At 38.7% G+C, this 60,948-nt stretch overlaps 1 protein-coding gene across 1 annotated transcript; it reads left to right on the plus strand.

Moving 5' to 3' along the window:
- Positions 1–33,967: 33,967 nt before the first annotated feature.
- Positions 33,968–60,002, plus strand: LOC107076181 (uncharacterized). Its single transcript, XM_069180174.1, has 9 exons — positions 33,968–34,108; positions 34,211–34,522; positions 44,678–44,799; positions 53,035–53,148; positions 55,717–55,830; positions 56,799–56,912; positions 57,579–57,692; positions 59,161–59,470; positions 59,901–60,002. Exons 1-9 carry the CDS (start codon positions 33,968–33,970, stop codon positions 59,985–59,987), a joined length of 1,428 nt encoding a protein of 475 aa, XP_069036275.1. The 3' UTR covers positions 59,988–60,002.
- Positions 60,003–60,948: the final 946 nt, after the last annotated feature.

The raw sequence follows: 60,948 nt of genomic DNA on the forward strand, positions 1-60,948 counted from the left end.
GTCGGGGTGGGGGGGGGGTCTTTTCTTTGTCTTTCCCCTCCCAATTGGAATACAAATGTGCACCTCTGCCTCCCTGTGTTTTTTGGTATAATACAGTTTATTTGTTTTCTCAAACATAATTGCTTCTCTCTCACACATTATAATAGTAACTTTAACAGAACTAATGTACAGTACTCTATTGAAAATGGAGTCCAACTGTATTAATATTAATGGTATTCAAGTGAAATGTACAGATGGATCCCAAGTCTAAAGATTTCCCCTGTGGCAGACAAAGTCTGAGGCAGAATTCTGGTTCATATAGACTTGCTCTCTCTTTTCTGACTCGTACAAAGTGGATGCAGTCACACGGTCGATTCCTCTGCCAAATTATGATTGAGATTGTTTATTGCTTCACATTTTGATTATGTGTTGTTATAGTTATAACCTTGCTTTTTTTTGTTTAAATTGTTTATTTTCTTCAAAAGAGAATGTTGTTTTCCTCAACACATCTACAAATAACAATCAAAATCTCCAGTTCTCTTTATCTAGTGTTGTTAATTTACATTTTGTATTAATTCAACCATGTGATTAATTCAACCAAAGCTATAACTTTAACAAAACGCCATAAAATGTGAAGCAATTTCTATTATGGTTAAAAGTTAAAGTCTCTCTCATTCTATTTCCCTATTCCAACCATTGTAGCTTCATGTGTCACCCTGTTTCCCACTGTCTCCCTTCCTGACAGTTTTTTCTAATCTTTCTTCTTCTTTCTGGATCCCAAAATTTGATGCAGCTGTTATCTTCATCATCCCCATCCACAGACACTCTGAGATGGATAATGCCATAATGTTTTATATTACTGCTGAACTGAATGTTGTAGTGAAGACTTGGAAAGAAGGATGTGGATGAGCTGTGCAGATGTTCAGCTGTGCTCCTGTCTTTTTGTCTGCAGGATGAGGAGCTGTGAACTAACAGAGAGATGTTGTTAAGATCTGGCCTCTGTTCTTCAGTCTCAACACTCCAGTCTGAGAGAGCTGGATCTGAGTAAGAATAACCTGGGGGATTCAGGAGTGAAACTGCTGTCTGCAGCTCAGAGGGATCCCAACTGTAAATTAACAACACTGCAGTAAGTGAACACTGGTGATTTATTTGTATTGTTTTATTTAGATATGTTAAGACTCACAGCATTCCATTTTTCACATGCATCAAAATGTAACACCTAGAAAATACAAAACAAAAAAGAAGGGTGACATATAAAAGTATTCTTTGTCTAATTTTATACAAGTTCTTGTCTTTGGGCTCTTTGTAAACATATGATTACTGAGAGGCTCAAAACACAACCTTTCCCATTTGTTAAAATATATACTGTATATGTTGTAGATTTTTAATTCTGTAGGTAATTTTCTTCTTGAAAGTGATTCTAGATTTGAACACTAGGTCTGTCCAGCTTTAACCAGTTTCTAGTGATTCTCTCCAGGAAGGTGAATTAGTGGATTTATGCAGATTTTAATGTTTTTAGATTCTTCAGTTGCTATGGGAGTGCCAGCCTCCCTTTCCATTTGAATCTTACCCTTATCTCTTATATTCCTCCCTTTTTTATGATATTTTATATACATCTGAAAGGAAGTAGCTATGGAAGTGAGTTAGATTTGCAATACTTATCAATTTGTTAATCTCAAGGTTCTTCCGGATGCTATAATCATATTTTAATTTGCATGCAGTATGATGCGCCACGCCCACCATGTTTTGACGCAACATACTCTGCGCTTTTTAATGGCCGGATCTGTATATTAAAGTGGAACTGTGATGCTTTTTTTATATTTTGGGATTATAATGAATCTGCAATGATGAGTGCATTTCAAATCATAAGGAAACTACCAAGTACAAGATACCGTATCATAACAATCTCCAATTTATATCACAAAACAGATGAAGTGTCAATGTATGTGTACTGCCATATTGCCATCATTGTCTGTGATTCAGAATGAGGCATGCTTTAGACCAAGTAAATTTTGCTACTATGTTAATTCTAAATATTTTAATGAGACTGACACATACAAGACAACACGTTTTAGATTCTTTTAAGTATTGCAAAAAAGGAAACCTGACAATCAACTAAAACACACTCATTTATTTTCATTTCATTTCTTGTTCACTTGCAGCGACTAGTGAGCAGGAAGGGCTTGGTTTATGGTGCAATTTGCACAAAATCTTGCTCTCGCCCTTGGTGAGTCCAGCTGATTCTCATCTGCCTTCAACAACATGGCAACCACGCAGTATTTCCACAGAGTTCATGATTGTGTACTTAATTTGAAATTAGAAATGTTGAGATACTATCAATTTATTTTGTTGCGGATAATTCAAACCCAGTGTAAGAATTTTGGACTGCAGTTCCCCTTTTAGATCTGAGTGAGGTATGAATCAATATTGCAGGTGGGATCATGATTTTGATTGGGAGCAAGTGGGATTTAGTTCCACACAGAGCTACACACTCAGACACATCTTTCTAAAGTCCTCCTCATCTCAGTGTGTCTCACCTTGCCCAGTAATAAAACTGTGATGAGAAATATAAGATACTCGTTCTTGTAAGAAAAGCTTCCCCTCTCATTTCCTTGTCTGACATGTTTAATCCTGCTCCTCACTCTCTTGCCCATCTTTTACTTTGTCCCTTTCTTTCTCTTGTCTGTTGTCCATCTGGTTCAATCATTCTCTTCACAACAGTATCTGCCAAACATAACAACAAACAAACACAATCTGCCAGATGTTTGTCAATTAATTTCTATATAATGTTTTTTTTTTAATTTTGTTTGATTATTCCACAGTGTTTGCTAATCCAACTAATTTGGTACAGTATGTAGTTCTCTAGTTTAGTTTTTATAATTTGACCTTCCATGTAATAAAAGTCAGACTGTATTGGTCTATAATTGCTTGGTTCAGTTTTGTTATCCATCACGTGGATTGGCACTACATTTCCATTTCTCCAGTCCCTGGCTTTAGTGTCTGTTGGAAGAATTATGACAATGGCTTCTGAATACATGTAATCTGACATAATATAACATGATTTAAGCATTAATATTATTAGCCATAAACACTGTCATGCACAAATCTCCAGTCACACACAACTAAACTCCAAAATAGCTCTTCCCCAGAGTTGTCAAGTTGGTGACGCCCCCACTCCCTCCCACCATACTATGATCTCTCCTAACGCCCATAAAACTGTACCGGTCGTAATAATATTTAATATTTATTAATTAACCATACTATTTTTAACAATACTATTTTTGCACTGTTCCAAGAATTACCTTGGACTGTTGTTGCACAGTTTTGATTACTTGATTACATGTTATTTATGTTATGTTATTACATGATACTGTTATTGCTATTGTGTTACTGTCTATTGTCTTATCTTCTGTCCTATTTATATAATGCACCTTAGTGACTAATGAGAAACACTTTTCATTATACTATGCACCTGTGTAAGTTTAATGACAATAAAGTTTAATTGAATTGAATCTTTAAATAAATAACAATAATAATAAAACATTATAAAACAATGACAATTTGCAAGAGTTCAATTTTTAGATCCCCTCATTGTGTTTTTTTGTTCTTACAGAACATGGGGATGTACCAGCTAAACATTGAAGACGATTCCTTAATGGAGCAAGGTGGCAAAATTCCTTGTCTTTAAAGAGACAGAACAAACTCCTCCAGATGTTCATCAAACACCACAGACTGCAGACCTGCTGATCAAACCCCTCTGAGCAGACTGTGTGAAGGGCTGTGTTTCCATTGTGCCCTAGTATATGTGGAAGGTAGAGACAGGTCTCTCTCCTGTTCTGGGTCTGGACAGTGTGTAATTGGATAAGTATGAGTTTGTTTCTAATCTCTAGAATTAAAAAAGATTGTCTCTTAAATATATAATTAGTTCTGTTGGTTTGCCATGCACATTTTGTCTTAATAAAATTGTATATTGCGTACATGCAAGTCTTAATTTTGTGTAGTTAATTCCTAGGAAGACGGCATGCTAGCACACTGGTTAGTATTGCTGCCCAACAGCACTGGGTCCCTGGATTCAGTTCTGGGATGCTACTGTATCTGCATGAGGTTTTTATATTCTCTTCATGTTTACATGTGTTTCCACCAGGTACTCCAGCTTCCTCCCACAATCATGTTGGTAGATTAATGGGCTTCTGGGAAAATTAAATCTGGTGTGAGTATGTGTCCTGTGATGGACTGGAGTCCCGTCCCGATTGTACCCTGTCTTGTGCCCATGGATTGCTGGGATAGGCTCTGCTCCCTCATACAATTTCAGTAATAAGTCTCTTTCTGTATGTAGAGTGGATGAATGTGTATGAACAGTTTGTCTATATGAAGGCATCACTGCAGGGATGTGTATTTAGACTGACTGTGTACACTGACTGTATAACCCGGGTTCACTCTGGGTTCAGCTGGTACTAATGGGGTTGAACATGTATTTTCAGTTTTTCCAGTAGAAAGGTACTGCTGGTTCTTCTGTATGTCCATGTTGCACCTGATCCAGACATACAGTAGCGCAGAAAAGGAATGCACAAACACTTGCAAAAGCTTAAATATATAAAACAATCACAGATAGCTGTGTGTTACAAAAGAACATTTGAACATGTATATTTTAATAATAAATTAATCAAAACGTGTTAAACATAAATATATTTTAGATTTTGTGTAGTACAGTAGCTAGCATTGAACTGTGTGTTAGATGCAAATGATCCACGGAGCCAGCATCTTAAGATGTTCATATTTAGAGGCAATTTGCTTAAATAACAAACTAGCCTGTGGATACTGATGTGCCAGAGAGGTGGAAAAGCTATTTCCCTATGCCATCACTTTAAAATGTATCCTAACTGCTAACTGCTGCTATCTCATAGTGGGTTTCTAAAACTGTGTATAGTTACACAGTGCCTTTAGTTCCATCCATTTTCTAATCTCTTTATCCAGTAGAGGGGAGCTGGAGCCTATCCCAGCAATAACAGGCGCAAGGCAGGATACACCCTGGACATAACACCAGTCCATCACAGGGCAGACACACAACACAAACACACACATTCACACCAGGGCCAATTTATCCAGGAGCCTATTAACCTGCCAGTATGTTTGGACTACGAGAGGAAATCAGGTCATCTGAGGAAACCCATGATAATTTAATTTTGAAAGCCACAGAGACTTCTGGTGCTCCTGTTGTATTTCTGAAAAAAGATACAAAAAGCTTGCTAACCAGAGTCCAACCCTATTCTTTAGGTAATACTAGGTAACACGCCTTAGTTCAGAAGTATTTGTGTAGAACAGACTAAAGGAGAATCCTACTGAAGGAGTAAGCAGGACTCTTTTGAATCCAGGGGCAGGCCAAGACAGCGGGAGGAAGAGAGGAATGAAATGCGTCACCCGCGCCAGTGGGAGCACATTCTACAAGCTTTCGTTTTCTCAGAAAACACAAAGATATACAGTAATTATGGAGAGAAAGAGGAATTACACCCGCGAGAGTAGGAAACACACGATACCTTCAGTAAAAAAGTCCTAAACACTTGTGTTCGATTACATCAATATTTATTTGAGATTTCAACTTTCCAAGTGCTAAAAACGGAGTAAATGAACACGACAACCTTCTACACCACCACCTGAAACAGAATCATAGTACAGTAAGTGATCCCAAATCCCTCCGGAAAAAAAAAAAATCAGAAGAATAAGTCTTTTCAACTACAAATGCGCACAAAATTCCTCCATAAAGAAAAATAAACTAAAAAGCAGTGAGCTTCCCGTTAATAAAAAATACTAAAGATTGTACAATTAATCTACGAAGAACATACGAAAAAGGCAGTAAATTTCAAATGAATTGAACTGAAAAACAATGATCGCTGCTCGGGTCCTCGGTTCGAGAGCGAATCGAGTGCTGTGGTTTTTAAACTTTTCGGAAAGCGAGTGCAAATACTCAATTAGCGAGAAGCGCAGGCAGAAGTAGCCGCCCGTTCCCTCTGTGGCTTCACTCTGTTCCCGTGTTCAACACCATGAGCAACATGACTCACTTTCCAGGGGGAACCGCCTCGGAGACAGTCGTTCGCATTGAAGGCGCCTCTCTGAGCAGCGCGCTCCAATCCAGGGGTGCCGTGCCCGCGGCTGAGCCAATCGCCCAGGGCTCATGCGCGCTCTTGGTCACAGAGGGACTGTGATTTTCTCAGAGAGGCGGAACGCGTTTTGTGGTCTCGGACCGGAGTGATAGCGGCTGGAGTTCATCTCTGGGAACGTGTGAAACCGGTCCTCGTCATCATTGGCGTCCTGCCCGCGACTGCTGCTCCTTCCATGCCAGTATGAAACGGACACATCCATCCAGCTGCCTGACACCTCACGCAGGGTTCTGTCCTGCGAGAAACGACGGGAGCCAGCGGGACATTACGAACCTGCCGAACTCACAGCCTGACTGATGTACCATCGATTGCCTTTAAATAAACGTTCCATTGAATATCACTCATTTAGTGGTTTCTGTGATGTTTATTATTAAAGTAACTGTGACATTTTTCTTTTTTTATCAAAATCACAGATTTTCCACACCAGAGATTCCCAGCGCAGATCCCAGGGAACTTCTGTGTCTCCTGCTTTCTCTTCAATCTTAATCGCTGATTGAGATTTTTAAGGGGCATCACCCCAGTCCCCAGCTCTGAGTTTCAGAGCTTTTATTACTGGACCACTGAAGCCTCCTTCTCTGCCAGTTATGTTTTTATTTAAATGGGTCAAATTCCTACTATTTTAGTACATTATAAACTGATCCTGTTTGTTTAGCGAGACACCTTTATTTACACCATTTCTCCTCAAAAGGCCAATAGCTCCCTGAGCTCTTAAAGCAGTGGCCCCACAGTGTCTCTGGAGCTAATGTAGTGTCAGAAAACAGACCAGAGTCTCCAATGAAGAGGCTGCAGCAATCTGGAGGAGAAACTAAGACTTATTTTTAACCTGTTAATGTTAATTTATTAAATGTTGATACAAGTGAAGTACAAGATATCTTTATTAATGGGTGGGGAAAAGGAAGATCTGCATAAACTCCTGGCCAGTAAAAATATGGTTGAGCCCAAGGAACATTTTTTGGTAGTGCCTGGCTCCCCACTACAGCACCCCAACAATGGTCCTGGTACCAGCAGTGCTCTCGATTTCTGTGGGATTTCCTTCTTTTGTATATCTTTGTGATTGTGATATCTTCGGTATCTTGGTAACCCTCACAATAAGATCTGCCATCTGTATCCAGGCAGACTGTTATATGTTTTACATGCACAATTCTATGTATTAATAAATATATGTTGTGTGTTTGAACCTGTGTGTGTGTATCACTGATTATTCTGATGATTGATTCCTAATAGCCAAAAGAACCACAATGTAATTTACTATTACAATTAATAAATTGTCCCAGTAAATTCACAAAACTCCTACATGTCTTAACAAAGACGTCCTGTGTATCCTAAGATGATATGATATGAGTAACGGTTCATACTGTATATTCCTAGTTCTTTTTTCCCCAAGACCATTAAATTAATATTTCTTTATTATGTATGTAAGGTGTGCATAATATGTGAAAGAATAATTTTGTGAAGAAATGCATTTACCATGGAAATCTGTGTATTGTAGCGCCACGCAGGGCGTTTTAGGCAGGCTGAGACCAGAGCCTGGGGGCGGGACTACGGGACTGTATATAGTGGGAAGGAGGCTGGAAGACAGTCTCTTCCCTTTGTGTGTGTGTGCTAGTGTACAGTAGCTGCAGCGCTGTAACCCCTGTCCCTGTGTGTGTACTGTACCTTTCTCCTGTTCTGCTTGATTAATGTGTTGTTCAACCCCATTCCCAGAGTCCTATGCCTGCTCCTTTCTGTACCGAAGCCTGCGGTCGTTACAGTATGATTTAAGTGAATTATCACCAATCTGAACATGATTTGTTAGGTGTCTGAGCAAATGGATGCATTTGAATAAAGTGGTAAAAAGCAACATAAATCAATTGCTTGTAAGAGAAAAAGGAAGGAGACATATTCTATCAGTGGCTCAAAATCACGATGTGTAGATATCTGTGACCTTCCATGCTTGTTGACACTTTGGAGAAGTATTACTGTGCTATCTCATGCTTTTGCAAAATAAATGTTTGCGAACAATAAAATAACACAGCTACATATCATTTCATAATATCACTAGTGTGTGAATGTAAGCATTCCAGAAGTCATAGAGACCTAGATTATCCATAATTCCAGTCTCTGCAACCCGACAACACTATGGAATACTAGTAGGGAGTACAGTAGATGCACACATCATGAAAAGTAACATCCCTGCTCCTCTATGTCATGGCCAGCAGTGTGTTAGTTGGTGCGCATGCACGAGTGTATGTGAAACTAATATTCATAATATTCAGGCTTGTTCCTAACCCTTGTGCGGTTTCAGCTCATTGTCCTTTTCTTTTTTCTTTCATACAGTAGTTTTCCCCTGGTGCCTCTGTGTTTACATTTCAATACCTTTTCTTCTATTTGTCCCTCAGATTGCCTTCCTGGTTTCTGAATTTGGCCTGTCATTGGACTTTGTCTGTGCGTTCAGTATAGTCTTCTGGTTATTACTCTAGTTCCTAGTCTGTTGGTACTTGTGCCTGCATAGGGTCTAGGCAGTTCTTACAACACCCAGGGCAGCTGAATGCCAAGGACATCTTAAATGACATTTCAAACCCTTTTGTAAAGTCCTACAGTAAATGACGAAAGTCTCAGAATTTGTGATGGTGGTCAGGAATACATACGGTACTGCATGAAGCAGATGTAAATCCGTTCTATACAGTAAAATAATTCAAAGAAAAAATCAAACCTCATTAATTTAAATTACACAGAGAATAAATAATAGCTTTGCATTAATATTGTGGGTTCAGCCTCTGAAAACTTCATCTGTCGGTTCGAATCACACTTGTCTACTTGCACTTGAGCATTAACACATTAACTGCTATCCCAGGACAGCAGGACTAGACAGAGAGCAGCTTTATAAGGAGCAGAGGATGAGACACAATCAGCTGAGCCCTTATTCCACTCAACACAGCTGGAATGGAGTGGACTGTGGAGAGTCTAGTTAAAGCAGCACTTGGCTCTGGGTGCTCAGACAATAGCAATAAATGTGTTTGAACTTACTCTATGCCCATTTACTTAGTTTCCTGCCAGAGCTAAGAGGAGACAGAACTCCATGAAGTCTTTCTCTTAAGAAGCTGACTGAGATTTGTAATGGGCATCACCCCAGTTCCCAGCTCTGAGTTTCAGAGCTTTTGTAACTGGACCACTGAAACCTCATTCTCTGCCAATTATGTTTTTATTAAAATGGATTTAATTCCACCATTTTGTGATTCACCAATTGTGTAAAGGTGAGGGAAATATAAACACATGTCTTAAATCTCCTGTGTCCTGAGTCACTTTACACTGAGCCCAGCCAGACCCCTTGATGTAAGGAGAAAATCAGATTAACTTATTCTACTCAACACAGCTGGAATGCAGTGGAGTGTGGAGAGTCTGGTTAAAGCAACACTTGACTCCCTCTGTTCATTATTATTTAAACCATGTTTTACAAAGTCTGAAGCATGCATATATACAGTTATATTTAAAACTCTGCAATACACAATCAATTAATACTTAATCTGTCATTATTACAGATCAGAGAGCTTCATCAGTAGGGCCCTGCTGACCTCACCCAGCTGAGAGAACTGCAAACTACTGTCAGCTGTTCATGAGTGATGGGCTCCCTGCGACCCCTAGTGGTTCAGCCACTGTAACTACCACCTCTCAACAGTTTCCTTGTGCCATCTCGGAACTCATGTCACAAAACACTCATTCCTCCTAACTAGCTGTTGAAAGTAATGAACGAGTTTTGAAAGTGGGCAGCACTGGTCACTTCTAAGGTCCGACTTAGTATTGTCTTATAATTTACACCTCTAAACTGATTACATTAGAAACATTCAATCACACATATTGCTCTCTAGGTTCACTTTAGAAACACTCAAATTGAAATCAAATAACTTTAGATGTATTACTACTCAATAACTCTTTTGCAAAGTAATAACAATTACCAGTCCAACTGAAATATATTAATATTTTTGTTGTTTAATAAGAAATACATTTGGATTTGTATGGTATCCATCTATTGATAAAGATATGGATGCATTAATGCATTATGTCGACAATGATTAATATGTTCAAAACATAACTCAAAGCCTATTGGGGTCAAAAAAGGGACAATGGACATGGTTTAGGGTCCATATGAATAAATTCCAATTGGATTCAAAGTGCCATTTCCTTGCTGTAAAGGAAGCCAGTATTGTTTAATTGTAATAGACAGATTTCCAGTATGTGTTTATGTAATTCTGGCAGAGCATTGTAATATTGACCCAACCGCTTACTGTTTTCCAGGAGAAAAGAATTCCACTATGGGAAATGTCCTTTCAAACTAATAGTGACCAGGGAAAACATTGTTTGGTAAACATGATTTAAATTTTCTTTAAAATATTAAGAATTAAGCAGAAGTATCAATCCTGTCCAATGTCAGCCAGGAACGTTCTACAGTATATTCATGTTTTTGCTCTAATGTGATCCAGTGTTCCACTTAGTACGCTGCTAAGTACTATTACTGCTCAAACCATGTGAAGAGATGGTTTAATTTAGTCCCTTATTTCAGTAACCCCTACAGGGCAACAGGTGTTGTTTTGGATTTGTTGCAACAAGTTTAGTACTGTGCTGTGGACTAATTTCAGCGGTCAAGTTTGTTGCAATTGGTTTTTAAAGTAGCGCACTAGTTTAGCTCGGAGCTGTGTGCTCACCACGGGTTAACTCCATATCTTATTTGCAGTACTGCTACTTCAACTAGAGCACGTCCATTATTGTCACACCAGAAAGAATAATGTACAATACACAAAGATATACAGTAATTATAGAGAGATAGAGGAATTACACCCGGGAGAGTAGGAATCACACAACACCTTCAGTGGAAACTGGGGAACGCATGGGTTCAATTGCAGCAATATTTACTGGATATTGAAACTTTCAGTTGCTAGAAAGGGAGGAAATGAATACACCTCAAAAAGGATCACAGTACAGTAACGATCCGAAATCTGAAGAATATGTCTGTAGTGCCCTCATCAGGCAGTGTTGGGCACTGAGCAGACAAGCAGTGGGGCTGGTGATGTCAGCTCTTGGAGAGCATGCTGGGATAGTTGGAACTTGTCTGGGAGAGTTAGGAAATGTCAAGGACATTGCTAACTCCTGTGACTTGAGGGGAAGGACAGGAGTTTGTGTAAATGGTATGTGAGTGCACATGTGTGGAGATCCCATGTTTCCCGATCCGAGTCTGTGACCTCATGTTCCCACCCTGAAAAACTGACATCTGTCAGTCATGACGCCTCCGTCACTAGGAAACAGTCTTCAAATTTTCTTTGGTATATTTTTAAGTTTTATGTTTGAGGAGTTATTGTTTTACAGGTGCCTGATACTCTGTTTTCTATTTTTCCAGTGAGTTGGAGTTTTTGGTCTCTATTTGTGCGCTGTATACATGTGTTCTAATTTCTCAAGCTCTGGCGTGTGCGAAGCACTTACAGATGCAGCCATTCAAAATGCGCGAGCGATGCCGCATTATTTTCCGGTACGCTGTACGCAGTCTACCGCAAGCTACCGGTAAATACCGCCAGTTACCGGTAAATACCGCTAGTTACCGTAAATTCTCCTATAATACGACAAGCAAAATAATAGTATCCGGAATTTCCGCAAGGTGGAGCTAATAAAGCTCAACCTCTCATGTTTGAGCTGTGGCCATCAGTATTTAACGAAGATATTACTAATAGTATTAATAATGAATGACCTTGGACAAGCTGTAAGTGTAAACTCAAAGTATTGCCCTGGTCAACATTCTTTTTTTCATTGACCGTCTTTGTAAAAGTAACACCACTGCATTTCGCAATCACGCATTTGTTTCCAATCATGCAAAGTACAGTGATTCACCATGCCTTTCACATGCTCATAAAAGAGATTGATTTAGGAACATAAACATATTACCGTATGCAAACTGTAGTGTATACAGTAAATATATGTTTATTTAATGTCTTAACTGTGCCCGTTTAAGTATTGAATATTCATATCTAATTTTACCACTGAAGGGAAATCTTAGTAGCTGAGCATAAAAAGAATAGGAGCATACTGTAACGCGTGTGAAGGCCATAAACGATATTAATTTTGGAACATAAACATACATTTCTACATTTTCTGTATGAACCAGCTTAGAGGTTCATACAGAAAGACAGCTTGTGTTTAAATTGAGTGTAAGGTAATTTATGCTTCTAAAGTCATGGTCAGCATTTATTATTGTACTGTGCTGTAAACTTTTTCTGTGCCTAGTCACATTATTTTATAGTGTTTTTTTTGCGTTATTAAATCCGGTGGCGCTGTGTGTTAGTTTCCTGACTCCCATGTCACATGGTCTGTGATTGAATCCCATGGAACTGATTTTATTTTTTAACAAACATTTCTTTGAAAAAATGAAACGTTTCCCTTGGTCAGAGATTAAATAAAACCTCACTCGCACCAAACAAATTTATATTTCTAAATATCATGACATGATCGAATTTAAGTCTTTTTAATAACAAGGAATAGTCACCTATGCGTTACAAAATATACATTTATATTGATTTGAATCGCGTTTTGATTTAAATCGTAAACGCGTGTTTAAATATATGTGTTTAAAGGCGATATACTGTATAAAAGCGCTGATTCCTATGGAGTGTGTTCCGCCGGGGATTCAAAAAAAATATTTTAAATAGGCTGATAAAGCTTAGACTACTGTAACTGTATTCTAGCCTGTATTACAACAGAACATTGGACAATGCAACGTAAATTGCAAAAATGCACTTGGAATCTGTCCAAGCCCTCCTACAAAAATTATTTAAACTGCGACACTGATCATTCATCTCTACATAAACTTTATTTTATATAGCGTTTTAAGCAAATAGGTAATTAGATTGCTCATAAACCTAATCGCTTTTTCTACATAAACACAGCGTGATTGCTCTCTGAAAAAGCTTTTCCTTTATATTTACAGTAGGCTCAGATTTCAACTATAGATCGTATTATTATAAACTTTCTTGGAAAAATGTATTTTATGTAAACCATGTTTGCCATTAATTAATTTAGGGCTAAAATACGTTCATTGTCTTCCAATCGAGTCGAGTTGACATTGGAAGCTTGCCACACCCGGACTGTTAAACCAACGCATTTGCACGTCAAAGCCCATTGAGGGTATTGAGCCAGTATTGGCTTTAGTATTCCCCCCCTCAATTCAATTCAATTCAAGGTGTTTTATTTGCATGACAGATGGGTACAAGCAGTGTTGGGTATGTATATTGTAACACCTACGGCCGACAGGCACTGTGTAAGAGCCGGCGTACCAGAGCAGTGCACCGAGGGAGCTTCTGCATTTATAACTTAGTTTTTAAAATTAGTCAAGCAATATGAAGCATCTCCTTTTACTTTTAAGTCCCTTAAATACATTGAGCACAGCTTTCTCACCACTTAAGATTGCTTTTGATACCATCCTTACATAAAGCAGAAGGGAAATCTTAGTGCCTGAGCATAAAAAGAATAGGAGCATACTGCAACGCGTGTGAAGTCCATAAACGATATTAATTTTGGAACTTAAACATACAGTATATGGCTGGTCTCGGTACTTTAAAGAAAACATACACACCAGTATTCCATTTCTCCCTAAACATTTTAAGCATCGAAGTCTTTAACTAACGTGATACCAGAGTCAACAAGCATACTTTTAGAATTTGATTAAAAGGGAATATAATATGGAATCACGTATTTCAAGAAATTAATAATGGTATAATTATATTCATGTTGCAAAAGAACTGCAACGGACATAAAAACTCCCTTGCTTTTAACAGAGCGTTCCATAATTTCTAACTACGAAAATGATTTAAACTGCGACACTTATCATTCAACCAGAGCTCGAAATATCACAAGGATCCTCAAGAGCACAGTGTAGCGGTGAGGCTTAATAATAAGGCAGAATTAAGTTTTTCTGAGCTTTCCCAAATTAGGCCTCATTTCTCTGTTCATCTCTGTGGTGCAGCCACAGAGAAACCATTCATGCAAGGTGATTTAAGGTCCAAGGACAGCTCCCAAAGGGGGATGCACTTAGCTAAGCCTGGCTATCATGATCAATGGTCATCCATTGGCGCCTATCTGTCTCGGGAATGCGAGTTGGACATCTGGACTGCATTACTAAGTGTCAGAACTAAGTGACTCATATCTCACCTTGATCAACCAATCAGGGACCGGTAGGGCCGAGTAACCCACGTGGGACTCTGATGCCCATGGAACTTTCAGCCAATCAATGAGTTGAAGTTCCTCCAGGTAAAAACAGGCAACACAGAGAGCCTGTGAGATTCAGATTCAGATTCAGACAAGATTCAGATTCAACAATTCTAAAGGGAATTCAAAGGAGAATTCCAGGGCAGGACGGCCCAGGAGCAGAAGGCTCCCAAGGGCAGGACATTCTCGCAGCGCGCCTCCTGACCATCCTGAGACTCAGTCCGGACAACCACGGAACGGCCAGTGTGTCCGAGTGCCAGAACTTTCCTTTGTTCTAAGAGTCTAGAGCGGAGGTTGCCAGAGAGTAACTAGAGGATCCACCCGAGGTTAGCACCAGCAGCAGGCCTCGTGAACAGGTCGGAACTGTGGACAGCTGAATCACTATTCAGAACTAGCTCTTCATCAGGAACGAACCGGTCCTCTTCCTGACTTGCTGGGACCCACAGTCATCTTTTCTCCTGTGCACAAACTTTGCTAGTTAAAGCCAACAGTGAGCATCAGCAGCGCACCGTCGCAAGCCGCACAGCACAGCCTGGCACGGAGCCAGAGAGCGCGGATTGGACAGCAACAGCCTGCAACTGTTTCTTTGTGCCCGCAGGAGATCTGAATCCCCAGAGATTGGATGAGTATTCAACTTCAATGCATTACAGCTCGAGAATTCAATTGTTATCCCAACCAGTTGATATCAATTTAATTCTTAAGAGTTATGTACTCGTTTTGAGTATCTAATGTAGACGTTGTAACCAAGTTCATTTACGAAACGGTCTTAATGAATGATATACTGAACGTATGTCCTCTTGATGTGTAACTCTTTGTAACTGATTGAATATATAACTTTTGTATTCTGATAACCCTCTCGATAAGATCTGTTAGGTTTATATGCATATTCTATGTATTAATAAATGTATCCTCGTGTATTAGTACCTGTGTGTGCGCGCGTTGTTTGAGTTATGTCGCATGGTTGGATTCTAAAGCCATCAAAAGAATCAACTTTGTGATTTACTGCTACAATTAATAATTGTCTCAGTAAATGCCCAAACCCTACAGAACTGGTGCCTTCAGAGAGCCACTATGATTACATATTTGGCGTCCCTGAACCGGCTTAATCTACAACAGCAAAGACTGTATTAAAAGAATCGCGTATCTCAAGAAATTAATAAGATATAATTATATTCGTGTAATTCGTATAATTATATAATCAGTTTCAATCAAGGTCTCTAAAACAAACAAGAAAAAGAGGATTTTCGGAGGGCAATTACGCTGTATTTATATAGAATAAGTGATTTATGAGCAATCTAATTTCTTGTTCGTTTAAAACAGTGAAATGTCAGCTGCAAAAGATCGCACCAGAAACAGCACTCTCTCTGCCTGTCATAGACGTTCAGGAAAGGCTGAATGAAGTCATGTCAAGTAGAATAATTCGGTGATCAATAATAACAGTTTGTAGGACAAGAAACAAAAGATAGTGAATTAGATTATAAATCAGTTATTCTATATAAACACAGTGTAATTGCCCTCCGAAAATCCTCTTTTTCTTTTTCGTTTTAGAGACCTTGATCGAAACTGATTTTAGATGTCAGAAAGGATTTATTTTCTCTGTATTTCCTACATTGCTTTGTCGAGATTTTAACTTTATATCTAACTTTATATCTAGGCTCAGATTTCAACTATAAATCGTACAGTAATTAATAGCAGTAAATACTGATGTTTTGCGCCCTCTTACCACAAAAATATGTTTTGTAGTTGGGATTAGCTTTATTTCGTACGCGTATCTACTCGGGATCGGACACTGAACAGTTAAAGATGGCGGCAAATCAGACACCCAGAGGGGGGGGGGGGCGTCTTCTCGCCTCCATAACTAAAATGCCAAATAGGAGTGGCTTAAGCGACATACACAGTCGTGTAACTGACAGTTTGAGGTAGCCTATCGTGTAAATTTCGCTTTGTTGCTGATAGGTTAAGCTTTCGAAACTCTGCCCCAAAGTCATGTGACTGATTTTTCGCCCTGTTTCGTTGGTTAAACGCAATGATCACAAGCACCACCATGGTAACTGGGATGTGTAGTTTTTAATTCCGTTTGAATTATAACTGTACGTACTGTCTTCATATTTGGCCAGGGCTTTAAAGAGAAGGCGCGCCAAAAAATTTCGGTGCCGTCGTCTCCGCTTTAAAGGTACCCCCGTGCTGGAAGAATTTGACCTCGGAACGTTTGCCCAGCATACTGTTAAACCAACGCATTAGCATGTTAAAGCGATTCTATTGAGGGAGTAGCCCAGCTACCACTTAACACTGTACTTCCTACTTTGAATACCTGTGAAACCGGTTTAATTCGTCACAGCCAGCACTCCGGGAGAGAGGGGGTTGAGTAGTGGAAGCAGGCGAGATTTCCAGCGAAAGAGGGTAAACTGGGATGGGAGGAGGGTTTGGTTTTGCAAGGGGCAGAAGATTTCCCTTGTAAGGATGGTATCAAAAGCAATCTTAAGTGGTGAGAAAGCTGTGCTCAATGTATTTAAGGGACTTAAAAGTAAAAGGAGATGCTTCATATTGCTTGACTAATTTTAAAAACTAAGTTATAAATGCAGACGCTCCCTCGGTGCACTGCTCTGGTACGCCGGCTCTTACACAGTGCCTGTCGGCCGTAGGTGTTACAATATACATACCCAACACTGCTTGTACCCATCTGTCATGCAAATAAAACACCTTGAATTGAATTGAATTGAGGGGGGGAATACTAAAGCCAATACTGGCTCAATACCCTCAATGGGCTTTGACGTGCAAATGCGTTGGTTTAACAGTCCGGGTGTGGCAAGCTTCCAATGTCAACTCGACTCGATTGGAAGACAATGAACGTATTTTAGCCCTAAATTAATTAATGGCAAACATGGTTTACGTAAAATTCATTTTTCCAAGAAAGTTTATAATAATACGATCTATAGTTGAAATCTGAGCCTACTGTAAATATAAAGGAAAAGCTTTTTCAGAGAGCAATCACGCTGTGTTTATGTAGAAAAAGCGATTAGGTTTATGAGCAATCTAATTACCTATTTGCTTAAAACGCTATATAAAATAAAGTTTATGTAGAGATGAATGATCAGTGTCGCAGTTTAAATAATTTTTGTAGGAGGGCTTGGACAGATTCCAAGTGCATTTTTGCAATTTACGTTGCATTGTCCAATGTTCTGTTGTAATACAGGCTAGAATACAGTTACAGTAGTCTAAGCTTTATCAGCCTATTTAAAATAATTTTTTTGAATCCCCGGCGGAACACACTCCATAGGAATCAGCGCTTTTATACAGTATATCACCTTTAAACACATATATTTAAACACGCGTTTACGATTTAAATCAAAACGCGATTCAAATCAATATAAATGTATATTTTGTAACGCATAGGTGACTATTCATTGTTATTAAAAAGACTTAAATTCGATAATGTCGTGATATTTAGAAATATAAATTTGTTTGGTGCGAGTGAGGTTTTATTTAATCTCCGACCAAGGGAAACGTTTCATTTTTTCAAAGAAATGTTTGTTAAAAAATAAAGTCATAGTTCCATGGGATTCAATCACAGACCATGTGACATGGGAGTCAGGAAACTACCTGTAACACACAGCGCCACCGGATTTAATAACGCAATAAAAACGCTATAAAATAATGTGACTAGGCACAGAACAAGTTTACAGCACAGTACAATAATAAATGCTGACCATGACTTTAGAAGCATAAATTACCTTACACTCAATTTAAACACAAGCTGTCTTTCTCTATGAACCTCTAAGCTGGTTCATACAGAAAATGTAGAAATGCATTAGCCTGATTATGATTAAAAAACACATAATTAAACACGCGTTTGCGATTTAAATCAGAACACGATTTAAATCAATATAAATGTTTATATTGTAACGCATACTGTCCACTCTCCATTTCTCTATAAAAATTTACTCTGTTGCACACACACACACACAATAGAAGCAGGAACCGCTGCCAGAAGGGAAGAAGGTGACTATTCATTGTTATCAAAAATGACTTAGAATCGATCATGTTGTGATATTTTGAAATATAAAAGTCAATTGATTGTCCATAATATCGCTATTCTATTTTTTCGAAGAAATGTTTGTTAAAAGAAAAGTCCAGCACCAGCTGGATTTGAACACACAACCCGGGAGTTGGTAGTCAGGCACATAGACCAGTAGGCTACAGGGGAAGTCACATGAAGAGGGAGGCGAAACAGCCCTACACAGCCCTGTCGCAGTACATGAATATAATCATATCGTTATTAAATTCTTTAGATACGCGATTCCATATTATATTCCCTATTAATCAAATTCTAAAAGTATGCTTGTTGACTCCGGTATCTCTTTAGTTAAAGACTTCGATGCTTAAAATGTTTAGGGAGAAATGGAATACTGGTGTGTATTTTTTACTTTAAAGTACCAAGACCAGCCATATACAGTACTGTATGTTTATGTTCCAAAATTAATATCGTTTATGGCCTTCACACGCGTTACAGTATGCTCCTATTCTTTTTATGCTCATCTACTAAGATTTCCCTTCAGTGGTAAAATTCAATATCTACAACGGGCACAGTAAAGACGTTTACTGTACTGTAAATCTTTCTACGACAGACCAACGGACCACGAGTGCCCCTGTCGGTCAACCAATCACGTACTGCGTCATGATGCGCGACGCCGCAGCCAATTACCTCCGGTACGTTTCTGTACCGCTCACTTTTAATGGCTGCATCTGTAATATGAAATCGCCTATCTAAATAAATGAATAACGATATAATTATATTCATGTACGACAACACAAGAATAGTACATGCTGTACATTGTCTGTTGATAATGTTTCTGTAGTGCTTTTTCATTGCTCTTTGCGTGACTTTGCCGGTGGCGCTGTGGGTTAGGTTTCTACCTCCCACCTTACATGCTGTGTGTTTGAATCCTGCTGGACTCATTACTTTTTTTTTTAACAAACATTTCTTTGAAAAAATAAAACGTTTCCCTGGGTCAGAGATTAAATAAAACCTCACTCGCACTAAACAAATATAAATTTAAAATAAAAGTCATATAAAATATAAAAGTCAATTACTTGTCCATAATATTGCTATTCTATTTTTTCAAAGAAATGTCGCAGTACACGAATATAATCATATCGTTATTAATTTCTTTAGATACACGATTCCATATTGTATTAGCAGAAAAGCTTAAAACTACCTTTTTTTTACATGTTATTTCACGTTAGTTAAAGACTTCGATGCTTAAAATGTTTAGGGAGAAATGGAATACCGGTGTGTAATTTTTCAAAGTACCGATTCCTGGAATCTGACTGGCTGACACCCTTCTGAAGTGGTTCCATAATATCTGGTATACGGAAAAGAAAGCGTTGATAAAAAAGATTCTCATGTATCTGATACAAGTATCTTTTAATACAGTCTTTGCTGTGCTCTTGAGGATCCTTGTGATATTTTGAGCTCTGGTTGAATGATAAGTGTTGCAGTTTAAATAATTTTCATAGTTAGAAATTATGAAATGCTCTGTTAAAAGCAAGGGAGTTTTTATGTCTGTTGCAGTAAAAGAAAATGCCTGACAAAGTAGGGCTTGGACAGATTCCAAGTGCTTGTACAAATGTGCTAAAGAAATTATACTTTGAGTATACAGCTTGTCCAAAGTCATTAATTATTATTACTATTAGTAATATCTGCAGTAAAGGCTTTGATGCATAAATATTTCTGATAAAGGTAGTTTGTGTACTTTTGCCCAACTGAGCAATCTTGCTTTCATAAAATATACCAACTTTTTAATGACTGATGATTAACATGCTGTAATACACAGTTTAAATTTAAAAGCTTAAATGCTGTACATGAGAGGTTAAGCTTTATTGGCTCCTCCTGGCGGTTTTACAAGGTGATGCCGGATACTTTCCGGCACAACGTCAAATGACGCAATTAACCCCGTGATACTGCGACACGCCCACCGGGGTATACCGCAAAATACCCCACCCATTTTGAATGGCTGCATCTGTATGTACATTTTGCAAACCCTGGTCTGATGAGGGTATGGTATGCACAATGTCAAAGTGGTAGGTTTTGCAAGCAGGAAATGTAGTGATAGATTTGAAAGAAACAAAGCATAGTTCAGTGGAAGAACTATAAGTTTAGCTGCAGCAGTACTGGTTCTGTAAACTAGGGAAAAGGAATCAAACAGCAATACAAAAAGGAAACACAGAAGTGTTTATTGATAAATCAAATATTTTTTTAATTGTTGTATTCCTTATTACATGCATGGACAACCATTGCAACCATTGCTATAAATATGTTCCTAAAAAAGAATAAAAAAGCCATTTGATTCAAATAGCTTTGGCAAAATCCAATACTAAAATAAAATACTTTTCCCTTGAGCTGTAAAGCTTTTAGATTCTTTGGGTTCTTTATGCAGACCTCTCAACTGCAGGAGCACCCATGATTTAAAAACTATGGCTTTCATAAAAATGTGAGAGTAGCTTCATGCATTCCTCCTCATAGCACTTTACACTTAGTTTAAACTGCTGAGTGAACTAAGTTTAATACAGACAGCAAGGGGCAGTTCTTTAGCCGGTTGTGGGTCAACTTCAACAACTCTCCAACTGTGTTTTTGATCATTTTACTTGGGCTTCTTTAAAAAAAGCAGGATAAGGTCCTCAGATTAATATATTATTAACTATTTATTATATTATATATTATATACTAACTATATTATTAGCTAGATTGAGTGAATGGCCTCTTGTTGTTTGTAACCCTTCTAATGGTTTTAGATTCCAAGCACTATTGATAATGATAATAATTGCTTACACTTATATAGCGCTTTTCTGGAGACTCCACTCAAAGCACTTTACAGGTAATGGGGATTCCCCTCCACCACCACCAATGTGCAGCATCCACCTGGATGATGCGACGGCAGCCATAGTGCACCAGAACACCCACCACACATCAGTTATCGGTGGGGAGGAGAGCAGAGTAATGTAGCCAGTTCATAGATGGGGATTATTAGGAGGCCGTGATTGGTAAAGGCCAATGGGGAAATTTGGCCAGGACACCCCTACTCTTTTCAAGAAACACCCTGGGATTTTTAATGACCACAGAGAGTCAGGACCTCGGTTTTACATCTCATCTGAAGGACGGCACCTGTTTACAGTATAGTGTCCCCGTCACTATACTGGGGTATTAGGACCCACATGGACCGCAGGGTGAGCACCTCCTGCTGGCCCCACTAACACCTCTTCCAGCAGCAACCCTAGTTTTTCCCAGGAGGTCTCCCATCCAGGTACTGACCAGGCTCACACCTGCTTAACTTCAGTGGGTTGCCAGCTGTGAGTTAGAGGGTGATATGGCTGGATAAGTAAACAGCCCCCCCATACTGCACAGCATAGCATAATAGCTATGTTTGAAAATCAAGAAGACTCCCCTTAGAAAGAAAGCTAAGTAAGTTTCAATGGCCAAAAAACAGTATGTCTTGCATAAGTGTTAACTTTCAGAACCAATGTGAAACTGAAATAAAACACAGGAAACCCAGAAATTACTAGAAGAACCCCCCATCCCAGTGTATTCCCTGTCTAATGGTGCAGTATTCCAAAAATTATAAAACATTACAGAAAAGATTCACAAACCAACACAAGGTTGTGAAAGGTCAGAGGGCCTGTTTAGAGTGTAAAACACTTGGTTGCAGCAGTGTGAGTGTTGTGGTTTAAAAGCTATTAAGTCATTAACAGCGACCCCCTATCCCCGTGTATTGCCTGTCCAATGGTGCTATCTTCCAGAAATAATAAAACAACCCAAAGCAAGGTTGTATATGGTGAGGGGGGCTGTCTGGTGTGTAAAACACTTGGTTGCAACATTGTGAATGTTATGCTTAAAAAGCTATTGTCATTAGGAAGACCCCCCTATTCCAGTGTATTACCTGTAGTGCTATCTTCAGAAAATCATAAAAAATAAAGAACAGTTTCACAATACAAAACAAAGCTGGGAAAGGTCAGAGGACCTGTCTAGTGTGTGAAACACTTAGTTGCAGCACTGTGGTGTTATGCTTAAAAAGCAATTGAGTCACGAAGAAGACCCCATTATCCCAGTGTATCGCATGTCTAATTGTGCTATTTTGAAAAAATCATTAAAAAAAAACTAAAAGAGGTTTCACAGCCCAAAGCAAGGCTTGGAAAGGTCAGAGGACCTGCTTAGTGTGTAAAACACTTACTTGTAGCATTGTGGGTGCTGTGGTTTAAATGCTATTGGCTTGTGAACAGCATACCCCTATCCCAGTGCATAATGCATGGGTTTGAACATCAAGGGTGCTGTTCTTAATAAGCTGCTGAGTAAAGAACAGGAATTTTCTTGCTGTCAGGAGTATTGCATATATAGTTGACCTTTACCTGAATGAAAATAGGACATAAAGAAAGGGTTTCAGAAATCAAACAAAGCTTTATTCCTGTGTGTACAGTCTGGGTAATTGGAGACTGCGCTGTTTTGCTTCCTATGGTGATATATGGGTTTTTCGCATTAAGCTATATTGAGCAGAATTTCTCGCATTGTGAACTTGTGTACACATCAGAGGTTTACAAAAAGAGAATTAGCTCACTGGTAGTTTTATGTAGAGGTTGTGAAAATTTTCACAAGTAAAGGTCTTTAAAATGCTTTTGGTTTGAAGGCTTTCTGTGTTTCCCTTGCGAAGATATGGACAGAAGAATATTCGTGCGTGGTAAAAAAAATGGAAATAAAAAGACATAGTGAAGGCTGTGAAAACATTTATAGTGTACTTTGTACACACAGCAAGTGTTTTCGTAACTCTAGGAGATTTCGTGAAAACGCTACAGGCGTGCCAAAATCATTTTCGAACTTCAAGCTAACCTTTCTTCACAGACTTCCTTCTTTGAACTCAACTGTGCTTCAGTAAATAATGTACAGTTTATCACCTTCTGCAATGCTTCTAGTTTAGCTGGATTTGTGCAATAAGCACATTGTTTAATGGGGATGACATTACTCACGTCTACTGTATATCACTGTACGACACAGGTTTGAGTCGGAGTGTCTGTTAATAAAACAGACAGTCTTCCAATACATATAACTACTGCATGATTTCTTCATCTCTCTCTCTCTTTCCTAGCGTTAATCCTGCACCAGCAGGGTCCGCTTGTCGGCACACCAGTCTCCGTTTGGTGGTTTGAACCAAATCTTTGAGCTGACGTTGCCATTAGATGCGACTGAGAAATTCTCCAACTGGCACGTCACTCCACCTGCCGTCAGAGTGGGAGGGGGGGGTGGAGGAGAACAAAGTAATGAAGCCAATTCATAGAGGGGGATTATTAGGAGGCATGGGAAATTTGGCCAGGAAGCCGGGGTTACACCCCTACTCTTTTCAAGAAACACCCTGGGATTTTTAATGACCACAGAGAGATAGGACCTCGGTTTTACGTCTCATCTGAAGGACGGGCATGATTTCTTTATCTGTTTCAGCTAAATGAGGGAAATTAAATCAGTCAGAATCTCGGAGTGCCAATTGTAAAAATAATCCTTCTTCCCTCCTTTGTTTCGCGGAGAAATCCTTAATCACAAAACCATCACTTAATTTATCAAGATACACAAATTCACTCCAGAGCCAACAACAAGTTATAATAGTGGACTATTTTTATGTATTCACTATATAAGAAAGAAACCAAAAGTAATACTCTGATCGCGCTTTGAACCATTGGGTGCAGCGCTTTGTCCATTACCACTACAAGGACAATACATTATTTTAAAAAAGAAATGGATGTCAAAATGTTTCCAAAATGTCAACCTGTGATATTTTAGCTGCTTAGTTACACAATTCCATATTCATATAACTATCAAGTGATGTTAAATCACTACAACATTTATCTTTTTACAATAACAGCAAGTGGTGTTCTTATTACGTATTCTTAGAAAAGGAAAAAACATTAGAACTTTTTATGAAGTACAGAATATAAGCTTAATAATGTTACAACAAGCACGTTAAAGCCAGAAGCCATGTAAATTACCAAGTTAAAGACTTTGATATGTAAAATATTTATGCATAATTAAAATATTTATGATAAAGGTGGAAGGTTGTGTACGTTTGTCCAACTGAGCATTCTTGCTTTTATAAAAAATACCAACTTTTTAATGTTTAATGATTAACATGCTCTAATACACAGTTTAAAATTAAAAGTCTAAAGAATATACAACTTAAATTTTTAATTAGATAAAGATTGTCCCTCAGCAGTGATCAGGATTCGAAACCGAGTGTTTTCTGGCACTAGCTCAAATGCTGTACGTGAAAGGTTAAGCTTTATTAGCCCCACCTGGCGGTGATTCCAGATACTAAACGGTATAGCCTCATAACTGCGGTATTATGCAGTATTATGCGGTATGACGCATTGTAATGTGACAAACCACTGCATTTTACCACAGCATACCTCGCTCATTTTCAATGGCTGCATCTGTATAGTACTTTCTATACATGCAACATTTTAGAAACACATAGAACAGATCAAAGGAGCAATGAATTGGAAATGGTCCCTAAAGTGCCAGCTAGAGAACATTATTTTTGCTGTGCTACAATGAGCTTGAAAGAAAGAATAGCACTCATTCAATATTACAGCTGACATGTTCTCTCTAATTTTGGAATCTGAAATCAGGATTCAAGTGAAATGGGTGGATTTGTGAAATCTGGTAATGGTAAAAATGATATACACTATGCAACAATCTCCAATTACTAACTAGAAACCCTTATTTCATATCATTTATGATCTGTCAGCAGCTCTAGTTTAATGATCCCCTCCAAGGTCGGGGCACAAACCTGGGAGACACATGGAGTTGTCTTCTGCAGATAAAGACTTAAGTTTCCAGTTTTGTGTAAAAGAATCTGCCAATTTCTATTACAAATGTAATATAAAAACTCTGACATTTAGAATTTTATTTTTGTCAGTTTCTTCTAGCACAGGTGTTGTTCTACATGTATTGGCTAAACATCAATGGGGGATATTTACATGTAAAAACTAATTTTGTAAGACCCTGCTGCAGCAAATGTCTTTAAAATATACTGACTTCCTGCTTTTTTGAGAAGCTGTGGTAGGTTGGGATTGAACATGAGAAGGAGAAAAAAACACAGTGGAAAAATGCAGGGAAAAATTCCCTCTCAGCTCCTGTAGAATGACTAGTAACAAATTCTGAGACCAACATCAGTTTGGTTTTGAACTGAAATCCTAAAATGCACCAAAATAAAGATAATGATTAACATACAGACAGTGGAATGACATGGTGGTGCAGTGTTAGAATTGCTGCCTCTGAGCACTATGGCCCCATGTTTAATTCTGGACCTGAGCTGCTATCTGTCTGGTTTATATGTTCTCCCCTGTGTTCACGGGGGATCCACAATCCACAGGCAAGCTGGTAGCTTAATTCTGTGTATGCTCTGTGATGGACTGGAGTCCCATTGGTTTCTGGGATACGATCCAGCTCCCCCATGACCTTGTATTGCATGGAGCAGTTATAAAACAGATGGATACAGAAAATAAACCAGCATATCTGGGCAACAGCAGTCTGACTCCAGCTGGAGTAATCATATTCACACTGCCTGCATTGTCCCAGTTCTCAGTTCCCTCTCTGTCCCAGCTTTGTGCTGCTTGCAGTTTCTACAGTATCCATGCTTTCAGGTTTAACATCCATAGGAGATTTAAATTATTTTCCTTTATTTTCCTTTTTCAAGTAAGTCATTTGACAGCAAATTTTCATTTATGATGACAGCCTGGACACCATTTTTGCAGCAGATTATTTACAGAAGTAAATACCCACAAACCTCCACTCCAGAATTCAGAGATCTACCCTTGAATCTGCACTGTTGTTATCAGCCATATACAGTAGCTTCCACTACCATCTACTGTATGTGCATAAAGTATATATATTATGTATAAGAGGCATTACAGTACAGTATGTGTGAAATATATTTTTCATAATCAAAATTGAAATTGTTTCCTGATTATTTGTTGCTGAAATTTGCATTAAATTACGTACATTAAGTGTATATTATGTTATTCATCTGTTCTTATTTTCAACTACCAAAATTGTCCTTTAGTTGTAAAATTCTATATGAAGTGGATTTAAACATGCATAGTAGAGAAACAGATTAAATGAAGCAATTTTTTCACTAACATCTAAAGGACCAAAATCGTCTATCAATCATCTTTGGCCATCAGGCAGCATATTTGGAAGACATACCACATGTTCGGAGTGGCTGCATCTGTACAAGCTCTACTAACCACTGAATCACCATGTTACTCACATAACCCCATGTGAAACAAAAGTAAAAATAAGAAAACTGTAGTAAAATATAATTAAAGGTATGCACAGTATATGAATGTGTAGGATCTATTTTATGACATATTATTGTGCTCTTTACCATTTCCATGTTACTGAAACATATCTTTATATATTCAGTTTCTATTCTCTAATCAGAGATCAATCTAGTAAATATGTAGTCTACTGTACTCACCTGAAACACACAGTACAAAAGCAAACTGAGCTCCAAATCAGTTTATGAGTTCTTTGACACCATGGTGAAATGGTGAAAATAAGGAATTCAACAAGCAATTTAGTCAATAAGTAAAATAATTGTTCATAACCCCCACCTTGTAAGTGATTTGTCCAGAATAGAGGCAGCATGGGAATTCTTAGTGGCAAATGCTTTGATGAAAAGAGTAATAATTCTGGCACATTTGGTTAAACACAGTTTTATTAAAAATGACAATATGTGTACTACACTACACATAACGAAACATACAACACACAAGTTACTTTATTTAAAATATGTACAGACAAGGTGTTTCAGAGGCTTAACATCCTAATCAATCCCAACTTGCAGTTAAATCTCTCTCTCTTCAAAAATGGATGCCACAAAATAAAAGAGAGCCAAACACCCTGTTCTAAAAAATGCACCAACAGGCAGGAAATACCATCTTTAACTGAGGTATCTTTTACTCAGGAAACCCAAGTTCCCTAAAAACACAGAATAGCAATAGTCTCTCTAGCAAGGCTCAAATACGTGTACTTATCTCTAATCAGGTTTTATTTGGATGATCATGAAGTAGGGGCTCTCACCTGAGAGCAAGCTAGCTTTAAGTTCCTATTCTTCTTGACTCCTCTTTTGTCATCTGACCCCAAGAAGGCAACTGTGTACAGACTGCTTTAAATACTGATTTCAAGACGGAATACTGAGTTCAAAGTTCAGCCACACTAATGTCTGGCATATCCGCCTGAGGGTCAATGCTGTCTTCTGAGTCCCAATGCAAGGCAAGGCTCTTTCTCTCTGCTCTCTGACATCAGGAGTCTCCAGGACAATGTGAGCGGCTGCTTAGGCAGACCATGGACCAAGACAGCCAGCTCTGTCTTCTCAGCAGGGAGTTTAACTCATCAGAGATGTTTGGCCAATGGATCTTTGAGTATACAACTTATTTATTCACATTATAATTCTTGAGAGTTGAAGTATTGTTTGATGCGTGACTTCTGTCTGTAATCAGTTCATATACTGTGGTGCACAGGACCCTTGTATTACAAACAATATCACTGAGTCTCTCTTATTCAGAAACCAAATCCTGGATCCAGAATCCCAACCTTGATTCTTTTTAGAACAATTATTATCTTTAAAAATAATCAAAATCAAAACAGTTGCATGAAACATGATCTAGCTACTAGTACCCTCCTAACAGTCTAAAACTGGTTGTAAGATGTTCACATTTTGTATTATAATAAGAATAAGAAATAATAATAGTGATTTGAATGACTTTGTCACATACTGTAAGTTGCATTGTAGTGTGATAGCTTGCAAAACAATGTTGTCAGTAATTGCATCTAGATGAAGGCAGTGTGCAAAAATGACACTAATACTGTAGTTGATGTACAACATGGATATCTGCGGATATTACTTCACAAAATTTTTGTAATCTGTGTCAGGAAATGTACTTTTTTTATTCATGTATTCAGCTCATGCATGGTTAAAACATTGTTCTAACAGTACTGTTCCATTTTAAATAGACCTTTTAAAAATAAAAATAAAATATTTGAGAAATGTAAAATTAATAAATGGCAAAAGTATTGTAGATGTTTGTCTCTGTCTGTACATGTCAGAACAAGCCATCAAAATACAATATATTATTACAGCTATAGGTGACTAAGAGGCAAGATAGTCCAGATCCTGTGATTAAAGTATTAATAAAATTTACCTTGGATCACCTTAATTAAGATATGGGTACATGATTAAGTGCCAACTAACAGTACAGAAAGACACCATACTGTATACCATACTGGATTTCTGTTTTCATTTTCTGGACTAATGATATTTAATGGTAAATTAATGGATTAATTAATTTTCAAATAAACATCAAATTGGTTTCTACTGAGCTGTTCAATTACAAGCCCGAGGCTCTTCAGTCTGGGTTCAGATTAATGTACAAGTTTTCTTAAGGGAGAGACACTAACTCAGAATAAGATGGAGCAACTTCCCTATTTTTTAACTAGAAACAGAAAAAACAGAATTTACACCCAAAGAAGGCTCCACAGCCAAAACGTATTTCTTTTCTTCTCTTTTCAGCATGTCAGCTTGGAATAAGCATTTACTTGTTCCAAAATAGAATTTCTCTCTGCAGTGCCCTCAGCGACAGATAGTCAACAGTCTTTGAGAGCCTGTTACAGAGGTAAGGAGGTATTTGCACCCTTATGTTACTTTTTCAGTCAGCTACAAAGTTAACATTTAAAAGCGGTTCCTACATTCAGGACTCACCATCTGTGAGATATTCGGATTAAAATTGTTTGTGTTACAATAAAAAAATACATTTTTGCTTTTGTAAATATTGTAAGAGGCTGAGGTAGATGACAATGGAGGTGTCTAAGTACCTAAATAAAGTGTGTAACACCTGGCAGTGTAAACACTCCCAGCTTCAAAGAAAAGGGGATGTTTGCAAGAGACGATGAGTCCAGATCCTGTGATCAAAGTAGTCATAAAGTTTACCTTGGGTTACCTTAATTAACTTCTGGGTAGATGATCAAGTGTCAATCAGAAGTCCAGAAAGACACTATATTGTATAACATCAGATCAAGACAGAGAAAATAGAGGGGGGAAGGAGACCTCAAGAGAGAGAGAAAAAAAAAGGGACAGACCACAAGAGAGAGAGGAGACGGAACTTCAATTCAACTTTATTTGTCATTATACTTGCAAAAGTGTTTCTCATTTGTCTCTCAGGTGCAGTATTATAAATAGAACAGCAGACAAGACAATAGACAGTAATGCAATGACAATAACAGTGTAAACAACAGTATGGTGCCAGCTCAAACTTTTTAAAAACTGTGCAAATACGCAGATTTGCAATAATAAACAGAGAAAAGTATTCAAACGACAAAAACAGTGCAAAAGTAATATGGCGAACAGTGCAAAAATAATATGGCGATTAATAAATAGTACAACTAGTACAGTTTTAAGTACAATTTTGGCTTACCTACAGTTGTGTTTGTAGTGGTGTAGGAGTTCAGTCATTGTGGGTACAGGAAGAAGTGAGGAGAGATCATAGTATGATGGGAGGGAGTGGGGGTGTCATCAGCTTGATGGCTCTGGGGAAGAAGCTATTTTGGAGTCTTGTTGTGTGGAACTGGAGCGTCTGGAACCTTCTACCAGATGTTAGGGGAGAAAACAAGTTATGACTGGGGTTAGTGGGGTCAAACATAATTTTGGTGGCTTTTTTCAGACTCCTGGTGTTGTAGATTTCCTGGATGGATGGTAAGGCACTGCCGGCGATGTGTTGGGCAGTTTTGACCACCTGCTGCAGTGCCTTATGGTCAGATGTGGTGCAGTTTATCAACTTTACAGTGCCTCACAGTACAGCAATGCAAGTTAAGTGTTTGTTTAAATACTGATACGCTTGAATCAGTATCAATACAAAGTTCCAAAGTCTGAATAACTCTGAAAGTGAAACTGTCCTTACTTTCAGAATTACTCACCATTCTAAATCTTAATATGGATGTGAAATGTCATAGTGAATAAGGTTGTGTGCCAGTGGAGATACTGCCAAACCCAGCAATTCAGTTGTAGGGGTTTTGTACATTTACTGGGAGAATTATTAATTGTAGCAGTAAATCACAAAATGATTCTTTGATGGCTATTTGCGAAACAACTCAGCAACGCACACACACAGGTACTTATACATCAGAATACATATATTAATACATAAAATGTGCATATACACATAACAGATCTTATAGTGAGGGTTAGCGGAATAAAAAAGTATATATTCAATCACAAAGAGTTACAAATACCAAGAGATACATTCAGTGTACCAATCATTTATAACATTCCTTAAAGAGATTTTTGATTACAACTTCTACACTCGATACTCAAAAGCAGGTACTTTTTTCTGACAACCCAATCATCTCATACCACCGACCACTCAATCTACGTAAACATGTGGTTCACAGCTCCCTTGACCAGACTCAGCAATCATCCCCACCAGGCACCTTCCACTGCAACAGAACTCGCTTCATCACCTGCAAATACATATCTAACAAAACACTCATTCGGGGCCCCTCAAGTCAATTCTGGATCACCCAGATGACATCCTGTACCTCCAGCATCCCCATTTACCGAAACCGAAAGGAGACTAGGAGACCGCTTCAGAGAACATATTAGGGCTGTGAAGATTAAAGATTTCTCCAAGCATAGTTTCTCATTTCACCTCAGACGGGCATGATCACACTGATCTCTCTGCCTCTGTTCTTAAAGAAGGGTTTCTCAACTCCAATAGCAGAAAGACAACAGAAAATAAACTCATCCTGAAACAAGGTTCACACTGTCCCCCTTCTCTCAATGACAGACCTATTTTCATGTAATCTTCTCTATTCTCATGCAGGTTTTGACTTCACACCTTTCTTCACCCCTTTCCACTTTGTGCTTCCTGAATGGCCTCTCTGCCTTTCTGCCCCTTCTGCTTCCTCCCCTCTCCCAGCTTTTGTTCTTCTGTGCTATTTAATCTTTGCCTTTGTCTGCCCTGTCTTTCTCACACCTGAGGATGGCTTCATAGCCAAAACGTTGTGTTTTCTCTCTTCTCTTTTCAGCATGGAATAAACCTATTACTTGTTCCTTTGCAAACTACACATGCTGACGCAGCTACCCACCTGAGCTAAAGCAAGTATATTACTCATATGAATTAAATTAAATGAATATGAATAAAATCAACTGTAGTTGAGGTAACAATTGAATTCGAGCTGTAATGTAGAATGTTGAATACTCATCTAGTTCATATGGATTAATATCTTCCGTGTACACAAAGGAACAGCCACAAGCTGTTGCTACAAGCTGTTGTGGGAGCAGGAGAGAGAGATTCCTGCTGTGGCGCGCTGGCAGTGCCTCTCTTAGGACCTGGCTAGTTAGTCCTGGCTGAACTAGCAGAGTTTGTGCACATGAAAAGTGACTGCAGGTCAGAGCAAGTCACACTCTTTAGACGGGAAGAAGACCGGTTCATTCCTGATGTAGCACTAGTCCTGAATACTGAGATTCAGCTGTCAACAGCTCCAACTGTAGTTCACTCGTTGATCAGGCAAGTACTAACGGTGGGTTACCGGCGGTTCACGAGGCTTGCTGCTGGGCTAACCTCGGGTGGTTCCTTTGGTTACGCGCAGGTGACCTCCGGTCTTGACTCCACCCAGAAACACTAGCTGTCACGTTATTGTCTCAGCTGAGTCTGAGAACGTCCTGGAGGGGCGCCCTCTGGGCCCTGTGCTGCCTCTTTTATCTGGAGGAACTACAGTCGTTCATTGGTTTCATAGGCGTTCAAGACCCACGTGGGGTTATCGCACTCTACCAGTTCCATATTGGCTGATCAAGGTGGAAGATAAGTGACAATGCTCTCTGACCTCAGGGCTCTAAACACTTTGGGATGAGACTCTCCCTTGGAATCTTCCAGACAGACAGAAAGGCACCAGAGATGACCATTCATTAGGGTGGCTGGAGAATCTCAGCCCTGGGAGTTGTTCCTTATCAGGAAACTCTATCAGATAGAAAAACACCTTAAATCTGAACCACATGGAATGGCCTTACTGTGTCCAGCACCACAGAGATGAGGGAGAGACTGGTATGGGGGACAACAAACTTAATTCCTGTATTATTAATAAGCATTGCCGCTACATAGTGAAGGGGAGGACCAGAACCCTTGCGCAGACCTACTGCAGACAGAAGGCAGCCAAGGAAAAGAAGGAAGCTGCACATCTACAGAAACAACTGGAAGAGGAGTACAGCTCAGTGAACAGGGGAGGAGCCTTCAATTCAGCCCAAGCAAGGGACCTGAAGGAGAGGCTCAGGAACCTGTACACTAAGAAAGCCAAGGCTTTCCTGTTCAGGGCACAAAGGGAACATTATGAAAATAATTAAACCTGTTCGTCTTATGTCTTTAATCAGGTCTGGGGAGCCCAGAAAAAGAGGGTCATCCACAATCTGAGACAGGGAGATGGAGAGGAGCTGCTGGATAAGGGTGACAAAGTAGACGCAGTGACCACATTCTATATAGAGCTCTTTTATGGAAATGCTGAAAGCCAGAGGAGGTGAGGGAGGATGTGGAGGGACCGATTACAGTAGAGGAGCTGAGGGTGGTGCTTTGCTCCATGGAGAATGGCAAAGTACTGGGGCTGAATGGACTCCCCAAGGAATTATATACCTGCTTCTGAGACACCCTGGTGATAGACCTGGTGAAGGTGGTGCAAGAGATCTTCCGCCAGGGGAAACAATGAAGGAACGCATCATCTCTCTGCTCTTCAAGAGGGGGAGGGACAACATAGACCTCAAGAACTGGTGGCCAATTATGATGGACTGCGGGTGTCAAGATCCTGTTCAAGCTACTGGCCAGCAGACTGAAGACAGCCCTGCCCCACATAATCAACAGTGACCAGATGTGTGGGGTGGAAGGGCGAACCACCAGCTGGAACCTTCTCCTCACCAGGGATGCCATCGCCTGGGCCGAGGACCGGAACATGTCCATGATGGTTGTGAGCCTGGACCAGGAGAAAGCCTTCAACAGAGTAAACCACAAACCACAGCTATCAGTTCAGAGTGCTGGAATACTCAGCAGCCGGACAAAGATACTGTACTCTGAAATGGACAGCAGAGTCGACGTGAATGGACATCAGGGGGAGTTCATTCCCCTGGAGTCCAGAGTACGACAAGGGTGTCCTCTTTCATCTCTTCTCTATGTTCTCTTCACTTCACCTTCAGCAAAGGCGGTGAGACAGGAACCTAACATCGACAGCCTGGTGATACCGGGAGGCATGGGGGAAACCCTCAAGATCTCCCAGTACGTAAATGACACAAGGTTGTTCCTGAGCTCGGACAGGGGGTTGACAAGAGCCCTGCTGTTCATGGAGCAATACTGAACATAAAGCTCAACTGTCGAAAGAGCAAACTCAAGTTGTTAAAACTCTGGAAGGACAGGACGAAAGCACCAGAAGGTCTCGAGCTCTGCACAGAGCCCCTCAAGATCTTGGGGGTTTCTTTCCAGAGCCAGGACAATGAGACCATAAACTGGACTGAGAGGATTGCCAAGGTGAGCGCAAAACTATGTCTGTGGAAAATGCGGTTGCTGTCCCTCACGGGGAAAGTGATGGTGTTGGAAGCAGACATCCTGTCGGCTTTGGTTTACATGACTTTGTTCAGACGAGCACCACAAGGGATGGTCTTCAAGTTTGTCTGAGGAAGCAGGTATGAGTACGTCACGAGGAATTGGATGTGTCAGCCAGTGAAGGAAGGGGGGAGAGACGTGCCGCATTAATGCCTGAAACTTGACTGTATCCTCTTCTACAGCCTCTGTCAGGCATTATGGGAGTCGATCAACCAATACCAATACTTTTTCAGGCTGTGGTTCTTTCATCCATTCTCATCCAGCACAACACAGAGTGGGGAATGAGGGAGCCGGAGAAAAGGATCCTTGTGAACTTCAGAGGGAGGATGAATTGGCACCAAATGGGGCTTCTCCATGGCGAGGGAGCACTGGAAGGGACTGTGGGCCCAGTACAGGGACTAAACGGAAATCCCTATTCCCTGAGCTCCTGCAGCAGACTGGACAACCACAGTTTCAGTGTTGCCACAAGGAAAACGCTAAGAAAGAAGCAAGTGGTAGGGCTTGGAGGGGCTCTTTTGTTGTACAAATCCAGCCCCAGCATCCCCTTGCTCTAATTGATAAAGGATAATCATCTGATCAAGAATATTTTTAAAACAATTAAAAAATAATGTTTTGCTAAAGAGTGTACTTATTGTGAGATGTGAAATAAAGTTTATTTTGATAGAAAAAAATATTGTATTCCAGCTTTTCTATATATAGCCGCGGTGCCACTTTGACGAGATTTTCACTATTTGCCCTCTTCACATTTCTTTGCTGCGCTAAACACTCTTTCATCTGCACATACGTTGCAGCCTCATGACTGCCCTGAATCCCATTTCTCTTTTTTCAGGATGCTCGCTATTTAGTTTCCCCTGTACCGGAGCCTCTTTGTATTTTTTCTCTTGTTTTCGGGATGCTCGTTATTTGGTTTCTCCATACCTGAGCCTACCTTTTCTTTTTCTGACCCACGGGCCGTGAGGTAGATTTTTCCCTTCAGCTCCAGCGTTACCTGGTGCACGCAGCCAGCCTTCACTCTGCACAGCAGTCTCTGCGGCCTCAAGTCTGCTGTTCTAAGCTATCTGGCTTCCCAGGAAGCTTGCAACATGGTTTATCCTGCACATGAGACTGTTTTCCAGCCGGCGGATTGTGTTTGGCAGAAACCCCAGCTTCCAGCCTCTGCTCTGTGCAGCAGTCTTAGCTCTAAGCTTTGCCCAGTGCAGCAGCTCGAATCCCATTCAATGCTGAGGGATGATCTTTTCCAATTATCAAATAAAAGTCTAAACAGTATACATCTTAAATTCGTTAATTGGAAAAAGATCGTCTCTCAGCATTAACCAGGATTCGAAAGCAGGCATTTCCTAGTGACAGCCCAAATGCTCCACATGCCACGTTAAGCTTTCACTTAACCAGACCAGGCTTAAGACCAGACCTCTTCTACTTCCAGATACATTTAGAGATGAACGGATTAATGTCACAGAGAGACGACAGTGAAAAAAGGGCAGAGACTTGGGAGATTATTGCTTATCTGTGTGTTGCATATACTGGCCAGTGTTTTTGTCATGGTGGTGTGTTTGTCTCCACACTCAATCAATGTCTTCAAACCTCTCTACAACAAAAAGATTGAACAACACAGTTTGCCCTTGCCATTCCATCACCACAAAGTAACTACTGGCATGTGCATTGTGGACCAGACCTGGGGAGAGGGAGCAAAAAGGAAATAAAGAAGGGACAGAGCTGCACGATATCTGGCTATCTGTCACAGACAGTTCTCAGACAAACCTGATCTGTTTTCTTTTTATATTGAGCCTCCTCCTCTAATCACCTGCACATTCCTGACCCTGACTGAAAGAACTGCAGGATTCCACAGAGTGGGACTGGCTGGCCAACAAGGATATAAAAAGACTGATTTGAGCACTTAGAGGGACTTTCTTCCTCCCACCAGTCCCTCTATGCAAAACAGCCACCTCTTTCAGTGAGACCACAGCAGAGAGGGACATTTGGTCCAGGATTAGCATACCGAAGGAGACACTGGCAATAGAACTGAACTACTTTGCTGGGAGTTTGCCTACCTGGGGCAGGGAAAAGTGGGTCTAGAGAGCAGGGACTGTGACAATGAATGGAGTGAAACCTGTGGGCCTCTCTGTAGGATTTAAGTCTGACCTGGATATGACAGAGACGGGGAAGACTGGACTATGTGTATTTTTTTTGTTGATGCTTCTTCACAACAGTGACCACTGTGAGCAAATAGTTTCTTTGATTCCTTTGTGTGTCGATACATTTGTCTTTATGTCCCCTTTTTTTACTGAGTATTCTTAGTCTTCATTAGCTGAACCATCTGTATGGAAAAGAGCAGTTGCTGCCTTTCTGTTATGTAGGTTGTACTTACTCTAGTGATTGAGTATTGGAACCCCTTCTGATAATAAAATAGTTTCCAGTACGATTCCTAGCACCTTTGAATTGCTAGGCAGCTTGCTAAAGTTCCTTCATTTTGGAGAGACTACTGCTTTTGTTTTTCTAATAACATGTGAGGCCATAAATAAATCAATGCGCTGGAAACATTAATGTGATTAATATGCATCTACATTATTTAAGAGAAGAAGTGTGAGGGTGGCAGTAGTGCAGTAGTAATGTATATTATTATTACACTTAGAATTAAGGGTTATTCAATGTTTATAATAATCTTTCTGTTTGCCTTGTCCTAGCAGCTTTAGCATCTGTGTAAAAGCTGAGGAATGGATCTAAATAGGCCCAACTTTAAGAGACAGCTTAAAGCTGAGTCCATGCTGAACCATCTAGTGATATACTATACTTCTTTTCATTGGTTTCTCTTCTATTTTCAACTAACCTGGCCCTCTGACTTTACCAACCATATAACTCCAAGCAGACCATGTCATGACTTCACCTTTTCTCCAAGAAGCCAGGCAAAGAAAGTAAGTCAGTAAAGAACAGAATTCTGCCCAAGATATTCTTTCTAGAACAGAATAAATCTCAAGTTATGAACCCACTGTTCATTTTCCTTAACCCCAACTGCTCCACGGCGCTGTACAATGGCTGACCCTGCGCTCTGACCCCAAGCTTCTCTCCCTGTTTGTGTGTCTCCTGAAGTATGTGAAAAGATGAATTCCTAATGGAAGAAATTGTATATGGCTAATAAAGTGATCTTATCTTATCGTAACCTGTCTCCTCCAAACAGGTACAGAGTACACAGGGAGTGGCTGATGAAACAGTTTCCTTTCAAAGGTCACTCTTGGAAGAGCAGGCATACTGTAATTATCTTCACCACTTTAATACACCAGAGCAGAAGAGCAGACAAAGGTAAGAGTTCATTCCTTAAAATATGAGAAAATTAGAATTAGAGTGATAAAAGAGAGGATGCCATTTGCACATTTGGTAATTTGTTTTTATTTCAGTAGCTAATGAATTCAAGGATCTGATTCAGCTGTTCCTTTGATCCACAAACTGTGTACAGAAATGCCTGCTTTTCTCTCTTTTAAATACTCCTCACAGTTTCCACTTGAGTCCTCTAATTTGTGTTTCACTGTTCATTCTGAAGACATCCTTAGGGTCAAATTGTCCACTCATAATCTTTTCTATTACAGACTAACAAAATATGTTCTTGTTAGTGTAGGACTTTATTTTGACCATAGAAATGTATCTTGATGTTCAATCTTATGTTTATAGTTGTGGTCTTAAATATGTAACTCCATAATATTTATTAAGTAACATAAACAATACTTGTTTAGTAAGAATGCTTGATTATTTCATATTGGAAAGATCATAAAATTCTATTTCTCTTCAAAACTGTTTCTTAAAAACAGTGTGTTTAAAAAAGAAGCATTGGTAAATTATTCTTGCTGTAATATATACTTAGCAATTTATGGTGCCAACTATTCAAAAACATCAGAACAGTACCTAAACTGGTTATTCGTTTATGTTCAGTTATGAGATCTTGGAACAAATCAGAGACTTTTGTCACTCATATGTTTTAATGGGAATTTAGTTTCACTTTTACAAGTTTTTATTTATAAGCAGAAATTGTAGAAGTAATCATATAGTGAGGGATGAGTGCATAAAGTATCCTAACAGTTTTATCTTTTGTCTAGAAGATATAATTGGTGTTTGAACACACAGGTCAATATTGATAAATCAGTGAGATGTGAAGGGCAGAGAGACATGTTCTCACATGGGTTTAATGATACATATTGTATGTAAAGAACTAATGGGAATTAATGGATTTGGTTTGTTAAATTATGATTTTTTTTTTAAATTAAAATGTATTCCTCTTGAAAAATCTATCTTTCCATTGTGGCTTGCCCATGAACTCAGGCCTCACAATCTGCTCTGCCTGAAGATTTGTTGGCCTGATCACAGTCTTGTGACATTGTTAATATGGCATTTCAGCACTTTCATTTTCAATGTGTAATCTGTGCCTGTGTGAGGGCTTTGGTAAACAGTTTAAGTAATTTTCAGTCTTTCTGTTTTTCTTAACATCAAGGTGAATTAAAAATTAAATCTAAGGATTTCACTTTTTATAGAACATCTTCCTGCAATTCTAGGATTGTTTCATGTACAATATATTTTTTTCAAAACTTCAAATCTTTGTACCTGTAAAATTAAGACTATTCAAAACAATGTATAATTGAAGTATACGAAAGCAAATTCTAAAACACAAGAAACAAGTTTTGTAAAAGTAATTAGATCCTTCCTATGGTGTTCTATTTTGTGACATTTTTAAATCATGTACTGTATATGCATGTTAAGTACTTTTTTTCAGAACCCACATTTTGAAGATTTCTGAGTTTTAGTAAATGTCAGCATTGACATTGGATAATAAGGACATAAAACTGTAAACTGTTGATTGCACAAATATTCTGATCTGTGAATTCAGTATTTGTTGGAACCTCTTCTGATAGTAATTACAGCCACAGGTCATCTTGGGCAAGTCTCCTATTTAGCACCCTGGCTTGATGCCGTTCTCGGATTGCTCAAGCTTTCTCAAGTTGCTTGGGGATCGCTCAAAACAGCAGATTGCAAGCCTTTCCACAGATTTGCAATATCATTTGAGTTAGGACTTCTCTTGGCCACTTGAAGGACATTCCCTTTTTTGTTATGCCACTCCAGCGTAGTTTTAGCTTTCTGATTGCAGACATTATGTTTTGGGTCTTTGGGTTTTTGTGTTGTATGTCTATGTTTCCATCAGTGTTGGCAAGCTTACACGTCATTACTGAGAGAGAAATATCATAATGCTGCTAGCACCATGCTTGACAATAGGGATGGTGTTATTTAAGTGATGCACTATGTTGGGTTCATGTCACATGTAACAGTTTGCATTTAGACCATAAGTCCTTATGTGGTCTTATCTGACCACAACACCTTTTGCCACATTTTGCAGGATCGTTCAAGTGTCTTGTTTTGAACTCCATGCTGGCTTTGAGATGGCTGATTTTTATAACGACTTTCTTTGTGCCACTGCTTGGTTTGGAAAGATGTACAGTAAGCAGTGTCTGAGTGGTGTGATACACCATCCATTTCTTCATGACTGAGTAGGCTGTGCTCACAGAGATGTTCAGAGACTAAGATATATTTTTGAACCCTTCTATTGATCTGTGCTCTTTGATAACTTCATCAAAGTTTACGTGAGATAAACAAAAAAGAAAGCATAAAAAAAACAAATCTACATTTATAAATTAATCAAACTAACTTCACATTTCCTTGTTCCTTGATCTTTTTTTTCTGAGTCTTGAGATTAATTAGAGGTGTTACAAGGAAGTAAGCAGAGGTTAATTCCACAGAAATGTACCCTCTAAAATGTTGTCTGTGAGGTTTATGATATTATATCAGATGCACAATACAAATGACATACTTATTATGACCATGTGGTGGCCATAAAATCTATGAAGTTTGCAGTTCACATTCTAATTGCTTTGTTCAAGGCTTAATGCAGAATGTTGGCAACAATTGAGGTGTTTGTCTGCAAGCGAGCTAAGAGGCAGGAAAACATATGGTCAAAGGGGGTTGGTGGGTCACTCTAGTTAATTAATTGGTTAATTATAAATCATTAGAGCCTTCAACAGTCATAGCATTAAAATAATCAAACAGAAAAAGACAGAGAAAAACAGAAAAGATACAGAGAGAAGAAACACCATTGCCCATTACCTCTCTACTTGTGCCATGTGGTAGGTCCTTGTTTTCAGTCATTGAGACCAGGTAATCTGAGCTTTATTCTAGAGAGTTTGCCATCTTTAGAGAAATTCTGATTTCCTTTATTGTGGAATTTTCAGTTTTGAAAAAAAAATTCTCACCTACTTAATGCATTTCTAGAACAGGGAGCTTAAATCCCATGTTGCAGGAAGGGAGATTTAGTTCTGAATTGTATTCATTTCATATAATGCAGGTTCTTCTTTTTGTAACCTGATATGGTGTTGAGTAGTCAATTCAGTTTAATTTGCATTTTGTGTTTCTGGATATATAGAAATGAGTATATAAATTCAATGACAGTCCTTAAAGGGAAGTGGAGTTCGAGATAGGTAAAACAGAAAAACTCAGGGAGTGAGGAAGCCTCACAAGGACCACTGTATACATACGTTCACAAATGTGACAAATACTGCTCAATACGAGTTCGTGCGAACAACCTGCATATGACCATAGGAACGCAGAGATTTAAAAAGGTTATCATAATTACAGGTTGTGCGAGCCGGCTTGCCAGCTTACCAGCACGGTGACATCACTGCCATTCCCTCCAAATAGCAGGGACCTGAGCCGCTGGGCAGAGAGATTATCTCCCTTTAGCTCAAATGGCTGGTTCCTTGTTAAGTGATGCCGGAGGCCTGCGTTTGATCCCCCAGCGGTGTAGGGTGCATACCCATGTGAGCCTGAAAGTGCTACATTATTAATAATATCTTCTGTGTCGCATTGACATTGGAATGTTCTGTTTTACAAGTGTCAAAAGAGGTGATACACAACGTGTCTCCTCTATAACTCTTCCGTTTACAGAGAAATTCCGCCAGAGCCCCACAACATTGTCCAATAATACTCTTCTTGTGTCTAATTTTTAGTTTAGCACGATTTGCACGATAAGCACATTGTTTAATGGGGAAGACGTTACCCACGTCTATATCACTGTACAACACTTGTTTCAGTCAGGAATGCCATACCATCTCTATTTGATTTAAATCTGGGGATTAAGCTGAAGTTTTCACCCAGTTTTCACAAACTGTCTCTTGTTGACCTCCCTTTTCTTTTCATCCTCATTATTTGGTGTGAGAGAGGCTTCTTGATTTTGGCCATAGTCCATCTCCTTACCAAAGCTATAGTGCAGTAAGTTGTCTGTCCCGACAAATGATGCAGATTAATGTATACTATACTGATGAGCTAATATCTGAAGAGGGCTTCATAGACGAAACATTGTGTTTTATCTCTTCTCTTTTCAGCATGGAATAAACCCATTACTTGTTCCCTTACTGTAACTACTGCATGATTTCTTTATCCGTTCCAGCTAAATGAGGGGAATTAAATCAGTCAGAATCTCGGATTGCCAGTTATAAAAATGACCCTTCTTCCTTCATTTGTTTAACTTAAAGTATTTTGCAAAGAAAGTTTGGAATGAAGAGCGCTCTGAACAAGTTTTTCAAGATCACGGCTTCAAAATAAAAAAAACATCAAACCTTCGATTGGATGAGAAGATCATGCTTGCTTCGCAAGGATGTGAACTTTGAACGTTTTGTGATATTTAGAAATACCAACAAATTCAAAATAGTGTTGATAATATTTATTTTCAGTAATAATGACAGTAGTGGCAGTACAGCAGCAGTTTGAAATTATTCGTTGTTTTTAAGAAATCATTTAGCTTTGAACATGTTGTGATATTTAGAAATATAAAAAATGTAAATATAGTGTCCATAATATTTGCTATTTTAGTTTTTCAAAGAAATGTTTGTTTGAACCTCCTACTTCCAGTAGGAAAGGCACACACCTAACCCATTATGCCACACGTGGGCATGAGTTAAACTGATGCAGACATTTCCAAAGAAAGTGTACTACTGTGATAATTTGAGCTACGGTATTATATATTATATATTATATAATTATTTATTTCTTTAGATATGTGATTCCATTTTATATTCCCTATTAATCAAATTCTAAAAAGTATGTGTTTTTTTTACTGCGATAACGAGCTTAAGTATTCACATAAATGGTTAAAACATTATAACTTTTTATGAAGTATTTAAACTTAATATAATCAGAAGGAGCATGTAAAAAGTTTTCCAAAATAACCACAGTATGTAACCAAATAAAAGACTTTGATGCTTAAAAGGTTTAGGAAGAAAGTGGAATACTGGTGTGTATTTTTTCTTTAAACTACCAATACCAGCTACATACACTTTACATAATATGTTTATGTTCCGAAATTAATATCGTTTATGGCCATCAGATGCATTATGCTCCTCTTCTTTTTATGCTCAGCTACTAAAATTTCCCTTTAATTGTAAAATTCCATATAAATATTCACTACTAAGCGAATTAAAACATGCACAGTAAAGAGATGAAATAAATACATCGTTTCACCTACAACCAATGCACCACAATAGCCCCTGTAGGTTATTTTGGACAGCCAATCACATACCGCGATACACAGCAGTGAACTGTGGGTAATTTCGCATGGTACGGGGTTGTACTGTGCATTTTGAATGGCTGCATCTGTACATATGCTGTATTGAAAAAGCTATTGACTGTGGAATAGCCACTAAAAGCTTTCAGCTTATTTTTATATCAAATACATATGACTTTTTGACTTTAGATTTAGACTGTGTGCTATGCAGTGACTACCTGATTTAGGTGCATCTTGTTTGGTAGCGGCTAGTGACAAGGCTAGTTTTTTTTGTTTCCTGAATTTCAAAAATTATAATGTAGTGCTTCACAGAGATGTCCTAATCTGACCTTCAATCATGCTGTCCTGCAGCCCTTTCTCATATTACAAATGAGGAGTTCCAAAAATTAGAGAATAACAGGAATTCACCAGAGAGTCAATATCTATATATATATACTCCCATAACCCCAAACTTGTAAATTATTTATCCAAGAATACACCCAGGTGGCTGGTGTAATTAGAGGCATGTGAATTCCTTGCTCTCTGGCACAGTTTGGTGAAAAGAGTAATAATTAAGGCACAGTTGGTAAAACAGATGTTTATTAACATATATGTGTGTGACACATGTCGTGGAAACTTTATCAAAGAAGAGCCAGGAAAGGTGTTCTCATTCACTCAGTAAGGCATTTATTCATATTGTGCAATAGGGAAAAACAGCAACTACTAGTCTGTGCAGCAAGTGTGAGCTGATTTTCAAAGTAAAATAGGAAAAGGTCCCTTATTTTATACACTTAGCTGATGCAACACCTCAACTTGTTTACTTCATTTTGGTTGGTTAGTAATACAAAGACAGGCAAGACAGTAATTTTCCAGTCCTTACAGGTCTTAGCCTTGAAGGACAGAGAAGACAAGTACTGTACGTGTAGTTTTGTATCTGCCTTTTTTGCTGGGGCAGAGATAAACATTATTAAAACATCCCGTGTCCTTGACTCGCTGGGTACAATCACATTTTGTTCATAGAATCCAACTGCTTTTACAACACAGCTCTGTCCGTAAATGACATTTTTAGGATAAAACACTTTTCTTCAGTAACTTTCTATTACATTCCCTCCTTTTTATCCTTAAAAATGCTTTTACACTGCAGAGTCCTCACAGGGGTCACCTGGTGGATCCCAAGGCTCCTCAGAGTCCATTCTAAGCAGTGCATATTGATGAGTAAACATTTTCATTACTGTAGATCGAAGCATAGGGATAATAAGTCATACAACAACACAACACTACAATAACAGGCATGAATAGTTTCAAGAAAAACATTCCCCATAACCCAAATAACGATTTTAACCATGAAAAGAAGGGGGGCTCATTGTTAATGCCCCGTTCTTGATTTACTCTGTCCTTAAGTTCTTTCAGCTGGTGTATTGCGAGGGTGAGGTTCCCATGGTCATCATCATTAGCAGGGATATACGTACAGCATGAATCGCCTATCAGAGCACACACCCCTCCAGAGGCTGCATTCTGGAGGTTTAGCACAAACCTATTTTGCAATGCCATCAGCCTGACTCCTCTTAATTCTTGCTTAATTGCGCCGAGGCCTTCCAGTGTTTTATTAATAAAAGTGTACATTTCATAGCGGGTTATTTGCAGCTAGCAAGCATTAGCTACAGATTGAAGACGTAGACCCATACATTTCAAGAAGAGTCCCTCCACAGGTTTCCGACTCAACCTACCAGGAGAGGCAGCAGAATGAGGCATCAAACTACACACGTAACAGGACCCATTTGGTCAAGTACTTTTCACAGTATAGTTCATGTAATAATACCACAAATTGTCCTGAAAATCAGTATGATCAGTCTCATTCAGCCAGTCAAGTGGGGAAACAACTTCTCTCCTTTGTCTGCTTTTTGGAACTGGAGTAGTTCCATTTGGGCCTCCAGTAGCTCTATTGTAGCTTGTCAGTCAGTACTGTTTTTTGACCCTCGTCGACCATATAGTTGCCCACTATTGCTCTAGATGATAATGGCGCCTCCAGTTCTGTTGACAATTTAACAGTGAAAATAAGTTGTAGCCTGTCTCCTCCAAACAGGTACAGAGTACACAGGGAGTGGCTGATGAAACAGTTTCCTTTCAAAGGTCACTCTTGGAAGAGCAGGCATACTGTAATTATCTTCACCACTTTAATACACCAGAGCAGAAGAGCAGACAAAGGTAAGAGTTCATTCTTTAAAAAATGAGAAAATTAGAATTAGAGTGATAAAAGAGAGGATGCCATTTGCACATTTGGTAATTAGTTTTTATTTCAGTAGCAAACGAATTCAAGGATCTGATTCAGCTGTTCCACTGTTGCACAAACTGTGTACAGAAATGCCTGCTTTTCTCTCTTTTAAATACTCCTCACAGTTTGCATTTGAGTCCTCTAATTTGTGTTTCACCGTTCATTCTGAAGACATCCTCTGGATCGAATTTGTCCACTCATAAACTTCTCACTTACAGACTAAAATTAATCTGTTCCTGTCAGTGTAGGACTTCACTTTGATCACAGAAATGTGTTTTGATATTCAATCTCACTTTTACAGTATTGGTCTAATATTTGACTACACAGGATTCATTAAGTAACATACACGATATTTGCTTTGTACAAATTTGTTATTATTTCATGTCATATCTCTTTTCCATGTATATTGGAAAGATCATACAAATTCTATTTCTCTGCAAAACATCTTCATTAAAACAGCGTGTTTAAAAAAGTGTTGGTAAATTCTACTTGCTGTAATGTGTACTTAGCAATTTATGGTGCCAACCTATTCAAAAACATCAGAATAGTACCTAAATTGGTTACTTGTTTATGTCTAGTTATGAGAACTTGGAACAAATCTGAGCCTTTTACTAAGGTTTACATGTGTTTTATTGGGAATTTAGTTTCACTTTCACTTTTAACTTATAAGCAGAAATTGTAGAACTAATTGTTTTCTGATATTGTCTAGAAGATGTATATGGTGTTTGAATATACAGGTCACTATTGATAAATTTGTGAAAAGTGAAGGGCAGAAAGACATTCTATATCGTGGGTTTAATTTAGATATGTTTGGTATGTAAAGTAATTGATGGGAATTATTTGGTTTGGTTTGATAAAGTGTGATTTATTTGGTAAAATATATTCCTCTTTAAAAATATACCATTGTAGTTTGCGGCTTTACAATCTGCCTGAAGAGAGGTTGGCCTGTTCAAAGTCTTGTGACATTGTTAATATGGCAACACTTTCATTTTCATTGTGTAATCTTTGCCTGCTTTAGGGCTTTGGTAAACAGTTTTAGTAACTTTAAGTTTTGCTTCATCTTAATATTAAGGTGAATTAAAAATGTAATGGATTTCACATTTTATAGAACATCTTCCTCCAATTCTAGGATTGTTTCATGTACAGTATATAGTTTTTTTCAAAACTTCAGATCTTTGTACCAGTAAAACTAAGACTATTCAAAACAATTTATAATTGAATTATAAGAAAGCAAATTCTAAAATACAGAACCAAGTCTTGCAAAAGTAATTATATCCTTCCTATGTTGTTCGAAAGTGTGACATTTTTCATCAATTTCCCTACGGGATTAATAAAGTATTATCTATCTATTTTTAAATCATGTACTGCATGTGCATTTTTTAAATACTTTTTTTCAGAACCTGAATTTTGAAGATTTCTGAGTTTTAGTAAATGTCAGTGTTGATGTTGGATAATAAGGAGATAAAACTGTAATCTGCTAATTGCACAAATATTCTGATCTGTGAATTCAGTATTTGCTGGAACCCCTTCTGATAGTAATTACAGCCACAGGTCATCTTGGGTAAGTCTCCACCAACTTAGCACCCTGGCTTGATGCAGTCCTTGCAATCTGATTTTCAGATTGCTGAAGCTCTCTCAAGTTGCTTGGGAATTGTTCAAAAACAGCAGATTGCAAGCCTTTCAACAGATTTTCAATATAATTTTAGTTAGGACATTGTGTGGGCCACTTGAATGACATTCACTTTCTTCTTTTTTCAAAGAGCCCTTTTCCTGACTGTGCTCTTTGATAACTTCATCCTGGATTTACACGAGATAAACAAAAAAGAAAGCATCAAAAAATAAATCTACATGTATAAGTCAATCAAACTAACTTCACATTTCCTTGTTCCTTGATCTTTTTTCTGAGTCTCGAGACAAATTAGAGGTTCAAGTGAGGTGTTACAAGGAAGTAAGCAGAGGTTTGTTCAACATGATTTTACCCTCTAAAATGTTATCTGTGAGGTTTATGATATTATATCAGATGCACAATACAAAGGATATATTGTACATATTACAAGCATGTGGTGGCCATAAAATGGTTGGCAGTGCACATTCTAATTGCTTCATTCCAGGCCTTATAGACAACATTTGGAACAGTTGAGGTGTTTGTCTGGCTGCAAGTGAGCAAAGAGGCAGGAAAACATAGATGGTCAAAGGGGGTTGGTGGGTTACTCTAGTTAATTAACTGGTTAATAGTGAATCATTAGAGCCTTCAACAGTCATAGCATTAAAATAAACAGAAAAAGACAGAGAGAAACAGAAAAGATACAGAGAAAAAAAGAACCATTGCCCCATTCGTCTTGTGGTAGGTCTTTGTTTTCAGTGGTTGAGACCAGATTCTGACTAGGTAATCTAAGCTTAATTCTAGAGAGTTTGCAATCTTTAGGGAAATTCTGACTTTCTATATTGTGGAATTTTCAGTTTTTAAATAAAAAAAATATCTCATACTTGATGCATTTCTAGAACAGGGAGATTAAATCCTATATATATATATGTCATATTTGATTTGAAATACAGATACAGCCATTCAAAATACACGGTACAACCCCATAAAAAGTTACAATGTTTTAACTTTTTCTATGAATCTTGATCTTTTTTTCTGAAACGGGGAAAATCTGATCATGTTTCTCTATAACAATAATAAAAAAAACATTATTTTACATATCACCTTTATGTGATATCACCTTAAGGACAGCACATACAAGGGTTAATTGCACAATGGACCGTGCAAAGAAATTTAAAATAGTCTTCTTTAGGTGTGAGGGCAGGAGTGGATCGTAGAAGGCATAATCAGTAAATTAGGAAAACAAAGAACAGGACAGGTGAGATGTTTATCCAGAGAGCGAGTGATCAGAAAAAGGAACAGCTGTTACGCCCAGGTTTTACGCTCTCTCTCTGCTGAATGAATAAAAGCATTTTATTAAAAACGCGTTTGCGTTTGTCTGGGTATTTACTTTGTAATCTGTGGTTTACATCTACTGTATTGTTTTGAGATGCCACTTTTAAAGGTGATATGTAAAATAAAGTTTTTTATTATTGTTATAGAGAAACTTGATCAGATTTTCCATGTTTCAGAAAAAAGAAGATTAAAATCTGTAATCTTTCCACTTGTATGTCATCAGAAAATACAAGAAGTTTCTGCTTTGTGTAAGGATGGTATCAAAAAGTAATCTAAGTGGTGAGAAAGCTGTGCTCCTCAAAGCGCTTTACAGGATAAAAACAATAACAGCAATAGTGTTAAGCTGGGCAAACGATTTTTTATAGAAATACAAAATGAGATATAATGATGTGTTCCAACTAAGACATTAACGAGTACAACCTCCCTCTCTGCGGGAGTGCTGGCTGTGACGAATTAAACCAGTTTCACAGGTATTGTATTTTCAAAGTAGAAGGGGGCGAGATTTCCAGCTTAATTTTCGTGTTAAATAATTTTTTTTAATTAAAATTCAATCTATACAGCAATTGCATATTTGGGTACCATTTTATAAAACTTTCATGCTTAAAATGTTTAGGGAGAAATGGAAGACTGATAATGGAATGGAATGGAATGAATGATAAGTGTCGCAGTTTAAATAATTTTCGTAGTTAGAAATTATGAAACGCACTGTTAAAAGCAAGGGAGTTTTTATGTCCGTTGCAGTAAAAGAAAATGCCTGACAAAGTAGGGCTTGGACAGATTCCAAGTGCTATTTTGCAATTTACGTTGCATTGTCCATTGTGCTGCTGTAATACAGTTTAAAATAAGTCTAAACTGTATCAGCTTTATTTATGGGTTGCAATTTAGAAAAAGTCAAAAACCGCACTCAAAATCCAATTTAGAGCTTTCTGGCAAGAGGAGACACCCAAATTAATAATGTAACATGCCACTGTTTGTGCATGAACAAAGTTATACTGCTATTTCCTTAGATACGCGATTAAAAAATAATAATGTTTTGAATCCCCGGCTGAACACATTCCATAAGAATCAGTGCTTTTATATATCGCCTTTAAAGGTGGCTTCTCAAAATGCTTTACAGGATAAAAACAACAATAACAGCAACAACAACAATATTGTATTTCATTGCACTTTGAAAACCAAGTAATAACTTAACTATATGTGCAAATGTTTTATGATATGTCGCTGTTGTGAATGTCTGTGGAGTGTATCTTATTTGCCTGTCTGTCCTGGCTGTGCTCTCTCACTTGCTCTCCCCCTCTCTCTCCCTCAATTCAATTCAATTCAAGGTGCTTTATTAGCATGACAGATGGGTACAATCAGTGTTGGGTATTTACTTTGCTTTGAGCTTCCACTTTTAAAGGTGATATATAAAATCAAGGCTTTAACTTGCTTTAACTCCGCAAGTCTGAGTTATCGTGTCTGTCCTATCCAAACTCGAAAGTATTACAAAATGTATCTTTATAGCAGGTGGTGTACAACTTTTTAGTATAGATTACACTTTTCTAAAATGTATTTAAAAAATAAAAACGATTACAATCTAATCTTTCCACGTTTGATCCCAAGATCCCAAGAAAAATAAATCTAAACGGGGAGAAAGTTATGCTGAAAGTTTATTAAGATACTTAGAAGACATAGATATCAATTTATTTAGCATTTGTCTGATTGTGAATCAAAAAACACATACATTTAAACACGCGTTTACGATTTAAAACAAAACGCGATTCAAATCAATATAAATGTTTATTTTGTAACGCATAGGTGACTATTCATTGTTATTAAAATGACTTAAATTCGATCATGTTGTGATATTTAGAAATATAAATTTGTTTGGTGTGAGTGAGGTTTTATTTAATCTCTGACCAAGGGAAACGTTTCATTTTTTCAAAGAAATGTTTGTTAAAAAAAAGTCATGGTTCCAGTGGGATTCAATCACAGACCATGTGATATGGGAGTCAGGAACCTAACCCACAGTGCCACCGGGAAGGTCACATGGAGAGTGCTGAAAAAGCACTACAGAAACATTATCAACAGACAATGTACAGCGTGTACTATTCTTGTGTTGCGGTACATGAAAATAATTATATCGTTATTAATTTCTTTAGATACGCGATTCCATATTATATTCCCTTTTAATCAAATTCTAAAAATATGCTTGTTGACTCCGGTATCTCTTTAGTTAAAGACTTCGATGCTTAAAATGTTTAGGGAGAAATGGAATACTGGTGTGTATGTTTTCTTTAAAGTACCAAGACCAGCCATATACTGTATGTTTATGTTCCAAAATTAATATTGTTTATGGCCTTCACATGCTTTACAGTATGCTCCTATTCTTTTTATGCTCAGCTACTAAGATTTCCCTTCAGTGGTAAAATTCAATATCTACAACGGGCACAGTAAAGACGTTTACTGTAAGTCTTTCTATGACAGACCAACGGACCACGAGTGCCCCTGTCGGTCAACCAATCACGTACCGCGGTACCGCGCGTCATCTTGCGTCAAAATGCGCGACGCCGTAGCCAATTACCTCCGGTACGTGTCTGTACCGCGCACTTTGAATGGCTGCATCTGTAATATGGAATCGCACATCTAAAGAAATTAATTATATATTTTTATTCTTTTAAATCACATTATCACAGTAGTACACTTTCTTTGTAAGCATCTGCATCAATTTGACTAATTCAAATTTCCACTCATTCAAGTTTCCACAATTACTTGGAAACTTTTTGCTTTCAGCTACAGCCTAAGTTGTTAAGCAGCATGTTGGTGTAATGGGTTAGGTGTATTTCTTGTATACTAGAGGGTGGTGGTTCGGACCCAGCTGTTGCTATGAGTTTTCTTTTGACAAATAAATAAATATGTCTTTGAAAAATTAAATACCAAACATTATGGAAAATAATATATATATATTAATGTTCTTATAGTGGTAATAGGCAATGGACTGTCATGTACTGCGCTGCAAACCCAGATCAGAGAATTACTTTGTTTCTTACAGAACTGAATTTATAAAAATAGTCCACTATTATAGCTTAAAAAGCATTTAAACACGCGTTTGCAATTTTAATAAATAAAAAAAAATGAAAATAGTGTGAAAATGTCTTCTCACCTCCTTGTCCCCTGGGGGTAATGGGGACTCTCCATTATAAACGTAAATGTAAAGCCCCAAAATAAACACACTGTAATAAATAACGTGTTCTACATTGACCTTTTTATTAAGTGATAGACAAAAAACAGGGCAATGACTTTCTCTGCCAGCCATTTGAAGAAGTAAGTAGGCGACTCAAAGCTTGAAGCTTGAAGATTTTCTATTGATCTCCTTAAATCTTTTAATATACTCCTCTAAATGTTTTGTTTTATATATTCATCCAGTAACAATGAGTAAATTTTCCATCTCCCCTTAATGTTTGTGTACTCAGAATTTTAATTGTGGTGGTAGTTGAGTGCCATCGAGTCAGTATTGACTCATGGCGACCCTATGGACAGTCCCACTGTCACTATCCATAGAGTTTTCATGGCAAGACAGGGAAGTAGATTTGCCAGGCCTTTCTTCCACGCAGATACTGCCGACAGCTCTCTCCTATATTGCTGCTGCCCAGTATGGGTTATTAGAAAACTTTGCGCCCGATGTGGGACACAAACAAGTTACAACCACAGATGGCACCTGTCATTAATTGAACCTCATTACCTCGTTAATCTATCACACCTGACTCCTTCACTATTTAAACCCTCATGTACCACTTTCCCATGCTCGGTAATGGAGTCTCTCTCTCTCTTCTGAGCTCATTGCCTGTCGGCAAGCTCCTTCCATACATTTCTCCTGAACAACTCTCCCGGCTTTTTCGTTCAAGTTCTTTGACCTTTGGATTTCACTCTTTTTGGACTTAACTTTTCAGATTTGTCTGCCTTTCGGAATATAAACACGTGCCACATAGGGTCCTGCTTATTCAGTGGTGTTCAGCTCTACCTAACAGAACCAACTACCCTGAGATTATAACTCCCATGCTCTACCAACAGAGCTAATCGGGGATGCTGAATTCTAATTGTACTGAACCATAATTTGAAATAACAAGAGGATAGTGGCCTTAGTAAACTGTAAGATGTCATATGTAACCAAAAAATAATCTAATCTAGAAAAGGAATTATGCCTGCTAGAGAAAAAAGTATAGTCCTTCTCACTAATATGAAGGGTTCTCCATACATCTGATAACGTATCAATTAACTTTTGAAGTGGCTGCTTTGAAAGGCTGCTCCCTGTTTTATCTATAGTATGTCTCATAAACACGTTAAAATCTCATCCAAGGTATAGAAGTATCTTTAAAACATATGAGTCTGGCTTCTATTTATATAAAAATACAGGATTATCTAAGTCAATATAGTAAATATTGACAAGCTTGAATTTTATAAAAAATAAATCAACCATTTTGATCCTCTATTTTATTCTCTAACACAAATGGTGCTGTTTTTGTATTCGTATGGTGACCTCCCCTTGAGGAATTACTAGAACAATAGACCTGATCCACCCAGTCCCAGCAAATATGATAAACATTTGAAAATTCTAAGTGTTTCTTGCAGAAAAGCCACTTGTGTTTTGAGAATCTTACACCATTTGGCTGTATTAGCAGCTTTTACATTTTAAGTCACAGCATTAATAGAATTATCCATCTTAAAACCTCAATTCTAAATAAGAAAGGAAAAGACTATCCATAACATCCATCACAGTACCAATTAGAACAGTGATAATTAACTCCATCTCCTCTGGTGTGTCCTCATCCCCCATCACCCCACCTTTTCATTTTTTTTCGATTTTTAATACATTTTCTATTTTTTATATTTTGCTTTATCCCTTTGCTTTCATTATAATAATATTTCTTCTAATTCTTCTACACTGTTAGTCCATAAACGATTCCTTTAGACGCATGTTATCATTTTGCAGTTTTTCCGTGGTATGAGTGAGTACAGCGACTTTGTCACTTAGCGTTTTATTCTCTTTCTTTGATTAGTGTTTTATTGAGGATAGTGTTTCTTTTAATTCACCAGTGTCACTAACAACTTTCTGTAGCAGATCCAGCTTCTGCAATTTTTCAGATATGGGGATATCTTTTCAAATAAGTAGATATCAACTGCAGACCCTTTACTGGCTTTACCCTTGGTCTTCATAGCCTAATCTTCTCAACTTTGTCTGTGCTGTTCACAGGGTCCAGCTGAAGAGATCAGGGTCACCAGTGCCCAGCTGTGTGTCTATGATGAGTGACGAGTCAATGGAGCCACCAATACGGTTTGGAGATGGAACCCTTGACACTGACCCCAGGTGAGGTCACTGTTGTCCATCATATCTCCCTTTCTTATTTTCTTTGTTCTGTGAAAAGTTTAAGAAGTTTATGAAGAATAAATACTGTACCTGAAGCTGAAAACTGCTAAAAAGAAATGTACAGCTAGTATTTTCTCCTGACTAATGGATGAAAAAGTGTGTATCCACTGCAGACATGATCAGATATACACACAGGTTGAGGAACAGAGAGCTGTAATTAAATACAGAAGTAATAAGAAAGGACCTGGATTCCTCAAAACATGTCTAGCCCTTGAAGTTGTGTGACATCATATATGACAGACGCAGAGATCTATAGATCCAGCTCCCTGCTGTGTGTTCATGAAGACCGACCCTTCAACATATCAACCACTAGAGTGTGGAAAAAGAAATTCCACTAGGACACCCTGTCCATTTACACAATAATGTGAACCTGGTTTTATTGAGTTTAATTCCTTGTCAGTGGCATTGGCAGCAGATTGAAGACAACTTGATGATGATGGATGGCAGCTGCAATTACAATTGTTAATCTGGGTATTTCCTTCACACTGTATTGTAATTATTAGTTTACAAAGTCAAGCCCCTTGTCCTCACAGTGGAACCTGCCTAGAGAGTCCTGTAGTCATGTGTGTTCAGAGTCAACAGGGTGACTTGTATTAGTAGACAGACACTGGTAGGTGTAGGTAAACACTTGATACCTGCATTGCATACTACAAAATAATGTATTCTAGACAATATGGGAAAGCAATAAAAAAGAATGTTAGGTTATTTAGTTCAAAGCAAATAATTTGTTGAAGGATCTTCTGTTAAAACTGTATAAAGCACCAGTGAGGTCTCATTTAAAATTGTGTACAATTTGTTTGAATTTGGTCACTGTGGTTACAAACAGATTACGTCTCTGCAATTAGTCCAGATATAATCCTTGAACAAAGCAATGTCTAACAACTGAACATTTCTAATCTTATAAGAGTGGCTAAGGGGAGTCCGATTCAAGATTATAAAATCCTAAAGATAATGACACACTCAGCCCAATGGCCTGAATCACTATGAACAGTGATACAAAATGTGAGAGACATGAGTTGACACTACAGGAAAGGGCATTTCAAGCTGAGGACAGGAGGACCTTCTTTACACAAAAGCTTGCTGAAGAGTGAAACACACAACTAAGCCATGTTACTGATACCCTGGTGTCTTTCAAGAACAACACAGTCTGAGAGCCTTGGATCAATTAGCTACCAACTAGCAAACTGGCTATACTGCCTGAATGGGCTCTTCTAGTGATTGTAGTTTAGCGCTGTAAATATGGAGCACTACTTGCACCTGATGGATTTTCACATTTTCACATACATGCTGTGTTGAATTTCTGCTGCTTTTATAAGATTTATAATTTAACATAGATTAATGATTGTCAAAAACATATAACACCCATGTCACTCTGTGTACAGTATAAACAAGGCATTTCAGAGGCCTAACATTCTGTTCACCCAGACAACCCCAGACTGCTACTAAGCATTAAACTCTTAATGCATAGAGATAATGCATGAGAGGCCACATAAGAGATAAGATGCCTTCTATCTAAATATAAAGCAACCTGCAGTTAAATCTCTCTCTCTGCAACCCAGATGCCACAAAATAAATGGGAGCCTATGTCCCTACCATAAAAATGCACCCTAAGCAGGGCAGACGTTTCTAACTGAGGCATCTTTTACCCAGGAAACCCAAGTTCCCTAAAACACAGAATAGCATGCTCTCTCTAACATAGTTCAAATGCTTAGCTCCAGTCAGGTCTGGTTTGGATGATCATGAAGTAGGGGCTCTCACCTTGCACAGGCTTCAAGTCCCAACTCCTCTGGACTCCTCTCTCTTCTCTGCTTGCCTGTTTCTTATTTCTTCTTCTCTCTGTGCTCTTAATGTGATCTTATATTGAGTGTGTCTGTCCTGCTCCTTGACAATCATTAATCCACAACTTCCCCTTGTATACTAAGGTAAACTTTACAATTGTTTTTCCTCAAATGACCCCCAGACCTCAGCAAACATCCTCCCTGCTTTGAAGTTAGAAGTGTTTACTCTGTCAAGTGTAACAAACTTATTCTAAAATCGAAGAGACACTTCTTAGCCACCTAAAGCTGTAACAATACACTACTGATTTATCACTTATACCTACAACATCACCAGCTATATGATCAATATGTGACTTCAATAGAGCAGTTCTGACTCTCCAGTTTAAAAGTGACTCCAGGATCACTGAGCTGCTCCAATGTGGAAAGCCAGCAGAAACACCCTGGGGTTCAGGCTGTTCACAAACTGGGACTGTGTGCTGCCCTCTGTAGGCTCTTTCCATCAGGCAATGAAGAGGGAAAGGGGCTGTGAGGGCAGAAGTTGAAGTGGGAGAACAGCCCCAATACCAGCACAGCCAGTCCTAAACATCATATACTGTAGGCAGTGGGAGAGAAGCACTTGAACACTGAATGAGACTTTCTGTAGAGACACACTTGGTCACAGTACTTCAGACCAGTGCCCAGATACAGAGAAAGGAGATTAATGGAAAGACTGTGTCTGTGCTGTTCACAGGGTCAAGCTGGACAGGCCAGGATCACCAGTGCCCAGCTGTGTGTCCAAGATGAGTGGCAAGTCAATGGAGCCACCAATGCAGTTCAGAGGTGGAGCCCTTGACACTAACCCCAGGTGAGGTTAATGCTGTTCATTGAGTGTATCTGTTAGCAGGTCATGAGATGAGATTGTGTAAACTGGATCATCTCTTCTTTTCTCAGTTTCTTTGTTCTGTAAAAAGTTTAAGAAGTATCTAAAAACACAGAATAGCATGTTCTCTCTAACATGGTTAAAATACTAACAGTAGCTCCAGTCAGGTCTGGTTTGGATGATCATGAAGTAGGGGCTCTTGCCTAGCAGAAGCTTCAAGTCCCAACTCCTGTGGACTCCTCTCTCTTCTCTGCTTGCCTGCTTCTTGTTTCTTCTTCTCTCTGTGCTCTTAATGTGATCTTATTCTGTGTGTGTCTGTCCTGCTCCTTGACAATCATTAATCCACAACTTCCCTAGGTATACTATGGTAAATTTTACAATTGTTTTTACTCAAGGGACCAGACCTCAGCAAACATCCCCCCTGCTTTGAAGTTAGAAGTGTTTACTCTGTCAGGTGTCACAAATTTAATCTAAAATCGAAGAGACACTTCTCAGCCACCTAAATCTGTAATAATACACTACCGATTTATGATTTATACCTACAACATCACCAGCTACATGATCAATATGTGACTTCAATAGAGCAGTTCTGACTCTCCAGTTTAAAAGTGACTCCAGGATCTCTGAACTGCTCCAATGTGGAAAACCAGCAGAAACACCCTGGGGTTCAGGTTCATGTTCACAAACTGGGACTGTGTGCTGCCCCCTGTAGGCTCTTTCCATCAGGCCATGAAGAGGGAAAGTGAAAGTGAGGGCAGGAGTTGAAGTGGGAGAACAGCCCCAGTACCAGCACAGCCAGTCCTGAACATCATATACTGTAGGCAGTGGGAGAGAAGCACTTGAACACTGAACAAGGCTTTCTGAAGGGACGCAATTGGTCACAGTACTTCAGACCAGTGCCCAGATACGGAGAAAGGAGATTCATGGAAAGACTGTGTCTGTGCTGTTCACAGGGTCAAGCTGGACAGGCCAGGATCACCAGTGCCCAGCTGTGTGTCCATGATGAGTGGCAAGTCAATGGACACACCAATGCAGTTCAGAGGTGGAGCCCTTGACACTAACCCCAGGTGAGGTTAATGCTGTTCATTGAGTGTATCTGTTAGCAGGTCATGAGATGAGATTGTGTAAACTGGATCATCTCTTCTTTTCTCAGTTTCTTTGTTCTGTAAAAAGTTTAAGAAGTATCTAAAAACACAGAATAGCATGTTCTCTCTAACATGGTTAAAATACTAACAGTAGCTCCAGTCAGGTCTGGTTTGGATGATCATGAAGTAGGGGCTCTTGCCTAGCAGAAGCTTCAAGTCCCAACTCCTGTGGACTCCTCTCTCTTCTCTGCTTGCCTGCTTCTTGTTTCTTCTTCTCTCTGTGCTCTTAATGTGATCTTATTCTGTGTGTGTCTGTCCTGCTCCTTGACAATCATTAATCCACAACTTCCCTAGGTATACTATGGTAAATTTTACAATTGTTTTTACTCAAGGGACCAGACCTCAGCAAACATCCTCCCTGCTTTGAAGTTAGAGGTGTTTACTCTGTCAAGTGTCACAAACTTAATCTAAAATCAGAGACACTTCTCAGCCACATAAAGCTGGAACAATACACTACTAATTTATCACTTATACCTACAACATCATCAGCTACATGATCAATATGTGACTTCAGTCGAGCAGTTCTGACTCCAGTTTTCCTGACTCTCCAGGAGATTCATGGAAAGACTGTGTCTGTGCTGTTCACAGGGTCAAGCTGGACAGGCCAGGATCACCAGTGCCCAGCTGTGTGTCCATGAAGAGTGGCGGGTCAATGGATCCACAAATGCAGTTCAGAGGTGGAGCCCTTGACACTAACCCCAGGTGAGGTCAATGTTGTCCTTTGAGTGTATCTGTTAGCAGGTCATGAGATAAGACTGTGTGAACTAATTCCTTTGTTCTGTGAAAAGTTTAAGAAGGATAAATACTTGACAGCTAATACTGCTGAAAATAAAATCAAAATTTTACAGCTAGTGTTTTCTCACGACTAATGGGTGAAAGGGTGTGTATCCACTGCAGACATGATCAGAGACACACACAGGGTGAAGAATGGAGAGCTACAATTGAATACAGGAGTGTTTTTTTAAGGAGTGATGAGCACTCCTGATCTTGTGTGACACAGGCAGAGATCTGTGGAATCAGCTGTGTGTCCATGAAGATCAACTAATAGAGTGTAGAAAAGTAGCTCTGCTGTGATACTCAGTCCATTTACACAGTATGATGAACCTGATTTTATTGAGTTGAACTCACTTAAATTTGTATGGCCAGAGGTGTGATGATCACTTAATGATGATGGCATAGTTGGCAGCTGTAATTATGACTTTTAATAGAGATGTTTCCATCAACTCCAGCTCTTCGTCTTCATAGTGGAACCTGGTCAGTGAGTTTTGATGTCATGTAGGGTCAGAGTCAGCAGAGTGAAATGCAAAAGAACCGTCTCAGTGCTGGTGTGTCTTGATGGCCTGGTAGACATCCTGGATCCTGAACACTCAGCACACAGGGTTCTGGCCAAGCCAACCCAGTGCAGGAGTAAGAACATGAACAACCTGGATTATCTGATTGTCCATTCTGATGGACATGAATCAGAAAGAGACATCCAATTGTCTGGCTATCAGGCCACGTGATCGAGGTCTTACTAGGTCAAGATGTGTTTAGGCTCATGTGGAGTGATTTCTACACAACAAAATGTCACACACAGGTATCTCATAACTCTAGCTTGTTGTCCAGATAATGTAGAACACAGATAATGGCAAAAACGAGCAGGATAATGATGTCTTTTGACAATCCCATTCGTTTCTCAATTTCTCTTTCTCTATTTAATGCCGAGCCACCACTTTAACAGTGCTTCGTCATTGTTCATTATACCCCCTTCACTCCCTTTCTGTGAGGACAGACTATCACAGGACAGTGTTTAAGAAAAACACATATTCCACATGAAGAAAACATGCAACTGCAACAGAATTACAATACGTTCACATGACAAAGTCAATTTACTTTTACTTTTTTGTGGGTGTGAATCTCCTCCTGTCCTCAGCTCTATATGTGGTTGTGTGTTTCTACTCTTGTCCTCAGCTCTGTGTTTATGTGCGTCTCAATCTCTCCTCCTGTCCTGAGCTTTATCTTTCCCCCCTTCCTGTCTTGAATTCTTTATTGGTCTGTTCCTCTCTTTTTTCTCAGGTCCTGAATTCTTAAACCTGTATTTTTTTAAGGAGCAATATAGTGAGTGTCAGGAGGGCTTTATGACTCTAAGATAAAGGTACAATGTGAAGATTTACATTGCCTTTGCTCATAGGTCTTCTAGGCAACAGGATGTGTCATGTGATTTCTGCACTGACAAGAAGATGAGAGCTGTGAAATACTGTCATGTCTGCCCAGCCTCCTACTGTGAGACACATGTCCGACAGCACTACACGGTCCCAGCCCTGCAGAAACACAGACTGGTGGACATCAGTGGAGCCCAGGAGCCCAGACTGTGTCAGCAGCACCACAGAGCTCTGGAGGTGTTCTGTAAGACTGACCAGACTCTCATCTGCAGTCTGTGTTCAGTGCAGGAACACATGGGCCATGACACCATCTTTAAGTCAGAAGAGCGACAGACACAGGTAAGAGGCTTCAGTCACTCATCTGCGATGAGATCAGACCTTTGCTGAAAACTGACATTCTTTTCACCTGCTGATTCTCAGTGAAACTCTAAGGGCTGAGTGACTCTGTGCTGTGCCATCTCTTCCCTGAGCTCACAGAGATCTGTAGTGACCAGTGTGACTGAATTAATACACACTCATCACTGATGGCAGTGTCTGTGTGCTGTTTTATTTCACATGTACTGTACAGTGTAAAACATTAGTGACCAGAACTCAGTATCTCAGTACAGAAACACTGAGGGATGGTCTCTTACTCTTACTGCAGAACTATTTTCACTATAGATGCTGTCCTTCTCTTTCTATGAAAACTTTAGATCTATTGATTTCTTTGCAATCTGCCAATTCTGCCTCTTCCTGAAGTCTCACCCCTTTCTCTGCTCTTCATGATCAGGATGTGGGAAGAGCTGTGAGTGACCTTACAGATGATCTTGAGAATTTCCACACAGGAGGATTTCAGGAGACTGACCAAACAGGTTAGTGTGTGGGAGTGTCTCTCAGGAGAAGGACAGACTAGGTCAGTGTATGTGAATGAGTGTGCTTTGGTGACTGTTACTGTAGGAATTATTAAACATAATAATTTAACATCTCACACATGGATTCTAAATATGCAATATACACTTTATTGATACAACACTAAAACATGCATTACAAACCAACAAGAGTCAAAGAATATATTTGTGAATCTGTCTGTTATAATATGAATTGTTTGTTGTTACTCAGGGATTAAAGATGAGTAAATAACAACAAAGTTAAATATATATCAACTACTGTTATTGTCTATCTCATAGGGTATATGAATCTCAAATCAGTATCTTTTATATATCATATATCATTGGTTAAATCACATTCACATTCATATCCACATTGACAAGTAAATATGTATTCATTCACAACGCATCTGACTAAAGAACCAAAAAGGCAAAACATAACAACTGTCTCATGAAAAACAAGATTTCTTTTGTTTTTTACTGTTGCACTTTCTCAGCCTGAAGTCTTTGAACAAATCCTGACTCAGACTGCTTACTGTCATGTGATGAAAACAGTCAGAATGCCAGGTTAGCTGGAGAGAGAAAAGCTGAGCCAGTGAGCAAACCAATGAAATGATTTGTGTGCTACCTTATAAAACAGGAAATCACAGTTGTTGACTGACTGGGATGTCAGTAGATATATCTTGATACCCTCTAGCTCCCTCATTGGTTGATCATACAGATTGGAAGGTTAGTGACGTCTGACCCATTGTCTTGGGTCTTATTGTCTTGGTGATAGCTAAAGGAAGATTTTTAGAAATTTTTAATAACAGCTATAAAATCTCTAATATCTGTTAATTCTATAATAACCCTGACAGCGCCTGCCTGGCCTAGTCTTGGAGGAAACCCTCCATAGAGCATGTGCCTTGAATCACTGGCTCCTTGGCCCTCTGACTGGTCCACTGTGCAGGG

Source organism: Lepisosteus oculatus, chromosome 18, assembly GCF_040954835.1.
Source record: "Lepisosteus oculatus isolate fLepOcu1 chromosome 18, fLepOcu1.hap2, whole genome shotgun sequence".
NCBI classification, from domain to species: Eukaryota; Metazoa; Chordata; class Actinopteri; order Semionotiformes; family Lepisosteidae; genus Lepisosteus; species Lepisosteus oculatus.

Bases quoted from the DNA above. Each gene is read 5' to 3' on its own strand.
- LOC107076181 (XM_069180174.1), top strand. From the start codon at position 33,968: ATGTCTGTGGAAAATGCGGTTGCTGTCCCTCACGGGGAAAGTGATGGT. The intron at 34,109-34,210 runs GTATGAGTACGT...CCTCTTCTACAG, and splicing joins AAGTTTGTCTGAGGAAGCAG to CCTCTGTCAGGCATTATGGG. The intron at 59,471-59,900 runs GTAAGAGGCTTC...CTTCATGATCAG, and splicing joins CAGAAGAGCGACAGACACAG to GATGTGGGAAGAGCTGTGAG.